Source organism: Macaca nemestrina, chromosome 10 (assembly GCF_043159975.1).
Source record: "Macaca nemestrina isolate mMacNem1 chromosome 10, mMacNem.hap1, whole genome shotgun sequence".
Lineage (NCBI taxonomy): Eukaryota > Metazoa > Chordata > Mammalia > Primates > Cercopithecidae > Macaca > Macaca nemestrina.
The window spans coordinates 41,959,862-42,031,950 of record NC_092134.1 but is presented as its reverse complement, the minus strand read 5'-3'; the positions used below and the strand labels follow the sequence as shown (position 1 = coordinate 42,031,950).

Genomic DNA, 72,089 nt, shown 5'->3' with positions numbered 1-72,089 from the left:
AAGCTGTTCCCTGGTGACTTGAAAAGATGTTCTCCACTCACATTTTTATTATTCCTTTTTTTCACTCATTTAACAAATATTTATTCACTACCTACTATGATCCAAGTCCCACGGAAGTAACATAAAGAAGCACATAGGCAGAGTTAAATTTTTTCCGGTTAAAATTCTGACAATATTGCTTCATTTTCTTCTGAGGTTTAATTCTGTGGAGAAGTCTGAAGTAACTATCATTGTTTTGTTTTCCATTTGTACAGAGTATGTTTCATTCATGTTTGTCCCCATTTATATTTGTGTGACTTTTTAAATTGATATTTATGTTCATTTTTGAAATTCAAATACTTTACCAGGTTTTATTAATTTTTTAATGCTTCACTGGCCCACTTTTCGCCTGAACATTCAAACTTTCAAATCAGAAAATGTTTTTTTCCCTGCTTTGTCTTTGATTACCCTTCTGTGCTATTTAGTTTCTTTTTAAAGATCACCAATTAGCCATAAGGTAGACTTCTCTTTTCACATTTTCTTTTCATCACTTTTGTGTCTTTTCTTTGGCCTCCTAGGAGATAACTAATATCAGAAATGTTGCCCATTTGAATTTCTGTAGTGTTTATTCAGCTCTGTACTGTTTCTGAAGCTATACATTTTTTGTTCTCATCTCATATTTCATTTATTTTAACTCTACCTACCATCCAATTTTCTATTTTTTCTATCTCAATATCTTTTATTTCATACATACAATTTATTTGGCATTAACTTAGAGTAGAAGATAGAGCTGTCAACATTTGTTTCCTAAAAAATGATTTTCAAAAGAGGTCTTTCTTTCCACAACTTCAGTGTTTCTCTTTATGTTACATAATCTTTTCAAAAGGTTGTAACTATTCTGAAAATGTTTTCTCATCCTTGAGTGATTTCTATCCAGTCTGGCATTTTGCCCATAAACAAAAGTTTCAGGTTCTATTTGACATCCTTTTCTTTCTTCCAGCTTTTAAAGAATAATCCTTTTAGATATTAAGTTGGAAAATGAAGTGGTGAGCAACATTTTGTATTTTTACAAGGGTTTTCTTTTGAATGTGAATCTACTGAGCTAACAGGAAGTTTCTGATTTCATTACCTGGTCATCTTATCTTGCCAGACACATTAAAAAATGAAATTTAACAAATAACTTAGAGACTCAAGAGTCTATCTGGTGCTTTCAGGAAACATGAAAACAAAAGCCTATGTAAGATATTCTTAAAATGAATTGCCTCTCTATTTCCAACTTCATATTGTTAAATAAGAAATACTATCTTCTATGCAATTTTGCATGAACTTCTTGAAGTTCTGATCCCAAAATTAGTGCCAAAAGTAGTTTAATAGAGGCACAATTTAGGGATTTTAAAAGCTTTTGTTACCCTAGAAATTAACTTTAGATAAGTAGTGTTCTTGGTCTCCTCATTTTGGCCAGCATAGGATCAGTATTTGAGCAGTAAGATAATACAGTGGGAAGTATGCATGGAAGACTCTTTAATTCTATTCCATGACTCCCCCATTTCATGAAAATTATTTTATGACATCCCCAATTCTTTTTTATACCTGAGTTTGGTTAAGGGAATTCTTCCTGGAGTCTGACAGGACATTATTCAATAATGTAGTTCATTGTGTTGCTGAAAACATGCAACTTCTGGTAAATAACACACCAAAAGTTTTCTCTGGAGAGCAGCTCCTCATCAGGGATTTCATTTTCTAGCCCTGACTATCACAAAAGGAGGTGCCATGATTAATACTCACTAGTGTAATGTGAGTGGAAGCGATGGCTGGTATTTCTAGATAGAGGTGTATGTGAGATGGGGTTTCATTTTTCACACTCCCATCTGCCATTTGCCAGCTGAATGCCAGGATGCCAAGCATCTCAAGGAAGGTGGAGCCACAAGACAGGGAGTCTGGACCCTAGCATCAGCACACGAAGGCAAGTTGCATATCAATGAATATCCATATTGGACTGTTTACGAGCAAGAAATTCGCTTTTATTGTATTAAATCGCCAGGGGGTAGATTTTTTTCCCCTAAAACATCTACTGTCATCTTATAACTAGAACTAGTTTGTGTTTAGTTTCTTATTAAGAAGGTGGAAAAAATCAAATCAGTTGTTTCTAACTTTCCAATGTTTCTCAAAAATAATTCAAAATGAGATGCCATAGGTAACTAGATGTCCTTCAGTTTCCCCACCATTTTGAGTTGCCTTTTCCTTCAACACACAAGAAACATAAATTGCGTACCTCATCTTGCATGATGGGAAAATTATTGGGGAATTTCCTATGTGGTTATAAAAAACCACATGAGATGGAATTTCAAGAAATACTTCATGTTTCCTGCACCTCACACCCTGAACTTCTTCGTAAATCTCTTTTGGTCTTTTTGTAATAATGAGTCAATACCAAAGGATGAATTTCTTAGGGCCATCCCACACTTTACATTCACCCTTCTCTTCAGTCCACAAAGCACAGACACTATTTGAATTTAGATATTAGAGAAACCATAACATGTAATAGGAAAATTTAACACAGATGCCATGTATCACGACTTATACAGCCCACTAGATATGTCCCTTCACAGCTGTTCCCTCCTGGCTGTCTCTATCTTTACAACCTCTACTTTTGCTATGTTGCCCATGTTGCTGGAGACAGATCTCATACACTGCATAACATTTCCCGTGTCTTGTCTTTTCTTATTTAAATCAATATACCATAACCTGAATACATGCAATGAGTTATGACAGATGTATATACTTGTGAAACTAATACTTTGTATAGAACCTTACCATCATCACCTAAACTTTTTACTTTCCCCTTTGCAGTTCATATCTTCCCTCGCCCTCTTTTTTTACTAAGTACTATTCCATTTTATGAATAAACTACTTTATAAAATAATTTTTTTTCATCTGTGAATGGACACTTGAGTTGTTTCTAGTTTTTGGTTATTGCAAATAAAACTGTTATGAAGATTTATGTCCAAGTCGTCTTAGTATGGACATGTGTTGTCTATGAAAAATACTTTTAAATGGAATAGTTGGGTCATATGGTAGGTGTATGTTTAACTTATAGTAATTATCAAAAATAATGTTTTAAGTGCTTATAATGTTATACCTTGTCATCAGCAATATATGAGAGTTCCAGTTCCTCCACATTATTTTCAAGGCTTGGTACTAGGAGTTTTAAATTTTAGCCATTTTCATAGGTACAGAAAGGCTTGGTACTAGGAGTTTTAAATTTTAGCCATTTTCATAGGTACAGAGTAATATCTTATGATGGTTTTAATTAACATTTCCCTGATGACTATTGGTATTGATTTTATGTGCTTTTTGAATACTTATTGTTTATATATTTTCTTTTTTAAGTTTTATTTATAATTTTTGTAGGTATATAGTAGGTGTATATATTTATGGGGTACGTGAGATGTTTTGATATAGTCATCCCTGTGAAATAAACACCTCATGAAGAATGGGGTATCCATCCCCTCAAGCATTTATCCATGAAGTTACAAACAATTTTATTATACTCTGTAAGTTATTTTAAAATTTGCAGTTATTGTTGACTATAGTCACCCTGTTGTGCTATCATATAGTAGTGTTTATTCATTCTTGCTATTTGGTTTTAACCATTCCTACCTGCTTCCCAGGCCCCCACTGACCTTCTCAGCCTCTCATAATCATCCTTGTACTCTCTATGTCCATGAGTTCAATTGTTTTGATTTTTAGATCCCACATGTAAGTGAGAACATGCAATGTTTGTCTTTCTGTGCCTGGTTTATTTCACTTAACATAATGATCTCCAGTTCCATCTATGTTGTTGCAAATGACTGGATCTCATTATTTTTTGTGGCTGAATAGTACTCCATTGTGTATATATACCACATTTTCTTTATCCATTGATCTGTTGATAGACATCTAGGTTGCTTCTAAATCTCAACTACTGTAAGCAGTGCTGCAACAAACGTAGGAGTGAAGAACTCTCCTTGATATACTGAGTGTAAACCCAGCAGTGGGATTGCTGAATCATGTGGTAGCTAAATTGAAAATTTATATATTCTCTTTCATGAAGTGGATATTCAATAATTTACTCATTTTCTGAAAGCTGTTTGCTTGATCTTATTAAAGTCTGAAAGTGTGGAGACATACACACACACATAAACACATACACATAGACACTCTGGATAGAAATCGTTTGTTAAGTACATGTAGTGTAAACATTTTCTCTCAGTCTGTAACTCTCTTTGTTCTTGAGATGTCTTTTGAAGAGCAAAGATTTTTAATTTGATATGGTTTAATTTATTACTTTTTTCTATGATAGTTCATGCTTTTCATATGTTCTCTAAAAAAAACTCTGCCTATCTTAATCTTGCAAAGATTTTCTCCATTGTTTTCTTCTAGAATTTTTTTTTAATTTTAGCTTTTAATTATACATATGCATTTTGGGTTAATTTGTAGATATAATATTAATATAAGGTAATAGTCAATGTGGATATCCCATACCAATATCCAGTTGTGTCAACACCACTTGCTGAAGAGATTTCGTTTCCTAATTGAATTGACTTGTCATTTTGTTGAAAGTCATTTGATTGTTTTTGGGTTGACTCATTTCAGAACTGTTTTCCGTTCAACTGATCTTTATGTCTGTCATTTTGCCAATATCACTGTATCTTCAGGGAAAGACTTAAAAGTGAAAGTCCTCAACTTTTCCTCTTCATAAAGGGCATTGTATCCATTAGATTGTTTGCATTTTCATAGAAACTTTAGAATCAGCGTATCAATTTCTATATAAAGGCTAATTAACATTATGATTAGAACTGATAAATCTATATGTCAGTTATCAATACTGAATCTTTAAATAATGTATATGGTATATGTCTCAATTTTTCAGGTCTTCTTTCATTTCCATTAAGAATGTTTTATATATTTTAATGTATATATCACACATATCTCCTGTTAAGTTTATTCATGTGTCATTTTTTTGAATTTAAGATAATTTTTTTAAAAATTACTTTCCAGTTCTTTGCCATTAATAAATAAAAATTGAACTGATTGCTATATATTAACACCGCACCCTATGACTTTGCTAAATTCATTTATTAGTTTTAGTGAGTATATTTATTCATGTCTTAGTATTTTTGATGAACACGTACATATCATTTTCAAGTGAACATCATTTTATGTTTTCCTTTCCAATTTTCATGCTTTCTATTTATTACTTTTTCCTACTGTACTACCTAGAACTTTCTATTCAAAGTTTAATAGAAATGGTGACCACAGCCATTCTTGCTTTTTCCTGATCTTAGGGGGGAAAGCATTCTGTCTTTCACTATTTACATACAGTATCTCAGTTAATGGCCCTAAATAACTTGAGTGGTAGGCACCTTATTATTGTTTCTCATTTTGATATGCTTAATGTCTCACAGCTTATGAACACCAAAACAAAGACTACCCTAGGTCAGGTTGACCATAGGCTTTTATTCTCTTTCTTTTTTTAATCTTTATTTTTATAGATTTAGGAAGTTACATGGATACATGACATAATGGTGAGGTCTGGGCTTCTAGTATGCCTGTAACCTGTAGAGTGAACATTATACCCAATAGGTAATTTTTAAAACTTCACCCCTCTCTCATTCTCGCCACTTTTGGAGTCTGTACTACCTATTATTTCACTTTGTGTGTCCATGTGTGCTCATTGTTTAGCTCTCACTTCTGAGTGGGTACATGCATTATTTGATTTTCTGTTTCTAGGTTATTTTATTTAGAATAATGGCCTCCAGCTCTATCCATGTTGCTGAAAAATACATGATATTATTCTTTTTTATGGTTGCACAGTATTCTATGGTGTACATACACCATGTTTTATTTATCCAATTATCCATTATTGGACACTTAGGTCAATTCTATGTCTTTGCTATTGTGAATAGTCTACAATAAACATACAAGTGCAGGTATCTTTTTGATATAATAATGAAGACTGGTCCTTTTAATTAACCCAGATGAAAATAAAGAAAAAAATCAAATAAATGAACAAAGACTTCTGAAAATATGAGATTAGGTGAAGCATCCACTCCTACAAGTTATAGGCATTAATGGGGCAGAAGAAGAAAAAGTAAAAGTCTTGGAAAATGATTATGATGGAAAATTTCAGGAAAACATCCCTCATATAGCTATAGAATTAGGCATCCAGATGCAAGAAGCTCAAGAAAACACTTGGAAGATTCTCAGCAAGACAAATCTCATCAAAGTATACGGTCGTCAGACTACCCCAAGTCAATGTGAAGGAAAAAAAATAAAAGCAGTTAGAGAGAAGCATCTAATTATTTATAAAGAAAATCTCATCACACTAACAGCAAGCTTCTCAGCAGAAACCTTACAAACCAATAGAGATTGGGGGCCTATTCTTAGCTTTCTTAAAGAAAAAATAATGTCAACCAAGAATTTTATATCCTGCCAAGCTGAGCTTCATAAGTGAAGAAGAATTAAAGTTTTTCCTAGGCAAGCTGCTAAGGGAATGTGTCACACCTAGACTGGTCCCAGAAGAAATGCTCAAAGAAGTTCTAAATATAGAAAGAAAGGGACAATGCTTTCCTTCATAAAAGCACATGAAAATATAGAACCTATAGATACTAAAAAGTGATTACACAATTGAGACTACAAAGCAACTAGGTAACACTAAGACAGGAGCAAAACCTTGCTGGCTTATATTCTTAATGCCTGCTCCGCACTGCCTCAAGAGAAGCTGGATCAGAGTCTGCCGCTAAATTTCAGGCCGCCCCCCAGGCTGCTTGCACCAGGCTTAGACCCCCAGGCACATTCTCTCTAAGCTTTGAGACCAGGTCTGTGCTAGACAACAGTTGAAGTCCATTCCAGAAATCTCCTTTCCTGAGCCAGAGCTGTTTTTTATGACCCATTCATTTGGTAAGGGTATGACTCTCTGTGCATGGTTGGGGATGGAAGGCATAAATGGGAAGGAGAGGGAGTAAGGGAGTGCAGCGATAGAGGGCATGCCACAAAGAACACTGAGCCATTAAAAGAAATCTTTTTCTTCCCTAACTCTGTTAGTTCCTCAACTCTGTTTCCCCTGGCTAATGGATTAAGTCTATATCTAATCTCATAGCAGTAGTCACTTATTAATCAAATACTTCTTAAATTATTTATTCCTTGTCTCTTTTTCTTATCATAATATAACCCTATTGCACTGTTGATTGTGAAATAGCAATGAGATTATATCAGTGAATACGCTTGTAAACCAAAAGCTGCCATATAAGTGCAAAGTAACATTGCCATTGTTGTTACTATTGGTACTGAAAGAAACTCAGAGAATGCACACAAAAGTGAAATAAGTTTGCTATTTCTGAGAGTCACAAAGGACCAAGATTAAGGTGCCCTCGAAACCTATGAAAAGATTGCTTTTACATTTTATTACCTGATTTTCATTTTTTGCCAACTACGCCTAAGACATTCTTTCCGGGAAAGGAATTTAAAAGTGGATGTTAGTATCTGGGAAAAAATATAGGCTCTGTGAATATGACAGTAATTTTTAAACCTGGACTAAATTGTACAGTCATTCATGAGTCGTTTGAGTTTTTGCACTAACTTTCCCTTTCAAAAAACTATTAACTCTAGTACTACTAGCATTTATCTTAGGTAGATATATCTCTAGTATTCTTGTCAATAGGAGTCACTGAAGCTAGGAAGGAATGATTTTTTAAATCTATCAATCCAGATGGTGTGAAATGAAGAATCATCTTAGTCAAAATAACAGCATCCAGAAACATCTGGTCCCATAAGCTTTGTTTATCATTTCCTGAACCTCAGTAAAAGCTTTGTCTGTGATTTGTAGGTGGCCTGGTATTTCTTACAATTTTCCAGATGTTTTTCCTGAAGTCAGGACAGCCACAGGAAATTTTTTTAACATTATAATTTTTAATCATGAATGAGTATGTAATACTTTTGACTTTCATTTCCTTTCAGAACCTTCTCAGATATTGTCTTTTTGTTCAGTTTTGAAGTTTATTGAAATACCTCACTTTCACATTCCAAAGTCATCTACTAGAGGGAAGAAAATATACATTTTTTGTTTCTATTTTCTCTAGACCCTGCATAGTTTCTGTCATAGTCTAAGTCCTCAATAAACATGTGAACTAGTGGAGTAAATGAATTAAAAGTTAAATTGAAATTTTATTTTCTCTCATATAAATATGTTTAGATGTTAACACACACACATACTTGGTTTTGTGGAAAGAGGAGGAAAAATAAATTATTTCAAGACTTTTTTTATGTTGTTCACATATCATTGTCAGACCAAGTGGCAATATGGGTGCTTTATAGTCATCAATATAAACATTTACGGAAGTGGATGAAGTCATTTCATGCTGCAATTCCACGTAAAAATTGCCTTAGCTATAGAAGTTGTATGTGTTTTCATAATTTTCTAGTTAAACATGCTGGTATAATGTCTGAGGCTCACTGAGACCTCCTGCAGTTTCAGGAATATGCTTTCTTTACATTATAAGACTGTTTGTTTATAACTGTCAAACCACCAGCAAGTTATCAACTCACATTCAATACAGGCACCAAGCCACACTTTTGTTAATGTGAATTCTTGAAGAGAACAGAAACTAGACTGTTTTTATAAGTTTTAAACTCATAAGTCTAAACACAGCGATTTAAAAAAAACAAAAAAACAAAAAAAACAATGATTTCTTTCTCAAAAGGCTTTTTTCTTTCCTGGGTGGTGTTCAAGCAAGAACTGTTTTGGAAATGCTGACAGAATCATAGCAAAGGCATCCAGAGGGAAACATATAATATGTTTATTTATCTTAGAAACCACAGAACATTGCAAAAGGCCAAATTGGCCCTGTAAAATGTGTTGCTAACATGTACAGTACGATAGCTTAGTTTGGATAAAGTCAAGTCATTTCTGTGCTGATAAAGAAGGATCATAATCTATATTCTGGCATCTCTAGAATTTATGTCTACAGATCAACCCTTTCCCTTGAACTCCAAAATTCTAGATCTAAATCCTTCTTGACACATCCATATGGAAGTTGAATATGCATCTCAAAAAGAACAGATTCAAAACCAGATATTTGATTCTCAGTTCTTCCAACTCAACCTCCCAGTCATTCCCATCTCAGTAAATGGTGACTTCATCCTTCCAGTGGCCCATGCCAAAATTCCTGAAGTCATCTCTGTCTCTTCTCTTTTTCATGCCCCATCTGATCATTCAGCCATCCCTGGCCTCTCTACCATAAAAACAAACCCATATTTTGATCCCTTCTCAACAGTTTTTCTACTATTATCCAGGTCAAAGTCTTCCTCATCTCTCACCTGATTGTTGGACTAGTATCCGAAATACTCTCTCTTGGCCTGTTCCTGTTACCTTACAGTCTATACACGCAAAGGGATCCTCTCAAGACAGTTGAATCAGGTCACTCCTCTGCTGAGATCCCTCTAATAGCTCCCTGTCTTACTCAGAGTAAAAACTCATCTTTACAATGGCCTAAAGAGTCCTACAGGATGCAGTTGTCATTACCTTTCTGGCCTTGTATCATATATTATCTCTCCTTGTTCACTTTACTCTTCTCACATTTGTCCTCTCTGGTCTTGTTGGAAACTGTCATGTATGTTTTCCAAATTCAGGGCCCATTTTTTTTGCTTGCTCCCTTCAGTTCTTCATCTCTCTGCTCAAACGTTACTCCTGATAAGGTCTTTTTCTGACCATCCTATATAAAATAGCAAGTCTCACCCCCTTCACATCCCTTATTCCCCAGTTCTGCTTGACATTCCTCCACTTTAATTGTCATGTCCTGGAATGTCTCCTCCTGCTGCAACATCTGCTGCAGAGAGCAGGGCATTATGCACTGCTGTGTCTCTGCCACTAGAACAGTGTCAAGCACACAGTAGGTTATTAATAAATATTGGCTGAATAAATGAAGTAATATGTGTTAGTAGATATGTCTGATCAAGACAAAAAAGTTGGATTGTTTTGACATTTTTGAGTGTATTTTAAAATTGATTTGTGTTTTTGTGCTTGTTCCTGACAGCCTGGAAGCATTCTTTCAGCCCTCACAGTCCCTACAGAATGTGTGGCCTGGGAAGAGTCTCCTGATCTCCAATGTCTAAGTGATTGATGGCGGTCATAATACTCAGGAGGCAACTCACCCAGTCCTTGTCTGGTTATCTTATACTGGGGTAGTGTGTACATATGGCCTTTCTCTTGGTTCAAAATTGTTCAACTTCATTGAAGGTTGTTTTGCTTTCCTGAATGTTTGTGCTTGTATATGGTTTTAACAAGTTTAGTGTTCTCCCTTTCTTGATTTTACTTTGTTTTCCACTATTATATTTTGTAGTGTGAAATTGACAGTCTGTCACAGACCTGTGATTTGAAGTAATTGTGACAGATGGTGTGCTTGAATACATAAGTAGATCCACTAGAAGGAATGTTGTTTTTTTTTTTTTTTTTTTTTTTGAGACGGAGTCTCACGCTGTTGCCCAGGCTGGAGTGCAGTGGCGCGATCTCGGCTCACTGCAAGCTCCGCCTCCCGGGTTCCCGCCATTCTCCTGCCTCAGCCTCCCGAGTAGCTGGGACTACAGGCGCCCGCCACCGCGCCCGGCTAATTTTTTGTATTTTTAGTAGAGACGGGGTTTCACTGTGGTCTCGATCTCCTGACCTTGTGATCCGCCCGCCTCGGCCTCCCAAAGTGCTGGGATTACAGGCTTGAGCCACCGCGCCCGGCCTAGAAGGAATGTTTTAGCAATAAGTGTGGGAATTTAAAATTGAGCCACAAAATCAAGAGTGAAACGACTGCAATGTCGACTCAGCAACCTCGACTGTCTGTGCTGCAGGAGAGTCTGAAGGACAATGAAGTCTTGTGAAGAGTTGTTGTGTGTGTGAAGGGGCAGTCTTGGACCAGGACTGCCTGGAACATTGGATGAATGAGAAATGACTTTATACAACATTTTTAGTTTACTTGAGAGACTAGGCATTTCTTCCTTTGTATAAAGATAAGATTATGACATCCTGCAGCTGCTTCTGCAATAAAATTGTGGAATAAAATGGTTTCTTGGAAGAGCGTTATGGAGAAGGGTAAAGGAAAATAAAAAAGATAATAGTGATGATTCAGACAAATGAATGAGCTGAAGAAGAGGAGATCCAACTTATGTCTAATTTATGTCATGAGAATTACATAGTAACATTTATTGCCAGATCAAAGTCTTTGACGAGAAATGCTTTAAAAGAACATGAATTCTGTGTTCCGGAAAATCTGTGTCACTTGATAAACTAAGATGGCTGTCCTGAAGACAGAAAGTGGTATGGCCTAGGCTAGCATAAATGTACAACAGAGGCTTTTCCAACCAGGGGGGGTCAGAGACAAATTAATAAGTTTTCAACCTTTTATGTGAACCACACATAATCGAATAACAGTTTTATTAAAACAAAAAGATACTTAAACATTTAAGAAGGAAAAAAGAAAGTGGATATGAATGATTCAGTTGAACAAATATTCCTCCCAGAAGATATATTCAAGATTGAACCCCCAATACCTGTGAGTCTGACTTCATTTGGAAATAGAGTCTTTGCAGATATAATCAAGTTAAGATGTGTTCATACTAAATCAGGGTGAGCCTTAATCCAATATAACTCATGTTCATAGAAGAAGAAGAGAAAAGACACAAACACATGAGCGAGAAGGCCATGTGAGGATGAAGATGGAGGCAGAAATTAGAGTCATGCTGCCATAAGGCAAAGAACAACTCGATCTAACCAGAAGCCTAGGAGGAGCAAGGAAAGGTCCTCTTCTAAAGGCTTTGGAAGGAACCTGACCCTGCTGACACCTTGATTTTGAATTTTTAGCCTCCAGAATTGTGAGAGAATAAGTTTCTGTTGTTTTAAGCCACCCAGTTTTTGGTACTTTATTATAGCAGCTGTGAGTTCCTTAAAGAGGCCAAAAAGCAGGAGACAAAAGACAGACATGGTACAATAGGAAATGAGAGGACTCTCGGCTGACTTATTTCTCCAAGTGTGGACCAAGAAGCAGCAGCATTGCTGGAAGTTTGTTTGAAATGCAGAATCTCAGACCTCAATCCAGACCTGACATGTAAGAATTTCTCTTGAGATTATTATAGCTCCAACTGTGTGCCTGTAATAACAATGGCAGTAGCAACAACCACAGTTGAGCCCTTTCCATTTACTCTACGTTTATCTAAAAGTTATACTCTACACTAGCTAACTGAATTTACATACCAATCCATAAGACATGTACAATTAATATTCCCATTTTATGGACAAGGAAATGAGTCACAGAAAGGTTAACTAACTTCCCTTAGTCATGCAAATAGTAAGTGTAGAAGTCAAAGAAATGAGCTATATTTATCTTTATTTCAAAGGAAATAAAGATACATATATATGTGTATATACAAAAAGATATATATATATATGTGTGTGTATATATATAAATATATATATATGGGGGGGAAGTTGTGTTGACACTTAAGAGTACTGGAGAATCAGGACTGTCCCTCATTCTGATATTGAACCAAATTAGAAATAGCTTGACTACTGGAAAAGTGTGCTGAATCTGCCTTACAGATAAGTGTCCAAAATGGTCTTCCCATCCTTAGATTTCTACTTATTTCTCACCACAGTTGTCAATTAAGCAGCAAGATAACTGCAGGCTTTTCCCCATAAGAGAAAGGCTGTAACATAAAGGGTGTACTGTTCAAGGCTATAACATGGAGTGTGCATCATTGAAGGCTACAACATGAAGGGTGCATCACTCAAGGCTACACCATAATGGGTTAATCAGTCAAGGTTACAATAAGAAGGGTGAATCGTTAAGGGCTATAACATGAAGGGTGCATTATTCACGGTTCCAACAGAGAGAAGGATGCATCATTCAAGGTCCAGCTCTGAACAACAAAATGTCCACTGACGGACATGCACCTTGAATTCCCGAACATGTTCCAGTAGAAACCACCTCTTCAACTGTAGTCATGACAGGAGGATATCTTGGGAGATGAAAAAGAGAAGAAAAAGAGAGGTTTCCCCCCTCTTATTAAACATACTGGAAAATTCCAATTTTATGGTCCTGCAAGAATGTGGAAAGATGGAAAAGAGTAACTTTCCCTAATGTTAATATTAGCTCGAGATACATCAAATGTAAATGAAAATTATTGCTTCTGTTTCAGAAGAAGAAAAAGAGTTTGATTAAGCTTCCTTTATGCCAACCTGTCAGAGATGTATCCAGGCATACCTCTTGGATTTGGAACTTAGTCCCTGTCTTGAATAGTGCCTCCGCATCCAATCTTGCTCTTGGACTATTATGCATCTACGGAAACCCACCTCAACTGTTATCTCCTCAAGTTGTTCGTGTTCCACTGCACTCATTCTGCTATTAGCGGAATTGATTACCCCTCATGTGAACCTCTACTGTAACTTGCATATATTTCTGTGATAAAATTTATTCTACCATATATAAATTATTTGCTGCATTTAATAAATTATTTAAATTTATCCTGTAGTATTTCAATTATTTTTCCCATATGAAACTATGATTTATAGGGCCTTTAACCATCAAATATCCAACTTCATAGAAGACAAAAACTATTTCCACATATTTGCTTATTAATTGTTGATAGCACAAATGTACAATTTGATAAATGTCTACTCGAAGTAAATCATCCCTAGACTTATTAAATTGTCTACATTGGTAGCTGTTTCTAAATTCTACAGAAAACATTTCTAACATTGGTGGTTTAACTAAAGAAAATACTTATGTCTAATACATCTAGTAATTGTAGAAATGTTCAGTCTGATTACATGAAGTCACATCATAGTTTTAATATTTATTTAGCAGAGGAGTAAAATGAAACATCAGTTCTCTAGACCAATCAGGAAATGTATGCTTTGTGCTTTATAAGCTTACATTGAACATAGATGATGTAAGTTACCATACTCAAATGTAAGACAGAGAGAGGTAGAAGAAATAGCTGAGAACTTGAAAAGATATACTGTTATTGTCAACAAAGCAATGTCTTCTCTCTTCATAAAATTGTGTTTAGGGAATATTAACAATTAAGCTTGTATACAATAGTAATTTTGAATGTATTTTTAAATTTATTTTTTCAAAATAATGACATTACCAAAAATTTTACATAGCCTGTATTGAATTCACACATTCAAATGAGGCTTACCAGTAATAATGGGGATTAATACAGAGCTAGTGTTTGGCATTTGACTTTATCTCAAAGGAGCTAACTGCTCAATGAATTACAGAAGACTCATACTCTTTTTATTTTTTTCTGGAAATTCAAAAAGAAAAGCTTTACTAAATATTGACATATATATTTACTCCAAATTTTACATTTAGTGAAATAAGAATATCTCTAATAGCTCAGTTAACATCAACAGAAAGCTTCAAAAGATGATCTGAAAATGGCAGGCAAAATTTCTTTTTATTGTAGGCAATTACTTAAACTGGAAATTTGGCTTTATGCATAATAAGTCATGTGGGTAAAACATCCACATTGCAGTTAGGTTTCCAGTATCTAGCTTTTATTTATTTTTTAGCAATGACATTAACAAGATTTTGCCAGGTTATAAAAATGAGGGCTTTCTTGAGAATTACTTATAGTTTCCGAGTTGAATGGCAGAGCGCACGTAGACACATCTGAAGGTGGATGGCTGTATCTCCCAGTACTGGACCGGGTTGCTGAAAAGACTCACACCTGAATAAGAAGCCTTTTTGGTATTGTGTCCAGGTGGGCAGAAGTCACTTGATCCAACTACAGAGATATTGTTGTTATGAAGGTAGACAACCTACAACATGAAACAACAGAAGATAGTTATCATTCTCTAAATATGTTGAGGCCCTTCAGGTAAATATTTTATTTTTTTTTTATTATTTTTTAATCCTTCACTTTTTTTTTGAGATGGAGTCTTGCTTTGTCACCCAGGCTGGAGTGCAGTGGCGTGACCTCAGTGCCTTGCAGCCTCTGCCTCCCAGGTTGAAGCTATTCTCCTGCCTCAGCCTCCTGAGTGGCTGGGACTACAGGCACACACCACCATGACTGGCTAATTTTTGTTTTTAGTAGAGATGGGTTTTTACCATGTTGGCCAGGCTGGTCTCGAACTTCTGACTTCAAGTGATCCAGTCACCTCAGCCTCCCAAAGTGCTTGGATTACAGGCATGAGCCACTGCAACCGGCCCCACTTTGAATAACTGACTACTTCTCAGATTAAACTTTTGATTTCTCCCTTCCTTTTGAAAATTTGTTTTTCCCTTCTTTGGTCTTGTCTTCCTCATCTCAGTAAATGGCATGCCAATCATTTCAGATGCTCAGGCTGTATACATTGTCATTATCCTTGAGCCCCAGTTCCCTTATGCTCTTTACATAATCAACAACAAATCTTGCTAGCTCAGCCTTCAAAATGTACACTTAATCTAGTTCTTCTCTCCATGTCTACTCCTACAGCCTTGTCGAAGTCATCATTGTTTCCTTCCAAATGATTGAAGTTGCCCTGATTATTCTTCCTGCTTCCCCTTTTGCCTTCCGAAATTTTATCCTTTTTTTTAAAGCTCTAAGAGCAATTGCTTTAAAAAGTAAACCAAATTATATGTTCTTTGCCTCAGAACTCCAGTGGTTTCCCATCTCATGCAGAATAATAAAATCTAAAGTTCTCAAAGGGGTCTACAAATCCTACATGTTCTGACATCCTTCTACTCTGACCTCCTCTTCTCTTACTGTACAAGTCAATCATCTGGTCTACTTGCTGCTCTTCTAATGCACAAAGCATGATCTCTTCTTAAGTTGTCAACACCATTAACTCAACCTGGCATAATTTCTAAGGTGTCTGCAAGGCTTCCTGCCTCATGTAATTCACTTTTTCTTACCAGACAGACCTTCCCTGACCACCCCATTCTGTCATTCTCTGCGGCAGAATTACATTTCTGCATTTTTCTTCATAGCATTATCAATATATAGCATATTATGCTGATTTACTATTGTTTGTTTCTCTCCTCTAGAGTAAAAGCTCCATGAGACAGGAATGGTTCTGCTCATTTATGGCTGTATCTCCAGTACTAGAACAGAGCAGGTGTTCAATAAATATGTGTTGAAGGAATAAATGTTATTTCATATATCAGGTCTACATGACTATATTGGGTCTACATGAAATATTATGTTTTCAGGGCAAAAAATATATATAAACCTTTTAACAAAATTATATAGAACAAGAAAGTGCTGTGTAGTGAAAAAGAAAAAGAGAGCGTAAAGTACAGGAATTGAAATAAAGAATCAGGAATTCCAAGAAATTCTGAAATATTTAAATACCACAGCATTTAGAATAAATAGACCTAGGAAGTTTTAACAAACATGTATTCTACATAATACATTTTACTTGATGAATACAGTGCAATAAAATCAATCAGAGATTTTTTTCTGAATTATGTTTTACAATCATGTTTAAGATAATGGTAATTTGTCCATAGATTTTCTTAGGTTCACTAAATACCAGACTTATACAAAGAATGTTAGAAATGAGTTTACACTTCACTTTGTGGATATAAGTTCTGTAGGTCAAGAAGCAACTTCTCTGAAATCATACAAGCGAGGTTAAAATATAACACTAAGACAACAAGGTCTTAAGTGAGCTATGAAACCTATGAAGTACTCCCTTAAAAAAATAACTTGAAAGTCTAGGCGTGGTGGCTTATGTCTGTAATCTCAGCACTTTGGGAGGTTGAGGTGGGTGGATCACAAGGTCAGGAGTTCAAGACCAGCCTGACCAACATGGTGAAACCCCGTTTCTACTAAAAATACAAAAATTAGCCAGGCATGGCGGCGCATGCCTATAATCTCAGCTACTCGGGAGGCTGATGCAGGAGAATTGCTTGAACCTGAGAGGCGGAGGTTGCAGTGAGCTGAGATCGTGCCATTGCATGCAGTCCAGCCTAGGTGACAGAGCGAGAGACTGTCTCAAACAAACAAACAAAAAATCTGAAATATTTGCTCTACCCACTAGGACATTCACATTCATGTACTGGTGAAAATGGCTTTGTTTCTGTAAGGGCTTAAAAGTAGATGTCATATAAAAACAGGAAAACAAGGAATATTAAAGTGAAAGCAACACTTATATGCATGGTTTGTGATTCTCATCTTTTGGAAGTTTCTTGTTGTCATTTACCATCCTCTATATTCCAGTAGTGATTAACAACTAAAGGAAGGGGTGTTTGGTGAGCATTTATGGTTAATCTTGAAAGTGAGAGAAGAAAATATCAAGACATAAGTATTAGTCTGTGTAGGGCAAAATAGAAGTAGATTCCAAACTCATTCTATGGGGTCAATATTTTCTAAGACCAAAGCCACACAAAATTCATCATAAGAAAAAAAATGTAATCAAATCTCTCATGAATATGGACAAAAAATCTCTAACAAAATGTTAGGAAGCTACATTTCACAACATATAAAATGATTTTATACTATGCGACCAAAAATGATTTATCTCAGGGTTGTAAAATTGGTTTAACATATGAAAATCAAAGTAATATCAATGTAATACACTATATCAAAAATATAAAGGCCAAAACTCGCATGATTATCTCAATAGACGCAGGAAAAACATGTAAGAAAAAAAAAACATTCATAAGAAATGTTTTCAGTAAACTAGAAATAGAAGGGAACTTCCTCAACTTGATAAAGAGCATCTACAGAAGACCTGTGGCTAACATCGTAACTAATGGTAAAACGAATGCCCCCTCCTCCTAAACTAACAAATAGGGCAAAGATGTTTAATTTCATCACCTTTATGCAACATTGCGCTGGAGATTCCAGCCAATGCAATGGGTGGGTTGTAGGGGAGGGGGGACCTAAAAGAATCCAAATAAAATAACTAAAGCTGTCTATTTGCAAATAATATATCCTAAATATTGAATATCCAAAGGAACTCACAAAAATTACTGCAACTAAAAACAAATTTGGGATAGTACCAGGATAGCTCAATATATAAACATCAATTGTATTTTTATACATTAGCAGCAAACAAATAAAAAAGATTAACAACGCAAAACAGGCTGGGCGCGGTGGCTCACGCCTGTAATCCCAGCACTTTGGGAGGCCGAGACGGGCAGATCACGAGGTCAGGAAATCGAGACCATCCTGGCTAACACGGTGAAACCCCATTTCTACTAAAATACAAAAAAAAATTAGCCGGGCGCAGTGGCAGGCTCCTGTAGTCCCAGCTACTCGGGAGGCTGAGGCAGGAGAAAGGCGTAAACCCGGGAGGCGAAGCTTGCAGTGAGCGGAGATCGCGCCACTGCACTCCAGCCTGGGCGACAGAGCGAGACTCCATCTCAAAACAAAAAACAAGCAAACAAACAAAAAGCAATTCAAAACAGCATCAAAAAGAATGAAAAAAAATGAATGTAGTAAAAGAATTGCAAGACATGTATGCTAAAGATGACAAAAACTGTTGAGAAAAAGAAAAGAAGATGTAAATAACCCTTGTTTGTGACTTGGAAGACTCAATTATTATTAAGATAGTAATTCTTTCCAATGATCTGTAGATTCAAAACAATACCTTTCAAAGCTTTACAAGAATATTTTTCCAGAAATGAAAAAGTTGATCATAAAATTGATACGGAATGCAAAGGAACCAAAATAGCCAAAATAACTGAAAAAAAAGAAAAAAGTTGGAGAACCTACATTTTCTAATTTCAAAACTTAACCAAAAGCTACAGTAATTGAAAGGTATAATACTGTCATATGACTAGACATATAGATAAATGTAATAGAACTGAAAGTCCAGAAGTAAACCCTTACATTTATGATCAAGTGATTTTCAACAGATAAGACAATTCATTGGAGAAAGAATATTATTTCCAGCAAATGACATTGGGACAATTGCTATCCACATACAGACAATGAATTAGACTCATATCATATACTAGGATTATCTCAAAATTAGATTATAAAACCAAAGTTTTATAAAATTATAAAATTTATAGATGTTAAAGAATTCTCAGAATCTACACAAAACTGTGGTCTATGAAACAAACAAAAATGATAAAATAGATTAATGATTCCCTGTGGCTGGAGATGACATATTATCTCACACCAGTCAGTATGGTGATTATTAAAAAGTCAGGAAACAGTAGATGCTGATGAGGCTGTGGAGAAATAGGAATGCTTTTACATTGTTAGTGAGAGTGTAAATTAGTTCAACCATTGTGAAAGACAGTGTAGCAATACCTCAAGGATCTAGAACAAGAAATACCATTTGACCCAGCAATCCCGTTACTGGGTATATACCCAAAGGAATATAAATCATTCTACTATAAAGACACATGCACACATATATTTATTGCAGCACTATTTACAATAGCAAAAACATGGAACCAATGCAAATGTCCATCAATGATAGACTGGATAAAGAAAATGTGATACATATACACCATGGAATACTATGCAGTCATAAAAAGGAATGAGATCATGTCCTTTGCAGGGACATGAATGAAACTAAAAGCCATTATCCTCAGCAAACTAACACAGGAACAGAAAACTAAATATTGCATGTTCTCACTCATCAGTGGAAGTTGAACATTGAGAACACAGGGACACAGAGGGTAACAAAACACACAATAGGGTGTAGGGGGTGATGGGGGGAACTTAGAGGACAGGTCAATAGGGGCAGCAAACCACCATGGCACATGTATACCTGTGTAACAAACTTGCACATTCTGTAAATGTATCTCTTTTTTTTTAGAGGAAATAAAGAAAAATGATGAGGCCATGCTAAAAAGAGGCAGGAACTAGACCATAGAAGCTCTTCCCAGTCAATTCTTGAATAATTTGAAAACTAAAATTAATAATGATGGTGAAAAAAAAATTTTGATTTTACTTGTGGCTTCAAACTCCCCCTACTCACTATGGCACCACCACCACCACCCCCCCTACTGAAAAAAATCAGCATTACAAAAGACTCTAAGTTTCATCTCCATATTTTTAAATCAAAAACTTTATTGAAATCTAGCTAATGTAAGTTGTGCTTCTTGATTTAATTTTTTATGGTATTTTGTCATAGAAATTCTAACTAAGACACTCTGAAAAAGAAATTCTAAGAAGAGCTTCCTGCCTCCTAGCATCCTATAAGTGGGGTAGGAGTCTTGCTCTCTGGATATTCCTCACATAAGCAGTGGCTTTGCATTACCTGGATGTACTTATGCTCTGCCAGCCCACCAGGTACTCTGGTAAGCTTGTTGTTGTCCAAGTGAAGCTCCCTCAGATGAGGCGTGTTGGCCAGAGAGCCATTGTCGACAACAGAGATGCTGTTGAAACTCAATCCCAACCTGCAACAGAAAGCAGAAATGAAAGCAAACACCACACATGGATGCCTTTCTTACATGCATTGTGTAATTAATCAAGTCTATAGGAAAGGACATTTTTTGTTTCTGTACTTAACTGTTCCCAGTTCTTGGAGTGCTTTCTCCAACCTCTCCGAGCCCGGACAAAGTCCATGTATTGTTAAAGTCTCGGCTCGAAGTCACTCTCTTTGAGATTCATCTGACAGAACGTGATTGGACATAGTCTCCTATTCCTTACAATATCCTAAGTTATTAATATTATTAGAACATAATATTCCTAATAATTTATTTTTTAAAACCGTTCACTTATTCAAATATTTATTTGTAAATATTTAATAAACAAATGTTCTTGAAAACTTATTATGTGCATGATATTATGTTAGGCACTGTGAGGGACAGAGGTCTCATGGATCAAAAACCACTTTTCCCATCAAAGAATAATTTACCTAGTAAAGGAGTTGATTATACACACACACACACGCACATATATAAATATATATATTCAAAGATATATTTTATATTTATTTATCCACCATGAAATGTATATATAAAAACAGGAGTGAGTAAATCTGGCATGATACTGTGCTTCTCTGTAGGGACAGTCAGCAATATATACACATAAAAAATAACATAGTGTTCCTTGAAGACAAATGAAAACGTTTGCCAGATTGAAGTTATGTTTGAAACCAGGACAAGTACTAGTATCATTTATTTTTTTAAAAAATCATTAAGAAGGGCCAGCAAAAACAACAACAACAAAAGCTTTTCTTTTGTTGATCTACATTAAATGTCCAGAGATATTTTATTTTAAACTTTTCAGAGAAGAGAGGGTTAGAGAATCTCATAACTATTAAAATAGTAATTTGTGTGATGCTCAATATTTCTCTGTCTTGGTAGATTTCATTTTAATGTATATTCAAATTCTGGAAACTGTGTTATAATTTACTTAACCTTCTGTTTGATGCAACTAAGTTAGAACATATTAAATGCAACATACTGATTTAATCACACACTTTGTGTATAAAACATAACTAATCTATAAACAGTGTAGTATTAACAAAATGTGAAGCTGATTTTGGTGGTTTTAGTAAGTGTACTATTTCATGGGCTTCTTCTCAAGAAATCATTAGATATGCTGAAGTTTGAGATTATTAGAAAAAACAGCAGCAGCGAAAATATAGTACAGTCAAAAATCAGTCATCATATTTGTAATTCTTATCATATAAGCACTAATATACCTAGCCATTGTTCTGATAGAATGTAATGAAAGATTATTACTTAGCCAAATTATTCAGTCCTTTCAGGCTAGCTGCATCAACTCTGCTGATTTTGTTGCCATCAAGATGTAATTCAGTAAGGGAAGGAGGAAGACCTGGAATGTGAAGTTGAAGATGTTAAATTAGCAGATAAACATTGTAAGTATGGAATGTGGACAGACTTAAAGAAGACATATGCCATCAATTTTCTAAAAGATACACGGTTTCAAAGAATCAGTTTTACTTATCTTTTCTTTCATCCCTTTTATAATAATGTGTGCTTTTGGAAGGAGTGGAAACCCTTACTATTTTTCTCTAGGTTGACTTTAACAAAAATCTGGATTATTTTTATCATGTAGTCGATTTTTGTTCTTGGAATAGAAGAACTGAAGTCAATGCTGAGTCTCATTATTCTCTTCTACCTTTGTTAATGGGCTAAAATTGACATTGATAAAAGATAGTAACTGTAGAGTGGTAAGGTCACTATTCGAACCGTAATGAAGAGATTACGTATAAATCAAACCCATATACAAACTGAATTGTCTATTTCATTAATGAGCATCATTAAAAATTAACACTGATATGCTGTGCTGCTCTTAGCCTTAATTAACTTTTCCATAAAAACATCAAATACCTCTGCAAAATGTCTGTGTAGAAACAGCTAACATTTACTCATGCCTATTAAATCCAGAATGTTTATGCAGGAGGAATGGAGAGGTCTATAATCAAGTGATCTACCATATGTGGAACACTTGGGGGAATAATTTCAGATCCAAAGTACCCACTAAACCTCTAGATAGTACTTGCATGGCTGTAATTTCCAAAGATTGAGTATTATAAATATAAAAGTTTAAATATTTTATTTTCATTTCCTCCTAGCGTCTGAGGATGTATTATATTTTATACAGCTTTTAAAATAGCATATTGTTCCACTTAATAGCAATAGATACAGAGAAAATAGCAAATTGGTTACGTGTAGAAAGAGCATCTGATTGGCAGAAAGTCTTGGCTATTTGTCTATAAAGACACAGAATTGAAAAACCGTAGGTTTCATTTTCTCTAAAATTTTTATCACATCACACTGAATTCTGTTAACACTGTCCATTTAATAGAATAGTTTAGTCCATATTTGACTTGAAAATGTTTCTTAGTTTCCTATGGTAGCATATTTTGTGTGGTAGCTGCTAGGAAAAGGAACATCTATTTATTGTATGTCTGTTACTCACCGAACATTGACCTTGGCACTTTCCCTACCTCAAATCCTTTAAGCCTCTCAAAATATAAACTATTGGTCACTCATCCCCTTTCACAGATAAAGAAATAAGACTCAAAGTTACAAATTTTGTAGATTATCTTTCTATTAGGTAGGGAATGTAATATGCTTATAGATGGCAAAAAAGAAGTTAAAATAGCATGTTCTTAACTGGAGGAAATGAAATAACAAGTACATTTTTCTTATAAATAAATATTAGGAAATCACAATCACTCTGGGAATGAGGGATTTCAACCACTTGATTCTCCTGAGAATAAACAAATATGCTTTTAAATACCCCCATAGTAGAGCAAGTGTGTATATAACAGAGCAAGTTTAATACACGCCCTTTCTTCTCTATCACCATGAAGATATGTGTATTTTTTAATGCATTGCCTCTAGGACACCAATTGCTATAACATCCATCACCCTTACTTAGTTTCAAAGTGGCTCCCTTTTTGGGATGTCAGTTTCTCAAATGTAAAGTTATAGTTAGGAAGAAGTTTGACCATGGGAGAAAACTTTGCCAAGGTTTGAGATAGACAAATTTATAAAGTGCATCATTAGCTTCTGCCACTGTAGCATTGAGTTAAAGAACCCATACTCTAGTTCTTTTATTTATTTATTCATTTATTTTAAATTTTCTTTTTTCTTTTCCTTTTTTAAGATAAAATATATTGAGGTTTATATTGGGCCAAGTACTTGCGTGTACATTACGAGCCTTACGTCTACATAGTAATCCTCACAATAATCCTAGTAGATAGGTGTTACTAATAGCTCCATGTAACAGATAACAAACCTGAGGTTATAGAAATGCAGAATAATTATCCTAAAGTCACAGTACAACTAAATGACTGAGTTAGGTCTCTCACCCAGGTTGGTCTAAGAGTATGATTTTTATAGTCTCTACACTACTTTCTACTGCCTTTCCATTTCCATGAGTGATGGGAGAAAATATCACCAGGAGGTTGCTGATATTCAGGCATAAGTATCCCAGCCTAAGCAAGGTGGAATCATGTATTAGGTAGGCGTTAACGATGAATAGAATGGAGGACTTAATATGCCAACACAGCGAAATAGTTAAACACACGAGTTCTGACATCAGCACCACACAATTCCATCTCTGCCACTTCCTAACTCTAAGAACTTAATTATAATTGTCTTTACCTGTTTAAGCCTCATTTTCCACTTTTATGAAACGGGAATGATAACACTACTATATAGGGATGTTGTAAGAATCATATAAAAGACTCCATGACAAGCATTTGGCATGATACACGGAACTAAATACATGCTTAATAAATTGTAGTTACTTAACTTTTCTATTAAGTGGTGGTAAATAAAAGCAAGCCATAAATGATGAGGAAAGAATACCTGGGATAGATAGAAGACACAGCAAAGTAAAGGAAAAGAGATCATGAAATGATAAAAGGTATGAGTGAAGGATATTTTGGAGCATGCATTAAGAGGGACAGCAAAGTCTGAGACTGTGCTAAATGTAAGTCATCTGGCTGCATGAAATAAATTTCAGCAAGAATTTTAGCAAGATCTATCTATCTAATCTCTCTCTCTCTCTCTAAATCCCCAATTTATATCTATCTGAGATATAAATATTTCATTCCTGCACTGGGGATAGCAAAAGATCACTTGTTACATGCAACAAATTGGAGATTCAACATGAAAGTGCTTTATAAATTATAAATCAGTCTTTATCATCTACGTATCTACCTATCCCAGTAGTTGCTACTAAGGAAGTCAAAAGCATGCTGTGTATTCAAAAGACTAGGGATAGGGCAAGGGGTGGTAAGAAAGCATCCTATGGAATATGTACTTTCAGGAGTCAAAATTTCTATAAAAGAACAATAAAGCACAACTGATGTTTTCTGTGGCCAAATGCCTACATTTTTGTAGGCACTCAAGAACAAGGCATCTAAGTTGAGAAAGGGACAGACTGAGGGTAAAACTAGAGAATATAGAGGGCTTTTGTGAGACTGAAAAACCAAGAGTAGGGATGATGTGCAAGTTAGAGGAATTTTTTTATTGGTGGTTTGATGCCTTTTCTAATTCACAAAGACTGGTTTTTGTGCCTCTCCTGGGAATCCCTTGGAACAATGAAATTACCCTTGTGGCTATGTGGTCATTGCTGTGTATTTGTCTGGCTTGGTTTTAGATAGTAAGCTCCTAAAGGCATGTAGCATATCCTATTCCCTTCCCTGTCTTAAGTGTGTGGTACATCGCCTACACATACTGATTGTTCAGAACATTTTTAATTCATAATAGAGAGTTATATTAATTCCCTACTTATCTATATCCCAAATATTTCTCTAATTATTTATTTAACTTTAAAACAACTTGATGAAGTGGACAGCAGTATTATTTCCACTTGACAGATAAAGAGATAGAGGACAAATGAATAACTTTTTCAAAGTCTTTGAACAATTTGATGATGATTTGGGCTCCAGCAAACTGACTCCAAAATCTACACTCTTCACAAGACACAACTACCACTATCATTCAGATATTAATAACTGGAAAAAAAATTCCCCAAGGTATTGCAGACCCAAGGTGAAAATTGGATTAATTTCAGAGGTACTCCCATATATCTTTTTTTTTTTAAAAAAACACCAAGGCATGTTAATTTTTTAAATAAATATACTTTTTCTTTGTGATTTCACAATATCGTAAAATCACTGTGCATTAAGCTGTGTCTTAGAGTAGACATTAACAGGAGTCTACCCATCTCTACAGTGAGCCTGGATGGCCCAGTAGCCCCAGACTGAATCACTGGATGTAACACTAGCAGTAATAGAGAATTTGCTGGAAATGTAAACACTGGATGAAACACTAACAGTAATAGAGAATTTGTTGGAAATAAGGTTGGTCCCTTAAGTGACAATTCAAGTTTCCACAAGATTTTTTTTTTTTTAATTAAAGTCTTTGAATTTAAATTTTTCAAAATGTTTTGGAGAATCTTCTATCACCTTGAGGAATGCTGGTGATATTGGTATCAGCAATGCGGATGTAGGAGAGCTTCTTCATTCCCTGGAAAGCCCCATTTTCAATTCCTGAGCTCTTCAGCGGATTGGTGCCCAGTTCTACAAATGTAATAAGAGGAAGGTTTTTAGAGGAAATTCTAGGATATCACTAGTCACTGTAGGTCACTGTAGTATCTGTTTCAGCAAGCAATCTATAAAGAAATAGGGATTAATATCAACTTGACTAAAAAACAAAAGTGAAATTAAAGGGCATGCTCCTCAGGAGAATAGCAAAATGGGATAAAAATTTCCCTTATTAAAACAAACAAAAGCCAAACCAACAATGGCTTATGAAAAAGACTATCAGTGAAAGCAATAACAATAAAATTATTTAAGATGAATACACAGGTTTGCCCAGAAATCAACTAAAGCAAGTTTACAATTCCCATCTTATGTTATTACTTTCCTAAGGTATTTTAAAATTTTGTTAAAGAATTTCAATCTAGCATTTTATAAGTCAATAATAAAATTACAATTTTTACTATATGTTTAGTGAAACATTATAACTTTTGTTTTGTTTTGTTTCGTTTTGTTTTGAGACATAGTTTTGCTCTGTCGCCCAGGCTGGAGTACAGTGGCGCGATCTCAGCTCACTGCAAGCTCCGCCTACCGGGTTCACGCAATTCTCCTGCCTCTGCCTCCCTAGTAGCTGGAACTACAGGCCCCCGCAACCACTAATTTTTTGTATTTGTAGTAGAGACGGGTTTTCACCGTGTTAGCCAGGATGGTCTCGATCTCCTGACCTCGTGATCCGCCTGCTCCAGCTTTCCAAAGTGCTGGGACTACAGGCGTGAGCCACCACACCCAGCCATAACATATTTTTAAAGCAAATGATTTATGAGTGTTTAGAATACAACAGGTCCCCAAAATGAAAAGGTATCTAAAAATATCTCTAGTTAAGCACCATTTAAACTCATTTTTGCATATTGTGCGTGTGGTAGGGTAACTTCAGCCCTAGAGTTTTCTCCGTATTCTCAGATACTCAAGGACAGATATAAAAGCATCACTGTAAGGTCCAGATTCAAAATCCCAATTTCTCTTGTCCCTGCTCTTAAAAATCACATAGGCTCCAGGCGTGTAGGTCATAGCTGATTTACCTTACTGCACCTAAAACCCAGTTGAAATCTCTTAAAGTAAAACGTGAGTTTTGGTCTTAAAGTTATAAAAATGTCTGTACCTATGACAATCATCTGGTTCAGTCCATTGAAAGTAGTTTTTCGCACTTTGGTGATCTCATTCTCATGGGCACGCAGCTCCTGAAGAGTTTTGGGCATTTTTTCTGGCAATTCCTTCAGCTGATTCTTGGACAGATAAAGTCGTTCCAACTTCACCAAAGGTGTAAATGCTCCAGGGCTAATTTTGCTAATTTTATTGTTGACAAGAATCAATGCCTGTAGGTAGTGAAGAAAAACATCTTAGATCCAAAACCTTCCACATACATGTAAAATGAGTGCATGTTTGTTCATTCCATTCATTAGGGATAGCAGAGAAATCTAAAAAATTGCAAGAAATCGGAGAAAAAATTAAGTAAGTATTAGTTCTTTACTTAAGAAGTGTATAGGCCAGATGTGGTGGCTCACGCCTGTAATCCCAGCACTTTGGGAGGCCAAGGTGGACGGATCACTTGAGGCCAGGAGTTCGAGACAAGCCTGGCCAGCATGGAAAAACCCCATCTGTACCAAAAATACAAAAATTAGCTGGGCGTGGTGGTGTGTGCCTGTAGTCTCAGCTACTTGGGAGGCTGAGACAGGAGGATCGCTTGAGCCCGGGAGGCAGAGGTTGCAATGAGCCGAGATTGCACCACTGCCCTCCAGCCTTGGTGACGGGGAGAGACTATCTCAAAAAAAAAAAAAAAAAAGTATAATATCAGGACCTGAAAATCAGGAATGAAGAGGAGGGAAATGTAATAAGATGTATAATATGTCCATAAACATACATGCACCCTACACACACAGACATGTACGTATGTATATGTACATGTATATATGTATGTAATTTTTAAATAATAAATACTCCTAACAATTGAAATGACCCAAGATACCTGAAAATAATCAATGCCACAGACATCCATCCTGCAGTCAGGTTTTAAATCTAAAAGTCCATCTTCATTGATTGTGATCACGGATTCCGCAACAAAAGGATGATACCAATTTATGCTATCATCAGCAATGCAAGGAACTAAACTTCTTCTGCAGCCTTGCAATATTTGATATTATCTTTCTTAAGAGTATGACCAAAATAATATCATGCTGTAGTTCATTGCTTTTCTATTTCCTTGTCCTTTAAAAAGGTTAAGCTATTTTTTTTATTTTCCTACCATTTATTGTATTTTTTGGAGAGAGGAGATTGCTTGATCAGAAATACTTCTCGTTTATTAAATTTTAATATATTTTAATAATTGATTTAGAGAATAAAGATACGGTCAATATGACACAGAGAGCCTTAACATATTTTTCTCCTGATTTTTTTTTTTTTTTGCCTTTTTTATGTGTAAAGATTTTATATGACAAATAAGTTAATATTTTGGGTAATTATTTATTTTTATTTCTGAGTTCTCCTTATATAAGAAATTACCTCTAATTTATTGTTACTATGCTTATAACAATTGTTAGGCCTATTTTTGGACTATTTTATTCTTTTTCAATTATCTGTATGTCTAAGAAAACCACTTATGATTCAAGCCACTTTGTTAACTAATTATGAGGAACTTAAAATAACTTATTAAGGTCGAAATTTACATTTTCAATTGTAGCATATGTTTTACATATATCAGAATGTGGAGGGGCAGAAGGGGACCTGTAACAGGAAAGCGAGTATTTTTAGTCTCAGAAATGCAAGAATGTTTTCTAAAGGTAATAGCTGATTAATTAATGTATGTATCTCCTCATATAGTCCACATTACTCAATGAATTAAACATTCTTATTAAGTAATATAATCTTTTAACTAATCCTGAAAGATACACTGGTTGATTGATACAAAATCCTAACACGTTGCAATTAATAACCAAAAGTTCAAAAACCTGTGGCAGTTAAGGTCATAAAACAGTTGACATTAATAAACACAAATCAGGGAAAAGCCAGTGCAAGCTGAGTGGAGTGAGGTGACATATATCATTACAAGACATTCAAAATTGTGGATGCCTAATGAAAATCGCAAAGGAGATATTCAATTCTTATCCATGGAGGAAAATTTTGAAAGTGTGATGTAATTAAATGTATTAAACATGATCTGAAAAATCTGTATTATGTTAAATGTTTTTAAAATCTGACTTTTAATATCATTTTTTTTTTCTCCAAAGTCATTTATGTAGGGATTACACTGTACCAAATATTGTTCTAAGGTCTTTTTTGGTGACTGTTATATTTATAGGTGATTATTAGTGCACATACTCAAGCCAGAATTCTGAGTTTAGAATCTCAAGCTCTGAGTCTTACTTGGCCTGTGACTATGAGCAAGTAACTTAACCTTTCTGTGCCCGTTTAAAGGACATATCAAGTGTGACTACCTCATAAGAATAGTTATAAGAATTAAATAAGTTAATGTATATAAGGTACTAAGAACAGTGCCTAGTATATATAGTAACTGCTAAACAAGTGTTTGCTTTTGCTCAGTCTTTGACAATTTCTGTTGATTTTTAACTAAGAAAAGTTCCTTACTCAACTTATTAAGCTTCAATTCAAAGAAAATATAGTAAATGTTGGCGTTACCACACTTAATTTTCCATCATTTTATAGAACAATTATGTAGCTTTTCCTACTATATATAGGTATAAAATTACTCTTATGCAACATGTACCACTCATAATGAAGCACATACAGGGAACATGATTCTGTTAAATTCTTTCTATTTTAATCCTTGCTAAATTTTCATTTCTCTCCTTCCTTAAGTGTGGCTTTGCTAGCTGAAATTATAATGTTTATTTGCAAAATAACAAGGACAGAAAGGATCGTGAATGAAAGAGTAAGAGAAAAATAGCTGTTTAACATCCTCTGAATGGTTGAAGGCTCTAATGAACTCTCTTTATTCATCTGATGTATACTTTGAAGTAGAAAGAAAGAGATTGTCAAGATGATGGCTGCTTAAAAACATAGAAGGAGACTTGGGAAAAGAAAGAACACATTATTACAAATGCCAGATTTAATAAGAATGTCACGGACACTAGATGTCACTTATTTAAGGATATAAAGGGTTTTTTTTAAAATATTCAGATTATACTTAAATGTACAGGAAGTTGAGATGAGAGTAAGAATGTTTCATCCTTTAAAAAAGTAGCTAAACGGCAAACTTACGCAAATAAAAGTTTTAAAAATATTTTAGTAATCTAAATTTAGTAATATTCATTTTTTATGGTCTCCTTTTTAAACTTATGTCAACAGTAGCTTAAACAGTCATTGACAAACTTTGCTGGTTTCACCATCAGCTCATTCCCAGTGAAACCTTAAGGTGAAGGCAGGGAATTAGTGAATAAGTTTCTAATCGGCGGAGAGACCCAAAGGTCGCAACCTCCAGTTTGTCCTTTTCCTCCATTGTTTCAGCTGTTTCTTTCACTCTAGCCAACTTGTATTTTTATTTATCTGCTTATTTTCTTCTGCCTTTGCTTTCTTCTTGTACAGAAAGTCCTTTTCTCTTTGCCTTTCAAACTTCTGCTGATCATCTAACATTCCTTCCTCGCATATTCTCTCAAAACTGTGTCTGGTAATTGGATAAATAATGATGCCTAATTTTTCCTTTTACTTTATGTCTTTAACACTCACTACTTATATCATATTGTGCTTATATTGTTGGACACATCAATAAATTGATCATGGGACTGTTTTATCTATCAATTTTTTTTTTTTTTTTCTGAGATGAAGTCTCACTCTGTCGTCCAGGCTGGAGTGCAGTGGCGCGATCTCGACTCACTGCAACCTCCGCCTCCCGGATTCAAGTGATTCTCCTGCCTCGGACTCCCGAGTAGCTTGGAATACAAGAGCGCGCCACCATGCCCAGCTAATTTTTTATTTTTAGTGGAGACGGGGTTTCACCAAGTTGGCCAGAATGGTCTTGATCTCTTGACCTTGTGATCCGCCCACTTTGGCCTCCCAAAGTGCTGGGATTACAGGTGTGAGCCACTGTGCCCTGCCTTTCTGCATTTTTTAAATGATTCCTTGTACAGTCTTAAAATTTTAGAAACAAAAAATTCTCTTCCTTTAAAAAAATCTGGTATATTTTCTTCTAATGGCTAAATGTTAACTGCTTTTCCCATCTTGGTTGTTGGAAAGTTTGTACTAAATGGTATCTTCATTATACTAACTGTAATAATTATGACAAGTTTATTCTATTTTATATTATGTTATTTCCCTTGTATCTATATTTTTTATGCTTATGTATATCAGATGATTTATATTTATACTTTACTAAGTAGTGCCTATTCTCATGATATATCCTCCTCAATTATCTTCTGTAATGACTAAAATAAATAACTAGATATGAAATTACAGTTTGGTATGTCTATGTTCCCAACATTAAGAATGTATTCCTATGACATTCATTATATGAAGCTGTGAACTCTAATCTTCACAGGCAGGTAAAAAATCATTAGGTAAGTCTCTCTATTTTCTGAAAATTCTGATTCTTTAAATTTTATTTTTAATGTTGAATAAAAATCTGCTTCTCTAAAATTTCTGCTCACTAGGACGATTCTGTCATCTGGCAGTTGAAGCAAGTAAATACAATCATTTTTGTTCAACATGGCCCTTCAAATGTGCCATTAGTGACCCTCCACACTCAGTTTAGACATCCACCTCTCCATCCACTGTGCCTGTGAGACCTAATTTCTAGATTCTTTATCTCCATGGTCGTCCTTCTCTAGATGTTCTTTAATGCATTTCTTAAAATGCCAAGAACCAGACTCAGTACTTTAGAGTGGTCTACCAGAATGGAAGTAGACACGGTGAGATTTCTAGAGTATCTATTTTGGACATTGAGGTCTGGTTTAGTTATATTTCATGTGCCCTCATGTTTTGAGGGAAGACCATGTCACACTCATCCTACAGATAGAGAGCTCGGTAAGAAAATGCATTTTATAGTGATTCTGGTGTTCGATGTGAATAAACGATTCATTTACTCTTACAGAAGGTTGTCTTAGCAAGGCTTATCTCTATTTTATTGGGTTGGTCATTTCCCTTGTATAGTATATCCTCTCCCAACTACCACTATATTCATTCTTTGCACTTTTTGGCCCTTCCTCATGTCCTGGGAAGCTGACCTCTGGGGAATGCATTAATCAAATGCCCTTGTCTTTTCATCCGAAGTAGATTCAACCATAGGGGACACAGGCAGGAAATTAAGAAGTGAAACTATAGCTCCCCACCTCTCCCATGGCTCTGAGACCCTCAAATTCTTCTAGATCTTTGTGGGACTGGGTGCCTCACAGTGCCTTGTTGGGTTCCCACACCCCTTTGCAAATAGAGGTTTCAATAACATCCCTTCCATGAAACCCCTTTGTGAGTGGCTTCTCTTTTCTAATGAAATCCTGACTGATAGACTGAATATTATGATAGGGTAGAGAGGTAAGAGAAAACTAAAATAAACATACAGATAAGGACACAGCATGCATAATCCTAACTATAAAGCAAGAAACATACATATGAAGACAGAATTATATTTTACTAAATAAAATATGAATAATTATCTTTTTTTCACTTGATTCCAATCTTTGAGATTTTAGAACATCATTCATACCTCTCTTAGAAAATGCATGGAAACAGACAAAAGAAACAAAGAAATAAAATAATACTAGGATCAATCCATTTTGTGTTTTGTTCCACTATTAAAATACAATTTAATTTGAAAGACAATTTTTATTCCCGAAAACGTGAGAGAGAATTAAGATCTAAAGTATTTTTATGAATAAAATACCTAAGATATATGGGGTATATGTATAAAAGGCTGGGTAAATTGTTAGTGGTTAATGAATATGATGCTTTGCTTCCCTACCACTGCTAAAAATGTGAGGTTAATAAACACTAATGTGCTTCTTTGTTGGTGCATAGTACTCTTGGCCTTATCTAGGTGGTGCTTTGAAAAATACCTTGAGTCCTATCTTATTGTGATTTAAAAATAAACAGTTCTTACGTGAAGGTTCTTCAGGTTCTTAAAGTCTCCATCTTTGATTTCAGTTATTTTGTTGTTTTGCAGGTCTAGCAGAGTTGTGTCAGGGGGAAGATCCTTTGGCACTTTGTCCAGACCTGGCATAAGAGTAATAGGAGTGTGTGGTGAGTTGAAGGGACACATGGCTACAGAATCACACAGTATATATTTACCAAAAAATTAATGTTGTGATGATCATATTAACAACAACAATTCTTCTTCTAAGAATTGCATTTATTGTAGGGTAAAATTTTTGCTTTATCTTTTGCAATCAAGTCAAATGACTTTTTGTATTTAATAATAAACTCAACATGATATTTTCCTCATGGAATTACTCCTCTGCATTAGGGGAACATTTGTGTTTCATTAGGGTGTGGCTCAAATCTATATATTTTACCTCTTTCTTGTTGTACTGAAAAGTAGTTATTTTGATAAGTAGTCAGCATAAGTGATTTGTAAATCAATACATTTTTACATAAATAACGTGTCAATAATTACTGTAGCCAAATCATCAGTAATAAAGATCTTTTTGATAAACCTAACCCTGTCACAGATCTACAGTTAAAATTATATAAACGTATAATCAACTTGTGGCAGGATCTTGAAAATTTATCCAACATTTTGGGATAATGGTTCTTTTAGTTTTCATTAGAATGCCAAAATAATGTTAATTTCAGTTAATATTTTATGACCAATAGATATATGGCTACTTAGAATGAAATAAATTTGGTAGTATGACATATCTTACATTAATTTTATGAAGCATTACTTTTGGACTTTAGATTTTGGTCTAACTGACTGAATTATTGTTTTTAGGTTGCAAATGTAAATTCATTGAATAATCAAATGGTCCATGGTATTAAGAAATATTTTAATAGTCATTCAGCTAGTCATATAAGGATGAACCAGAGTTATACAAAAGGCAATTATTTTGAATAAATCATTGAGAATCATAACGGAGAAAAATATTTTAAAAGGCCGTTTGCTTTTCATTTTTCCATTGTTTCATATTGAAGTAGGACATTAAGTAAAAATTTGATGTTCTATTAACTCAAATTAATGTGATCATTTCTGTATTTTAAGACTGCATGACATAAATCCGAAATATTTTTTAACCTTTGGTAGAAGCAATCTCTCCATCATATCTGAAACTGGAAGTACTGAAGGTTATTTTTTCATCAATTCAACAAGCCTTTATTGAATACCTCCTGGGCAGCCTAAATTTATTAGATCCTGGGAATATAGCAAGACCAAAGCAGATATTGCCCATGACTTCATAAAAATATAATTCAGTTTACCATTTTCAAGTAAAATAAAATTACAACAGGGTATAATAACTGCTATGTTGAAAAAATCACTTTTCAATTTTGAGTTTTATGTAAACATACTTGTAAACCACCATGGTAGCCATATTTTGACTGTCTTCATTTCTTCCATGAAAATTACAGAAAACATACCTGAAGCTACCAATTTGTGAGTCTTTTCTAAGTAATTTTTTCTTTACAATATCACTACTTCATTGATAGTTGGGGTTGCGGGTAGAATCGTGTTCTTAATTCAGTGACCACCTATCTTCATAAATTTAAGTATCAAAATGCAGGTAAGTCTGAGCTTATGTATATATGTTACATCAATGTATAACTTTTATAGACACAGTTCCCATCAAAATAACAAGAGTTAAGTGTTTTCAGTGATGAACAGTAAAATACGAGAACAGTTACCTTGTAGGAGGTTGTTTAATGACACTGTACAGTTGTAATCACTGCCATTTTCAGAAATATCAATTTGCTAATTTCATGCAATTAGGAATAGTAGACTTCTGCCAAATCTTTGATAATTAGTGTTCTCCAACCCAGAAAAGACAAACTTCTTTTCATTTGGAAGGTAGTTACTACATTTTATCATTCCTTCTTGGGCACCTTCATTGAAGTCCTAATTTCCACTTATGCTTACTTTTATTCACTGGTGAACTTAAATTCTAGTGACTCTCAACATTTTGTCAATGCGAAACTGCAGATAAAATTTCAAATGTGTAGGGAAAGAATGATGTCTCTGGTGGCTGACACTTTTGATTACATTGTCATCCTAAAATTTTGTAACAATAGGAGCTACTTAAGGTAATTTATATACATCTTATTTCTAGAGATTCAGAAAAAAGGAATACCATCCTCAGGATTCTAATTCTTGTATTTTAGTTCTTCGAGAGCCATTTCAATGATTAAAATCGTAGTTCTACAACCTGCTCTGAATTAGTAAATTTATGTTTATTTGGGGGATTTCACATATTAATATTTTTTAATTAATAATTTAGTTTTAGAGTTTATTTTTTAAAATGAAAATATGTTATTATTTACCTTACAACAACCCGATGAGAGAGGTAAGGCAGTATGGTAATCTCATACTTTCAGACAATTCTTTTAAGAAGTTTCATAACATGAACAAATTTATCTAGTTAGGAATGACAAAATGTGGATTAGATGACAACTCTCCTGGCTTCCAGCATGACTTTTTTTTCTGGCATACCTATCTGTATCCCCTGAAATAATTGTTCTGACATCAGACCCCGTAATATGCTGTACCTGTAAGGGGTAGATAACGCATTGGAGTGTTAACTAGCTTGCTCAAAGACAAGAGGCAAAGTATAATGGAGAATTTATCCTAGTTATTATGAGTTCTCTGAACGTCATAAAGGGAAGGGCCCTTAAATATCAGCTAGTCTATGGTTCCCAAATGCTGATTAGGCAGACTCTGTGATGAAGTTTTTAGCAATCTATATCAAAATTTAAAAAAAATCAATAAGAGCAGTGTGGTTAGTTTAAATTATCTCACACACACGCAGACACTCCACACACACCACACACACACACACACACACACACACACACACACACACAATTTCTGAGACCATCTGAGACCAGTTCCTGCCTTCACTTCCATTTCTACTTTTAAATACACGTTCTTTAAAAAATGATTATGATAGCAGATGGCAGGCTCTTCTTTTGTTAGGTTTGGTATTGACCTTAATGAGAAATTAGCATGTTCAACATTCAAAAAAGTTTACTTATCCCAGAAATCAGAGAATTTCAAGCCAGTCTAATCTTCTCATTTCATAGGTAAAGAAACAGAAACCCAAAGAAATTAAATAGCTTATCGAAGGTGCCTCATGGCTAAAGTAGACCAAGAACCAGGATAGTCTGAGTCCTCACTCCAGAAGTATGTGGGATTTTTTGTTTTTTGTTTGTTTGTTTGTTTGTTTTTGTTGTTGTTATTGTTTTGAGACAGTGTCTTGCTCTGTCGCTCAGACTAGAATGCAGTGGTGTCATCTCAGCTCACTGAAACCTCCACATCCTGGATTCAAAAGATTCTCCCGAATAGCTGGGACTACAGGCGTGTGCCACCAACGCCTGGCTAATTTTTTGTATTTTTAGTAGAGATGGGGTTTCACTGTGTTAGCCAGGATAGTCTTGATCTCCTGACCTCATGATCCGACAGCCTCGGCCTCCCAAAGTGCTGGGATTACAGGTGTGAGCCTCCGTGCCTGGCCGTGGTTTGCCATTTATTCATGCAATTGATCATTGTGCATATTTTCTAATGTTGATCTACAGCTATTCCTTGAGCATATTATACTCATTCCTAGCTACTCATTTTTGTTCATACAATGCATATTTTATGTAAACTCCACTTATTCATTTTTTTCTATTTCCATTCTAACAATGCCTTGAAGCACATCCGTTATCTCCTCACCTCTGTAATATTCATCCTGACTACCCCTGTATAACAGTAATCTTGCACCGCTGAACTTCTTATAGGCTATAAATTTATAAGTTTAAACTATACTGTCCTGTATTTCAGGGTCTTTGTTTGTTTTGTTAGTGTATTTATTTATTTTTTTCCTGGTAAGGAGGACTAATTATTGTTTCACATCAGCAATTTGCTCTGGCTGCTTTGAAAACAGGAAGAACCTTTCTGATTAATTAATTTTCAAGTCTTATCTGCCTTGCTGTCCCATGATGAAAAGTTTATGAGTATGGCTTTGAGATCATTTCTGCCGTGTTCTGTTGTAACCATCTCCCTATAACCTGCTATCATAGGAATTTTTATTTTTCCTCAGAAGTATTAGGATACAACTGGTTATAATGATTACATATTTTTTCCCGATTCTCAGTTGGCCAGGAACATTTTATAAATGAATGCTACTTACTGTCAAATATGTCATTCCCATTATCTGCACGTGAAAATTGCTCTCACTTTCTTCAGTGTCTTTGCCATATTTGTGAAGCACCTTTTGTCACATAAATATCTAAAGAAGACTGATTTTTCTGTCTTACAGGGTGACTACTCCAGCAGTAAGAGTTCCTCTACATGGCATATATTTCTCCTGGGAAAGGATCAATTAGAAGCTTCTAAATGAAGAAACAAATCCCCATTCATAGGTTTGTATTGTCAAAAACAATTAATCCCGAATCTGATTAATCCTCTAAATTCCAAAAGAAAATGAAGAAATTGTGAGTCTGTAGTTTAAGGGAGAGATAAGAGACGTTTCAGCTGGGTGCTGTGTCTCTTGCCTCTAATACTAGAAATTTGGGAAGCTCAGGCAAGTGGATTGCTTGAGCCTCTGAGTTCAACACCAGTCTGGGCAACATGGCAAGACCCCATCTTTACAAAAAATTAGCTGGGCATGGTGGCACAAGCCTGTAGTCCCAGCTGCTCGGGAGGGAGGAGAGGTTGAGGCTACAGTGAGCTGTGATCATACCATGCACTCCAGCCTAGGCAACAGAGTGAGATCCTGTCTCAAAAACAAAAACAAAATTAAAAAAAGCTATTTTTAAAAAAGCAATGTATGTACTTCATCTGGATCCTGATTCATATAAATAAACTATAAAATATAGCTATTTTATTTGAGAGCTTTATTTTTCAGAGAAACATACTGACGTGTATTGATAGATAAAATCATATATCTGGAATTTGCTTTAAAATGATATGGAAGTGGGTGGAGATAGAAAAATAGTGGCATTAGTTGACATTGATTGAAGCTCTGTTGTGGGTACACAATGGGGTCATTTTATTCTGTAGAATTTTCATATTTAAACATGCTCCTATAATAACAATTTTTTATAAGACCGTTATGTGAATTTCAATTCTGGTTCCTCTTCTTGATCTTTAAGATTAGAAGACATATTGAGGTCGGGCATGGTGGCTCAAGCCTGTAATCCCAGCACTTTGGGAGGCTGAGACGGGCGGATTACGAGGTCAGGAGATCGAGACCATCCTGGCTAACATGGTGAAACCCTGTCTCTACTGAAAATACAACAAAATTAGCCGGGCGTGGTTGCGGGCGCCTGTAGTCCCAGGTACCGGGGAGGCTGAGGCAGGAGAATGGTGTGAACCTGGGAGGCGGAGCTTGCAGTGAGCCAAGAACGTGCCACTGCTCTCCAGCCTAGGCGACAGAGAGAGACACTGTCTCAAAAAAAAAAAAAAAAAAAAAAAAAATTAGAAGACATATTCTTTAAACCCTCTGTCCTCAGTTTTCTTAAGTCTTTCACAGAATTTTTGTGAAAATTCAATAAGCTATGCTACAAAATAATCTCCTACCATAGTGCATAGCAGCGTCTCAAGTATTGCTACCTATGATTATTATAATAAGCAAAACAGAGGGTGTTGCTCTCATTATCTTTCTGAATAATCTTTCTGATTATTCATCTGTAACTCCTTTTTTTCTGTACAATCACCATGCATATCATCCTAGAGACTGAAATCTGTTTTTCAGGTATGTCAAACACGAGGTGTTCATCTAAAGATCTTGGTCCTGAAATGTTTTTTTCTTTACAGTTATTTCCTGCATTCATCATTGTTCCCATGAAGTTCAGGGCCTTTGGGGTGCTTGTCGTCCTATCTCTGCCTTTGGATGAGCCTTCAGTTTAGGAAGCACATGATCCGATCCCCACTGAATAATTAGACCCCTCAAAAACTGCTCCTTGTCAATTTAACCCTATTTTAATGGTGGCAAATGCTACACTCTTGTAAATCTATAAAATATTACTCTTTGTTTGTACATCATTAGAGTCAGAATGGCTTGGGTTAAAATCAACTCGGCTATTAAGGAGAGATGACCAGAATCTCTAAGTTAGCATTCCTCAGGCTCCATTTCCTCATCTGAAAACACCAAGCCTGAAGTAAATTGTGGTAGAAATACACTAGGACTAAAGATTATTTTTGATGAAAAATGCTTATTTGAAGTAAACCTAATCTTCAAAAAATATAAAAACCAATAGTATTCTATGAAACAGTTATCCTACCTTCATTTTTTAAACTTTTAAATAAATTTAAATTCTGCCTTTAAGCATATCTGATTGTATTAATTGTATGTGATTTTTAACTAAATAATTCCTATTGATAGTGATTAATTTTATGGTTATTCAGAAAATAATATAGAAAGTAAAATGTTGGCATTTTAAATTATATGTATCATTTAGGCAGGTTCAATTTACGTCCAAAAAATGTTCCATAATGAAAACAAAGTAATCAGGATATGACTTAATACTTTTCTTACAATCTTAAGTAGAAGAATTAAGTAACTATGAAGTTAATTTATAAATTAATTTAGTTATAATTATTTAACATCTTAATGTAGTTTGTAATTATTAAATAATGACCTTCATGGGGGACATGTAATATCTGTGAGCTTTCTCTACATAATATATAACTATGCTCAAACTTCTCATTAGAAATATATATAAATCTAAGTATATATGCAGATGATTATATTTTCCAAAGATGCCATACATTAAATTTTTTATCCTACATCCTCTTCTACAATAAGCATTTGTCCCATTACCATTAGAAGATAGCATCTAATTCCTCTCTCTTCCCTTTGAATGTAGGATGGTCTTTTGATGCCTCTAGGAATCAATAGACTGAAACACCATGACATTTGAGACAAGGTCAGAAAAGATTGTGTAGCTGCTACCCACTTCTTCTGGGATGCTTGCTCTGGGACAGCCAGGGGCCATAGAAAAAAAGAGAAGCCGCCTGAGGCAATCCAGAGGATAGAACAGTCAAGCTTGTGGGCGATAGTGGCAGCAACTGTCAGTTATGACAGTGAACTGTCTCAGGTGTCCAGCCCAGGCTAGCCTTCTTATGACTATAATCTCGGATAACATTTGACTACAAGTGCAAGAGTGACCCCAAGTGAGAACAGCCCTTCAGAGCCCTTGCCAAATTTTCCATACCTCAAGTCATGAACAAATTAAATTATTTTTAAGCCACTATGTTTTGGGGTAAAATTCATTCAGCTGTAGTAACAGGAGCATAGTGGTTTCCTACATTTATTTTTCATTGAGCATCCTTTATTTAACATAATTCTAAATTTTCTATTAAAACACCCCATTTTCAAGGTAGCCTGGATTAGATATTTGCTCTCCCAGTTTTTTATAAGGAGTTTTGTCTTCTTTAAAATCTAGTTATTTATTAAAGCAAATAAGATACTACTTAAGACATTACCAAAAAATCATTTCTGAATAAAGACTAGTAAGAAATAGACTTCTTTTTTTTTTTTCTTCCCTTCTTTTGGTTGTCCCAGTGATGAATAGCATTGTTCTGTTAGCAAATGTCAGCGATCTGGTAAACATCATGTTGGACAAAGGCCAGGTCGTCTTAAAACATCATGCTTTTTTTGCCATGTGGCAGGAGTCCGAATTCTAAAATTTGTTCTTACTGACTTTCAGCAATTTTTTTTTATAATTCTGCATTCAACTTCATAATTGGGACATTGGTGGTGTACTTCAGTTTTTGGGCAAATGACCAAAATAATATTTAGAAGCTCCAGCCCCAGCAAAAAAAACTTTTCTGCTCAAGGCAGACATGTTTCCCTCTTTCCATCTTAAAAAAGGCAATCTGACTGTATTATCAGTTAGACCAGGCTTCAGACATAAACAATTCTTCTCTTTAATTCTCTTCTCTTTCTAGTCAAACTCAAGGAATTTCTAAGCTTCCTGGTTTTACAGTTATCCTTAAAGGGAAGGAGCAAGGATGCACTAAGAAATCACTTCTATTTCTCAATCAGACATGTTCCCTTCTCTTTGCAGCTTGCTAGAGTGAGGAATATTGTAGAATATTCATCCAAGCATTAATTCAAGAACCAAGCCACGCATATGTTCGTGTATTCATTCATCAATCATTGATTGATATTTAAAGAGTCTAGAAAGTATAAGGCAATTTATTGTGTAGAGGTTGTACAAAGATAAATTATTGCAATACTTCTTTTCTAGTGAAGAAAACAATAAAATAGATATATAAAAAGATAATTAAAAGATATTGTATAATCATAGATACGTATATATAATTGATTAGTATAGAATAATCAAAGCAAATGTAGATTACAGTAAAAAGGCAGAAGTAGGCAAGCTACAAAAGTTAAAGCAGTCCACAGACCAAGTCAAGAGTAACTGAGTCTTGAGTGTTACAGTATATATGCTAAAGGCTTTCTCTTTTTATTAAGACTGAATTGCAAACTCATTTTTTTTTTTTATTTCTGAGGAACTATGTAATATTTTTCCACTCTTTTGAAGGAGAAAAGTTAAGATTAGAGGTCTCATAGTTTTCCTCTTTTACCCAGGGAATTGATATTTTAGCTAACCAATTCCCACCATATCCCCTGGAGCTAGGGATGTTCTTCCAAAGGAAAATGAATCACAGCTGCAGTCTCACAAAATGCCTTGATCCCACACAGCTGCCTCTCTCTCCCTCCTGGGGACTGAGAAGGAAACCAGGGCTATGTTAGTTGTCAGTCAGGTTAAGGAGACAGACGCTTCCTTTGGCCTTCTTGACTCCCTCTCTTCCTCCTCTCCATCTTTTAACCCCTTGATTCAGGAGACTTTGGGTCACATTGAGCATTACTCTTGCTTCATCTGAAGCATACTCCACTCCTACCCAATGTCAATTTAGGCAATCCAGTGGGCATACTCTGTGCACAGCCTCCTTCCCATATCACGTTTTGGAAACACCCTTTTGGTGCATTAGAAACCCTGAATGACGAACGCCTCACACCCCTGCTGCTGCAGAGCCAGACATAAATGAAAAAGGCAACTGAGCATCTAGCATTCTGTCTGCCCCTCTACAAAACTGTCCTAATTTATTTTTCTGGGTTGATTTCATGGCAGAAGTGTAATGGTTCATTTATCTCTTGTATAAGGTCTGCTTCTGGAAAACCAGTTTCCTCAGCCAAGCGAGAAGCTGTAGTACAATACATCCCAAGTGGTAACCTCTGACAAAATTTTTCACTAGTTCAAGAAAAATGAGTATGAATAAGAAGCAACTATAAAATTTAAAAAGTTGTACTTTGTCTGAGTTTTTTAAAAATTAAAACATTATTTGCATTATAACGTACATTATTAGAAACCAGTAGTTATTTGTAATGCTTCCATATGGCAAAATTAAATGTGTTTCATCTTCTGGCACCATTTCTAGAGGGCTAAGTGTGTGGGGGTGTGAATCATTTATGATTATAAAATAGTCAAATCCTTCATTGTTCTCAAATCAAACAAACTCATTTTGTTCAAAGGAATATTGGTTTGGAGAACATTGAATTGCTTAGTAAATGCACATTTTTTTTTATTCTTGTCTGTTTACACTTGGAGATGATGTGGTCCTCTTTAGAGAGGTGGAGAGAGATGGTACTATTTTGTCTCTAGCTTGACAACCCATATACTTATTAAAGACTCTTAATAAGTCTCTAATAAGTGTATGGCTTATTTTCAATTAGTATAATATGATATAATTTGAATTGAGAATAATAAGTATAAGTCATTGACAGTCTCTATTAAGTATATGGCCTATACCTATTATTCTCAAAGATAAATAAAAATGAAAGGAAATACCAGAAACAGCCTCATGTTCTTAGCCAACTTTGCCTGAAATGGTAAGTGAAATGTACCAGTTACTATAATAAGCATTTGTACATATATTTTTCTATTCCTACCCAGTGAAATAAGATATATTTCCATTCATCAAATGAGGAAACAAAGTTTTGAAAGTTTCAAGGTTACAGGTAGTAAACAGCAAAGCAGAATTTGAGATCAGAGGTGTTTAACTGTACAGCCCAAGTTCTTTCCACTACTAAATAGTTTTAAGAGACATTTCAACTCTTGAAATTTGTTTATAAGAAATATATCAAGAATTATAATTTTAATTTTGGAGACTAGTCAAAAGACAATACTTGTTCTTATTTGACTTGTCAAGACTGATTTGCATTTCAATAATGAGGTGTTAGTCCATACCAAATTATACTACCTGATGACTCTTGATCCAAAGATGAATGGCTGAGTCAGAGTACCTAAGTAAGGGAAGCTGTCTTCCTACAGGATGCCAAACATATAAAATAGAAAATCCAATCAAAATCAGAACATTTAAAAAATTTTTGATTTTTAAAAGACTAAGTTACCTTGTGGATTTATTATTATAAAGTAACTGAAAGACTTCTGAATTTGCTTACTCTACATTTATTTATAATATTACTTTTTGAAATAAATGCTGTAATTAAGAGGGAACTGATTTATGTCTTAATAGACATAAAAGAAGACAAGATATGGGTCTCATAAAATTGTGGTTCCAATTACAAGGTAAGTTGCAACAAATTCAACAAAACAACTTGGCCAATATCTATGGGGAATTCATGTTTACTGTCTCAATCCCTTATCCTCTAAAAAAAAAAAAAAAAGAAGAAAGAAAAAGAAAAAAAAACACATTTTAATACTACTCTGATAAATTAGAATTAGGGACTAAAACAGTCCATGCATTTTCCAGAGGCCTCAAATTACCCTACAGAGTAATTACATAATTTTAATTTCACAGTTTTTGACTTCTTAGCTTTGAAAGAATTGTTTAAAATTTTGATATTTAATTTTGCCAAGAATATTTCTTAGTGGGAAAAAGTAGTCAAACATTTTAATTTAAAAAATTTATTTGTATTAAACATTATTTAGATAATAAGATGACAAAGGACTTTTGTCCTTCAACACTGTAGCTTCTCTCTGCTCATTAAATGTCTGCCGAGGATAATCCATCAAGGATAATCCTGAAGACAACATTAGTCTTTGATACAGATAAGCATTAACATTTTCATCCCCAACTGCACTGCATTTATTTTCTTTTTTATAATAATTCAACCTTCATGCTTAGATCACTAGAGGACATAAAACAAATAAAAAATCAACTATATTGCATTTACGGTGAATTAGGTGGTCCATTTCTCCCTGCTTGCTTTCTTTTTTCTTAATCTGTTACTGCATGTAATCATATTATTTTAAAACTGCTTGAAGCTGCTACTATGACATAGGTACCTCATACAATTAATAGGATTTCTAAGACTGTGATTTTTCTACCAATGAAGATGTCAAGGCTCTCAACAGCTTGCCAGCATCATAAAGTAAGAAAGAGTTAGATAATAGTTAAAAATATGAAATGAGTTCATTTGGTTTTATTTAAAGTCAAGCGAATTTCATTTCCCTTTAAGAAATGTATTTTCTTAGAGATATCTGATTTTAAAATTTATAATATATTTAAATATTCACCTTTAAATTTTAAGATATTGAAAATACATCGCATGAGACCACTGCTCATTGGAACTTAGTTCTCTTAGTTAAATATGGTTTTAAAGACAAATTATTTTTATAATTTTAGCTACTTCCTTAGTATATGAGTCAGTAAACCTAGCCATAATAAAGGGATGATGTACACTTTGAGCTCCTAGAAAAGAGATAACATGTAGAAAACTTTCTTATCTAAAAACAAAACAAAATAAACAAAACAATATCAACAGCAACAACAAAATGATCACAAAGGTCCCAAGTCAGTGAACTTGCTGCTTCCTAAGACTACATTTTGTTGCTGTTGTTTCGCTTTGAACAATAGACTTATGCCCAGTGCTTTCATCAGGGTCAAGCTTTATGAACTATTTTTCATGGAAGCAAAGGCACACTATATTTACGAAAAAATAAAACTTCACTAAAGTGACTGGCCAACTCTGCTTTCCTTAAAAACATCAACCCTTCATTTTTGATAATATATGTAGTGAAAGTAATAGTACACTCTTTTAACTTGTTCTCAGAGGCAAAGTGAAATTTAACTCGCATCACATTTTTGGGGAACTTCGCCATTTTAGTAACTTCAGAAAAGATTATCCTGTGTATATCCATCAACTGGTGATTTCTTTGTCCAGATTTTTTTCAACCCTGTAATTTTCCTGCCCAAGACAATAATGCAGGTCATCTCTCGATACTTATAAAGTTTCTGAAGAGTAATCCAATCTCCCCTGTGGTGAATACACAATTCAAAAAGTAATAGTCACCACCACTAGAATATAAGATCCACAGGAACTAGGGCCATATTTGTCTTCCTCATCCTTTCCTCCCCATGCCTAGAGCAGAGTTCATCCATGATGGGTTCCCAGTATAGCTTCTGAATGAGTGAACCAATCAATCCACTGGAATTATTCTGTGGCCTTTTGAAAGCCTTTACATAACATTTGTATTTGGGTTGTAAATGGCTATACAATATATGTGTTGAAGAAGCTATTTCGAGTGTTTTTCAGTTGTTACTGCTGAATATACTTTATGTTTTTCCAGGTTCCTAGAGGTAGTTTATTCCAATTGTAGAAGCTAGTGGCACTTTTCTTCTGCAGACTGCTGCTAGAAAGCGTGTTCTGAGTAAATATAGGACTTCTGAAAGAAGTGCCTGATCATAATATGGGATTTCCTCTAGAAGGAAGTACACATGGCAGAATCATGATATAAAGATTTTTTTTTTTTCTTTTCATCTCCAATAAGAAAATACACCCCTTCCAAATGAGGAATGTGAATCAGCTGCCATGTAAACTGAGTTCATTCCCCTTTGGCCCATCCACTGAGCTTCAATCTTTCTGGAGATTTATCTTCTAAGTGTAATGCTCTTGGAATTTCCAGACCAAATTTTTCTGAAAAGATGATAAATCAAACTGTCTTTAGGGTGTTAGGCTAAAGATATATGTAACATGATTACATTGAATATTTACACCATACCTTAGTGATAAATATTTCCTTTGAAACTTTCTAAAGAATATAAGCAGCTGGATTACAAAATGTCAAAAGTACAGACAAAACTAAGGCTCAGAGATGAAGGGAGTATTTTGATAATTGAAAGATAAGATTTTGTCATAAAATTTGACAAGTTTTGCTTTTGATAACTGCATATTTTACAATTTAGTAATGCTGAAACTCTGTTGTCTGGGCTAAGTGAAGAGTAGAGAGACTGACCTGATTTTCTTAATATCTAATATTTTATAAAACCACGTTATAGAATTAAGATTAAACCATCACTCTGAAATTTTAGAACATAAGACACTGTTTTCTTCAAAATTTTATTTTGTAGAAGAAGGGATATGAAGCTCAGAAATATTTTTTAAAGTGATTTTCCCAAGATTGCAAAGTAATGGAGGACAAAAGGAAGAGGGACGGGTGGGGGCGGGGGGAGAGAGAGAGAGAGAGAGAGAGAGAACCACAACGCCACTTTTCTTTCTATCCTGTTCTGCTTCCTTTATTCCTCATTAGGTGGCACTGTGTCTCACATTTGGAGAGATTAAAACTGAAAATGCTAAACTCTCAGAGTTGCCATTCCCAAGAACAAAACAAATAAGGTAGGTAAAGAGAAACTGCATCCCACTCACCCAAGTCAGAACACTGGACCACTCGAAGATGGCATTGACAGCGGAAGGGGCACACTGGGCCTAGAGGGGGCTCATAGTCGCGGTCATCAGGAAGTTCTGGGCCTATCCCAGAAGCCTCATCTTCTAGCATAAAGTCAAATAAGCCTCTCTGTTGAAACGGTCCGGCCCAGGAAACTTGTGCAAGCAGAAGGAGGATGATAGTGACCTTCATGACTTATCTCATGTATTTTCACAACCAGGGAACCTAGGAAACAAATGAGAGTTTGAAGAAGAGTAGCACTGCCTAATCTGCGTGTTGTTTCTTATATAGTATGCCACAATAGAGTGAGCACAGAGAAAAGGTGCAATATAATATTTCATTTATTATCAGGAAGCAGTGCATTAAGAATGTATTGAAAGATGATCGGGTACATTATAGTATCATTTGCACAGCTATTTACTTAGGATGAGAAATCCAAATATTATTTAAATCTGCTTGTTTTGAATTTGCGGTATAAATTAAGATGTATACTATATATTCAAATTGTTGGCAAAATTGTCACGATAATAAATCATGTTGGACTTTTCAATGCTCACTTAACACAAGCCTTGCCATGGTCAAATAAAATTCTCTCTATACATATAGGAGATCTCCAATTTCTGCTTCAGAAATACCTCTGGAAGCCAGTCACATCTTTCCATCCTATCACATTTATTTTGGTCCAGGCCTTTCTCATCTCTCCCTAAACTACTACAAGAGCTTCCAATTCATCTCTGCCTTGCATATTTCCTCTATTTCAGTCCATCTCCCACTTTGCTGCCCGAATCATCCTCTAAAAATTCAATTTCATCTTATTAATTTCTACTACAAACCATTTATTAACTTCCTTTGACCTATCAATACTGCCCACAGTCCCTGTGCTGTATGTCAGACCACTCACAAATTGGTATGAATTAATAGCTCTAGCCACATTCCTCTCATTGTCACACCATTCCCAGTCCTCACCTGAACCCTGACAATCAAAACTACTTGCCATGTAGAATACCGACCTTGCAAGAGTGTTGTAAAGATTAAATGAGATAGTGGGCTTGTCTTCTGTGTCCCCTGGCTCATCCAGGCAGGATACTGCTTTCTCCCTCTTCTCTGCTCCCAAAGCACGTTGCTCTTACCTCTTTTAAAGAACTTATCACATTATATTGCAATTTGTTTTGCGTGCTTGGTCTGTCCCTCCACTAGTCGATGTACTCCTTCAGGGCGTGTCTTATTATTCCTTGTTCTGTACCCGGGCCTTGCACAATATTTTGCACACAAATGACTCAATTGACCATCACTTTATTGACAAGACGATTTACTCCATTTGTTCCAAGCAGTCTGATTTTTTAAAACACAAAATTAGCTTTTTTTCAATATCGAATTTCTGATATAAAACAGTTAGCGGATTGAAAACCTCAACTTGGTATAAGCAAGATCGGCTTTAAAAAAATAAATCAATTTCCTAGTTTCTCAAACATTATTTTTAATAAGCTAATACACACATATGGAAAATTCTAACTGATTTTTATATGCTGTATATATGATCTCATTTTGCTAACAGGGCATTTTGTAAAAAACTAAGTATTCTTTTGATAAATGTATTCCATATTTATCCATTCATTCCACAAGCACAAATCTATGTTGTTAAATCAACTGAAGTGCACTAAATAAATCTGAGTGACAAAATCGTAATAAATCTGAATAACAAAAGGTACTTGATTATATAGAAACAAAGTCATTTGGGAGACAAAATATTTTTTAAATCGCATTGAAACTATTGATATCTCCAAAACATAGCAGATATTTAGTCCCATCATAGTAGATAATTAGTCCGATCATCTCTACCTTGAATTGTACACTTAGATGAATCCATATTAAAGCTGTATGTTTGTAAGTAGATATTTAGAACTGTTTTGAGTCATTATCCAATTGTAGCATATTTTAAAAAAAGGAAAAGAAAGAAAGAAAGAAAGAAAGAAAGAAAGAAAGAAAGAAAGAAAGAAAGAAAGAAAGAAAAGGAGAGAGAGAAAAGAAAATAAGAAAGATCTTTGTATGTTCTAACCTTAAGGTATATTATGGAAATTTTTGCCTAGATTCTCTAGAGAAGAAACAAATGGTTTTCAGTTTCTTACATTTTTGTTCTTAGTTTATATTTACTACTGTATGTGTCTAAGGCAGCACATGTTGAATACAGGCTTGTGGCTTTTGGTTTAACAAAATATCATAAAGATTATTCTTCACACTGCCACTTTAAGTTCAACATTAAGCTTTTTCTAGGAGCCCACTCCCACTCGGTTACTGAGTTTCCCTTTAAGAGAAGACTCTTGTTTTGGCAGCCTGTTCCCTTGAATTGTATCTGAGGGAGTGGTTTTGTATCTGTTTCCCATTAAAAATGCAATGTTTATGGTTTACCACAGGCTTGCTAGCCTTGCATATTTAATGTCTTACAAGCTTAAAAGAAAAATGAAGCCAAGTAATTGCAGATTTAATAAATAGCAACGACAGTTAATGCAGATGTCGCTTTGTAATCTTTTCTCCAGAGCAGAACATGCCTGGTTTTTTCACTAACTACCCACAAAAAGAAAGTGTTGAGTATTAGCTGAGAGAAATAGTATTATAATTTATGTTTGTTTACTTCTGCTAAAATGGCACAAATTCTCCAAACAATATTCTTTTTGATTGAAGCTGAATATAGACAGCCAGCTTATAACTTCAATCACCGATTTTTATTTCACTTTCATTTGCTCTGTGTGTGTCTGCATGTGTGTGTGAGAGAGTGTGTGTGTGTGCATTTAACCCTGACTGTACTGTGAAAAAATAATAGCATGTCCAGAAACTTTGTGCAAAATCCTCCATAAAATCATCTGTTTTAAATTAGTGTCATGGTACTTGAAGACCCAACATCTTAAAACATTTCATGTGGGTTGTCAATACTGATAAATCCTTTAGTCATTTCCTTCTTTCCTTAATTAATCAGAAATATAAAGAGCAAAGAGCAGCTGTCCAAGTAGAAACCAAGGAGATTGTTATTGAGATGATATGCTGTTTAAATTTTATTGAAACTGTTTTAAGTAGTCTGAAAATGCATGACACTCTCCAAGATGCTAATTACTAATGTAATATCACTACTCCACTAAAGCTAGTTGCCATAGTTTACAAATGTTTTACCAAAAATAATAATTTCTGGTTCCTAAAACTACTTAAGCCCATTAAATGAACTATATCATTCAGATCAACATTTGCATTATGTCATCTGTGCCTTTAGTGTCACTTTCAAAGACAAAATTTAACCCTCAAGAGGTAAGTGAAGCTGTAAATGCAAAAGCAAAATTAAAATCCTACAGCACTAGATGATTAAAATTTTCAATAATATATATATATAAAATTTTAAAATAAAGAATAAAAGCAACATTTATCCACAAGCAAGGGTTACTATAGGGGGCATTTGGCTCTTTTTCTGGTTAGAAACAGCAACAGGAAAAAAAAGCCACAGGTATTTACATCACTGGCAGCCCACTTAACCAGTGGTCACTGTGTTACCCTGTTTTAAAATTAGAAAATTAACCCACATCCTCATTTTATAGTGAATGTATCTTAAAATTTCACTTGCAGTGAAGATACTGATTGGGACACTTTACATTTAAGAAATTATACAGCTTCTTTAATATCTTAGGCATTTAAGAACATAAATATTTTCAGTGTTTATTTTCACTTCTCTGGTGATAATTTCTATTGATTTCTGGGGTTGAAGAAATATACGTTAGGTATCTTCAGCTAATCACCAGAGTTCAGTTCTTCTGGGCTTTTGAAAGTTCTTAAAGCAGACAAAAATTCAGGAGAAAAATACATTTTTAAATATACAGCTCAATTACAAATGTGCTACTTTAGAACACTTTTCGGTTACCACCTCTTAAAGAGCTAAACATTCATTAATACAAACACAAAAACATTAATACAGAGAGTCATGGTGTTAGGTTACAGTTTTTTAAGAAGCATCTTTGTAAATACAGAAGAGAAAGAAATAAAACAATACATTCAATCATTTTATCAAATATTTAACTTCTGTTTTCAAATAATACTTGTTTAAAATGTTGCATAAAGACTATAAAAGTTTAAGTTTTTTTTTTCCTTTTCTTTTTCTCACCAAATAATCCCTTCTGCTCTCAACTTGACCGAAGTTTTATTAGTCTGTAGCAGAGTTCAGGACAATTATTGAAAACCATACCTTTTAATCCGGGAATTTGCCACAGGAGCCCTCAAAGCTGAGATGTAATTACGCTAAATATTCAGCTCAAGTAAAAGAGTTTGCAGGTGTGGAAAGGAGGAGGGGGTAGGTGCTGCTCTGTGACTGTCACTAGGTTGAAAACCTCCTGCTTCTACTCCATAGCACAGTTAAAAAATAAGGTTTCCCTCAATGAACACAATCCGGCTGACACCCACATTAGATCATATGGTAATGATATGTCTCTTGTATTGTAGCCAGAAACTTTATCGGCCCTTTTTTTCCCTCCCATTTGCTTTATTCTTTTTGCATCTGCTTAAAATTCTAAACTGCTTATGTAGTATAGTGGAACAACTTGATTTGAAATTTGTCTTATTGTAGATTCATTTCCCTAAGATATTGTAACTAAAGGGTTTGCTACCCCACCCCCATCCCATTTCACTCTCCACCCTTTCTAGCCTTGTTTACAAGTAGCATTTAATATACTTCCAAAATGGCATTTTTTTTCTTGCTTTCAGGATGTGTAAGTCCAGAAAAATGGAATGAAATTAATCTTGTAGTTGTTTTAAATGCGGACTGCAAAAATAAATGAGTAGCCTTATGTGAAACTACTCATTCGGATTCTTACTTGCCTTGGAGTGTTTGTGTAAATTCAAGCACTATGCTGTGGAGTTTCTCTGTGTATTTTGGACATATTTCTAAAGTGTCCTGAAAGAAAGCCATGGTTTTATACGAAAAGTATGTCATCTATCACTTTCATTAATCATAGTTTAAAATCTTTCTCATTGTCCACCAGTTTTTAAATGAAATACATAGAAAACTAGTAGTTGATCACAACATAGTTTCGTCATCTATATATGAAAAATTTGATTTTCATAGATTATACTTTTATGAAAACTAGAACTTTGAAAGGGCAATAGAATCTATGTGTCTTTCCAAATTTCAGTAATGAAAAAAAAAAAAAACTGCAACTACAAGGAAAGTATTTATTTAGCCACTGGAAATATTTTTTGAGCTTTTATAATTCCCTTGCTGGATGCTGTTAGTTGTCTCTGTGTAGATCTCTGTGTTTTGACTTGTATCATTATGCTCTGTCCCCTAGGCTCTTACCAGGTGGAAACTGGAAATCAACAGCTGTGAAACATGAGAGGATCCCCCTCCCATCCTCCAGCCTTCTTCCTTCCCTCCTCCAGCCATCAAAGTATATTCTTCCACAGTAAATATTCTTTTCCCTCAATAAAACTTAGAGAAATTAAATTGTTGAGTGGGTGTCTAAGGAGGGGGAGGGGTGTTACCACGTTATAGTTTGCCTTATTTCCAAAGCTTAGTCTCCCAGGTAAACAATTTACCCTACTCTCCATCTCTTTAATATTTAATAACCACATATCTAGTTATTCTGATAGTTTAGACAAAGGCAAGCACTACTGTCCCTGGACATTGGTGCGAAAGTTCATGATCCCCTTACCTGGAATTTATTAATTTCCTTTCTGAACTCTCCTTATATGGCATTTATCTCTTTTTGATGACATATAATCACTCCTGCCTCACATTGTAATTATTTATGTACATGTCTTACTCCAAGGGAGGAATGACATTGTGCTCATGTTTGTAGAATCCCTGCACCCAGAATAACCATGGTATATACTAAGTTACCAAGACACATTTACTAAATTAGTAAAGACAATCAAATGATTGGCTACGGACCATACCCAGACTGGTGTTTTGCCCCGATCCTGGTTTACTATTTATCAAAACTTAACTAAAGTGTATATCAAAACCCCACCAAAGTGTATATGACAAATTATGGCAATCATTATTACAAGACAGAGAAAGAGAGAAAAGGAAGTATTGAAGAAAAGGTAGAAGAAGAATAAGGAGGAGGAGAAAAAAAAGACATAATGCCTTTTTATGTAGATAATTTTACTTTTATAAAAGCAGAACCATTATGGTTAAGATTTAGATCTTGTTCCTTCCCCCACCATAGTAAGCTGTATGAACTCAGGCAACTTACTTAACCTCTCTGAATTTCAGTTTCCGTATCTGAAAAATGGATAGAAGTTCTTACCTAACTCATAGTGCTGGAGTAGAGGTTAAATAAGGCCATATATATAAAACACTTTACTCAGAACTTAATCCTTATAAGTGAAAATCTCCATAAATGCTAGCTTTTATTATGTTCTGATATATTTCAAAACAATCCTTTGAGTTAGAAAAGATAAGTCATATTTACTATTTCTGTTTTACAAATGAGAAAAGGGAAGCCCAATGGCTTGCCCAAGTTCACAGAGCTGGCAAGAAGCAAAGCAGAAACTAGTATCCAGGTCTTCTCACATGTAATCCAGTTTTCATTACTAAACTGTAATATATCTTAAGAAAGAGCAAGCAAAGTCTTATTGTATAGAAAATTAATTATCAAAGTTTTGCGATAACATCTTTTCAGACTATTTTACAAACCATGACCAAGTTACACTGCTTTTAAAACTTTATTTAATTTGTTCAGGAACAAATAAAAATTTCCTTTTTGTTGTTGTTGTTTGGAAAGAAACTCACCTCCAAAATCTCAAGCATTTTACCAAACGTCATCATATTTAAAAGCTGCATCTTTAATCACAAGTTACATCTATTGTCATACTAATTTTTCAGTAGAAGAAACTATGTCCCAACAAAGGCATATGCAGTTAAGTCACCAAGAGGTCGTGACACCATGACCAGAAACCAGGCCTCTTGCAATCCAACATGCAGTGGAACCATTTTAAGGTTAGAAACAGCACTGTGCACAGATTGCTTAAACTCATTCTGGCTTGGAATGTTTGGGGTAGGATTCCCTGAATCCCTAACTGTCATGTAGATATGTGAAATATTCCAATTCAGAGCACATCCCACATCTACTGTTAGAACTACTTAAACTTTGGTTTCTACTGTCAACCCACTAGCTAATAGGGTTAACTGTATTCTGCACATTGTCGAAGTTCATCTCAGGACCATTCTCTCTCATTGACATCACATACAAAGTATTTAATTGTACTTGATCATTAAGGATATGAAGAATGCCAGAGCTTAGAAAGGTCTCCTTCTGACACCCCTTTCCTTTCTAAGAGGTCTGGAGGCAAGTGATTATCTTCACAATCTTGATGTGACTGATTTGTCTGTGGATTGATTCTTCAAAGTCAGATCTGGGTCTGGTGTGAATTGTCTGGCTTTATACTTGCCACTGTAGACAGAGTTCTTCCCTAGCTGAGAAAGATGGCTAGGGTGGAACTGAGGGCACTTTGAATACAGAATCGCTTTAAAGAAAATTTGGTGTAGAAAACTTTTAGCTTGGCTATCTTCCCATGCCTCTATTCCTCCATCCCTCACCATTGTGTTCTGTGTCCTGGTACCTTGTACAAGTAACTTAACCTCTTTGTTCTCCAGGTTTTTAACCTATAAAATGTGAATAGCCACAGTGATATCTCCTTCATAGGTTTATAGTGAGGTTCAAAGAAGTTCAATACATAAAACATTTAGAACTGTGCCTGACACATCTCAAACAACACATGAGCATTTGTTGTTGCTTCTGCTGCTGCTTCTCTTGTGGTTTTTGTTATTACAAACCTTACCTTGGACACTCCAGTACAATAACCAGACTGCACGTCTTTTATAGTCCAATGGGTTTTCCGCCTAACAACACAAGAAATCAGTTAAGCTATGATATAGTTTGGAGTTAGATAAGCTTTGGTTTAAGCCTTGACTTTGTATTGTTAAATAACAGCCTGGTTTTCTTTATGCATAACATTTTATTGGGCTCCAAGTCCAGCTGAAATCCATTCATGGACTTCATAAGGAAACAGACTTCAGGTTAAGAATTTCTACTCTGAACAGTAAAGTAGAAATGGGAATAGAGACAGGGACAGGATAAGTAATGAATTAAAATAGATTAAAAAGTATCAAGGAGATATTCAGTTCCTTAATTGGCTGACTCTTCTTGATGCTCTGGGGCATCTTCTTTTGTCAGTTGTAATCAATTAAAAGATTAATTATTATTTCCATAATATTGATTAGTTCGTACTTGGACAGTAAATCAACATTTATTGAATATCCATTAGTCTGCACAAGGTACATACCTCTCTGTAAAAATACAAGGAAATTTACAATAACTCATCAATCAATTAATCAACAAATATAGACGGAGGAACCACTGTGGGAAGAAGTGTTAATACCAGGCCCCGTGGAAGATACCAAGAAATACAAAGTACGAAGTGAAGGGCATAGCATAGCCTCAAGGGAAATAGGTTGCATAAGGAGATATGGCATAAACTATAGATTTCTATAATAATATTTTAGTTTCAGCATACCAGAAAACTTATAATGTATAATTCCTGGCCAAAGTAAAGTATGATGTAATTAAAATAATTGTCTTAGAAAGTCAGAGGAGGGCTTCAGGGAGGGATCACTTTACATTTGAGTGGTTAGGTAAGTGTTTATAATGAACAAGGTACAATTTGAGCTAAATCCTGAGGGATGAAAAGAATGTACATGGAGAGAAAAGAAAGAAATGTCTTTTTATGCTGGCAAAATGGCACTAACAAACCTTGGCAATGGGAAAGCAGAGGTCAATAAATAAATCAATGTGGCTTAAGCAGATACTTTCTTTCAAAGAAGCCGTGAGCTCCTTTATTTCTTTGAATATTCAGTAACTCTCATGGTATCTGACATGTCAAAGTCACACAATAAATGAATGTCCCATGTTTATGGAAATAACTAAAGGGAGATAATGAAATAAATGAAGGTAAGGTCTAACTGTGGAAGGACTTGAAATTCTCCCATGGAGCACTTTTCCATTTATTCATTCATTTGTTCATCAAATATTAATTTGGTGATGAATATGTGCCAATTATTATGCTTGAATCTTAATGTTATCAAAGGTAATTGAATGAGGTAATAACATGATCCAATTATTATTTTAGAAAATCAAATCTAGCAAGTACAGGTAGGGTGGTGAAACTAGAGTCAAGGAAACTAGTTAGAAGGTTATAGAGCTACTTCTCAGGAAGATGATGTAATACATTAAAAAGAAAAGTCTGGAACACTCATTCTGCACAAGGCATCATGGTACATAGTCAATTTTAAAAGCACAAATAATGTGTGATGAGGCCACGCACTCTGAACACTGCCCTCTGCACCACTCTAACCAACACTTCTGCCATTGTAAGCGATAGCACGAGCAGTTGACTGCTTTGTTTGCATTTTCATCTCCAAGGAGAATATGCTTCCAATGGAGAGGAAGAACAAACAAAAATGATTACGTTAAGTAAAGTTCTTGATGTATGTGAAAATTATAAGAAATTACTCATGCTATGTGAATTCAACTTTACTTTTAGGGTACTAAAATAATGTATCATCTTGAAAGGGACTCTAGTCTGAGCAATGTTGGAGAATCACACAATCTGAATTATAGAATGACAGAAAGAAGGAAAGATTCATGTGGAATTTTCCCCTGATTGGCTGGCTTTTCACATGGGAAAGGACCTTGTGTTCATTGAAAGCTTCTTGCACTGAGTGATGGCAAAAATTTTGACATTTTATAGATTAGATGATCTTTGGAACTGTGTGTACTGGGAGTGAGGGAAAACTACAAAAGAGAATGATAAAAGCCAGACATTACCTGGAAGACTCCTTCCCGGGCCCTGCTCCTGCTTTTTTGCATATTAGTTGAATATGCTGCTGAAACCAGGCCTGCTACCATATACCTGCCAAAATAGACCCTTTAACAATGCTCTACCTCCTTTTCCAACGAAGAAAAATGACCTGTGTGAAGTCAGAAGTTGAGGCCAAGCACAAGATACGATATAATAGAATAGTGTGGAATGCCTGACATATGGAAAACAACAAAGACCCTGTATTTGTTATTTCCTTCAACAAAGATCTCTTCTCTTCACTAGTTTTTCAGGAAAGTAGCATAATGCAGCAGTTCAGCATGCAGACCTGGGGCCAGATTGCTTATGTTTGATTCTCAACTCTGCCACTGGCTATCTGTGTGACCTTAGGGAACTTCTCCATGGATAGTACCTGCTTCAGATGAGAATAAGATGAGTCAGTGTATGTAAAGGTTTAGAACAGAACTGTCATATAAGACAAACTCTGTTAAGTTAATGACACATAAAGAAAATTTCAGAATGGATTGAAGATTTTAAGAGATTGTTTTCTTTTTCTACTTGACTTTTATTCATACTCTAACCTGAAAGTTATGTCCTGTTTAGTTTGGAGCATTCAAATGCAGGTCATGTCTGTGCAGCGTGTATTTACTGTAGAGCCCCTATTTGGTGTGTAAATATTCTCCTTGCAATTTACCCGGTATCCTAGGAAAAGTAAATGCTCCACCACAGGGTACAGCCTTGCAGAATTTAAGTAGGCAAATGAATGAAAAGTTTTATTCTAATGTTGGTACTATAAATAATGACTTAGTTTAGCAACTTTTTCTGAGATAGTTTCAGCCCCTTGAGAACTATTTGATTTGATTCAAGTTGCTCCTTCAAAGGCAATAATTCATCCCTTGCAATTTGCCTTTTTGAGATTATTTCTTTAATAATTCATGACATGATTTTTGATGCAGATATATATTAACATGACAACAAAGTAAAACATGCTGTTTGAATCATGAGTGTTTTTATGTTTTGAAACAATCCTGTATCTTGTATAAATCCATTTCCACTACCTGCGAAAATAGACTGCTTGAAAATAATTTATGTGCCCATTCTTTTTAGAATAATGTCTGAGCTTATCATTTATAAAAGCAGTAAATCACCAATATGCAAGCTTACTTTATAATTATGAGCCTGTGGGGGCAACAAGAGAAAACTGGGGCATGATCACATTTGGTGTTTCAGGTTTAAATCTCTTTGGAGCTTTCTTCATCAAAAGATTGGCTTCTTATGAAACATCTTCATTCCTGGAGGCCAGTTTCAATAACTTTTCTAGCATTACTCATCGTCCATGACAATTCAAATCCAACTAGAAACAGAGTATTTAATTCTTTCCATGGGCCAAGAACCATAGAAGTCTGTGCTATCAAAACACTCTCCAAATAGGTGATTTGTTAACCCTATGAATGATAAGAACATTATGTGCCTGACACTGGAAAGTAAAACCACATAGGGAAAGCTGCTGAGAGATTACAGGAAATACTGTGAAGGTTTTTTGTTTTTATTCCATATAGTTGCAAATCTTGACTGCTGCTAGCTGACAATTAAAACGTGGTAGTACCAATGTTACATTAACTCGTGTTTAATGATGCCATTGCAAATGCGGTGGTTTAAATGACTCCTTTGTGTATGTACGCTTTTCACTGTGGTAAAAATATACATAACATGAACTTTACCATTTTATATTTAAGTGTTCATGTTAGTGGAGTTAAGTATATTTACAACATCATGCAACCATCATCACTATATATTTCCAAAAGCTTCACTACATCCCAAAGACTCTGCATCAATGAAACAATAACCTCAGATTTCCTTTGTCTCCACCTCCAACCACTTATACCCTCTATTCTACTTTCTGTCTTCATAAATTTGCCCATTTCAGGTACCCTATATGAGTAAAATCATACAAGTTTTCAATTTAGAAACAAAATAAGCCTTCTATATTTGTTTCTTTGTTTTGTGCTAGATTTTTTTTTTTTTTTTTTAATTTAAGTGGGAGGAGAGTGAAATGGGAAGAAACTATCAGAGGCAAAGGAGGAGACAGCACTATGAGGCTTCAAGGGAAAGATTTCTAGGAAGACAGGCATGGCTTTAGTCAATAAGCACTGGGAATTTGCTGTGATTCTTCAAAGGTGCAATTTGGAGAGGCTTAACATTTTTTTTTTTTTTTAATTAAAATCAGTACCAAACAGAAACACAGCAATTAAAATGTAACTTTTCTGTAACAATAATTCATCAAATAAGCTTTAATGTCACCAAATGTTTATTTACAAAATATCCACTGTGGACATAATTTGGAGAACAACTAAGGTATTTGGAGGGATGATACTGACTCCCTATTAACAGGCCCTATTTTAAGTTCTCTAATCAGTATTGACAATAGGGCTTCAGTAACATACCTGTCTTGTCACAGTAGTTTTATGAAAAAAAAGGAGAGGATATATCTTGTGACTATAAAATACAGTTTAACTAACTTGTCATAATCAAATAGAAGCTTTAATCTTGTTCTTATGAGAAATATTTTCTGAAAAAACAACTATTTTTATGGAACAACTTAATATCTTCCTAAAATAATAATATCTATTACTGTACAGTGTTGTTTTTATTTTTAAAATACTGAGTACTTTGAAATTAAAAACAAATGACTTAAATGTCTAAATTTAAGTAACAGAAATAATTTAAATATTATGTAAAGAGTTTTAGAAAAAAAAGTACAAGACAAAAGTTGCCTAAGGTTACTTTCATTTGCAGTTTTAAAACCGTAATTTAGCTCACCCCACCGTTAAATCATGCTAAGGCATCCTAGATATGACTCCCAGAATGCAAACTCCATAAAAGCAAGGATATTGTCACTTTGGTTCACTTTTGTATTTTGCATGCCTAAAACAGGCCTGGCACATGGTAAACCTAAATAAATAGCTGTTGATTATTAGCCCTGTAGGGGTCAAGATTCTTCAAACCCCAAGGCATATACATTCCATGTTTCCATGTTACATCCCATTAAGCAGCTAGAAGAATCTGCCTTTGCTGGCAAAAGCCTGTTGGCTTGGCACTGGTTCAAGTCCAAGCTCTACTCAAGCTGAATATCCCTTCAGAATGGTAATTTTTGACGTCTCAGTCCATCCAGTGCCCTGCCAGGTTCCAGAGTTGAGATTTCACCATCCCAACTGGCTCTGCTCAAAGTTTCACAAATGATCCCCCAGGCACCCACAAATTAAATTGCAAAACCCTACTTGTCTGTACTTCCTGTTGCCTCTCCACTTTATTTCCATATCTCAAGGCTTTTGCCAGAGGCAGGATTTCCCCATAACTGGGTAATCCTCAAAATGCAGTCAGTTGATTAACAACTTCGTAACCTTTTTCAAGTATTCTAAATGATGATAAAATCTGCAAAATCATATCATTATAAAGTAGTTATATTTTACGTGATATGTTAAAATACATGTGTAATTATTATGAAACTATTTATCCATGTATCATCTAAATTCATGTTGCCTACTACCAATTGTATAGATTTTACTTTTTTTGAAAAATATTTAACATCCTTTAACCTGATGCTTTTAAAACCAAATTCCAAGACATTGTATTTAACTTAACATTGGTAACAATTAATTCCTAAAAGACATCAGGCATATAGATATTTGGAAGATTTCTATCTGAAGACCCCGTTAGTTTGTTGGGATCATATCAGACACATATTCTTAGTTTGCCAACCTTGTGAGGTCGTTCAAACTTCTGTCTTTAATGTCACAAAACATTCCTAATAACAGTGATATAGTTTGGATATTTGTTCCCACCCAAATTTCATGTTAAAATGTAATCTCTGATCCTGGAGGTGGGGCTTGGTAGGAGCTGTTTGGATCACGGAAGTGAATCCCTCATGGTTTGGTTCTGTCTTTGCCATAGTGAATGAGTTCTCTTGAGATCTGCTCATTTATAAGCATGTGACATCTGCCCTGCCACCCGCATCTCTCACTCTTGCTCCTATTCCAGCCATGCAAAGTGCTTGCTACCTCTTCACCTCCTACAGTGATTGTATGATTGTAAGCTTCCTGAGGCCTCCCCATGAGCCAAGAAGACTCCAGCATCATGCTTCGTGGAAAGCCTGCAGAACTGTAAGCCAATTAATCCTCTTTTCTTTATAAATTACTCAGTCTCAGGTATTTCTTTGAAGCAATGCAAGAATAGCCTAATACAAACAGTCATCTAAAGGTTTTACTAACCTTATGTCTTATGTGTTACTTCTACTACATATGGACCCCGAACATTCAAACTTCTCAACATCGTATAGAGGTTTATCAAAATCTAAAAATAGAACTACCATACAATCCAGCACTCCCACTTATGGGTATATATCCAAAGGAATTGAAATCAGTGTGTCAAAAAAATGTCTGTATTCTCATGTTCATTACAACACTATAAGTATGGAAGATACAGAATCAATGTAATTTTTCATCAACAGATAAATAAATAAAATGGTATATATACACAAAGGAGTAATATTGAGCCTTAAAAAAGAAGAAAATCTTGTCATTTGTGACAACATGCATGAACATGGAAGACATTATGGTAAGTGAAATGCTCCAGAAACAGAAAGACAAATACTGCATAGTCTCATTTGTATGTGGAATAAAAAATGTTAAATTCGTAGAAGTAGAGAGTACAACTGTGGTCATCAGAGGCTGGGGGTGCAGGTTGTGGGGAGGAGGCAATGGAGGGATGTTGGTCAAATGGCACAAAATTTCAATTGAGGACTACGCTTTTGAGCTATATTGCACAGCAGTGTGACTGTAGTCAATAATGTATTATATTTTTCAAAATAGCTAAGAGAGTAAATTTCAGGTGTCTCCCCACAAAAGTGAGGTGATAGATATGTTAATTCATTTAATTCAATCATTCACATTTTATTCATAGTGAAAACATCACATCACACCACAAAATGTATGGAATTATAATCTATAAATTAAAATAATATAAATTAAAATAAAACAAAACGTCTAGTGCCCTCCCACCATCCCACTTCCCTCTGCATAACCTGGTCCATCTAGGTTGCAAAATGACAAATCTTCTGTACAAAGAGGAGCATCCCTTAGAGGAGCACTGCTCTGAGGGTGAGAAGATCCAAAGGAAATATTCAGAACTAGCAGGAGATAGTAGAAAAGCCTCCCAAAGCTCAGATGGGAAATCTGGACAAAAAGAAATACATGATGCTTTCTCATCTCACAGTTGGTCAGTTCTACCTTTTGATCTGGAAATGAACTCATCTCAAATTGGAACTCATCTTATATTCAATATACTATCAAATTACATTGAATTGATAGTATATCGAAATAATAGACTTGGCTAACAGATTTATACTTGAATGTTTATATATTTTTCATAGGATATAAATGCCAAATGGACTATATTATAGCATTTTGTTATAAAGTATAATGAAGTGTGATATATTGTAGGGGTTTTTAAACATGCTACCCTTTGAGGGTTGAGTGAAAATGTAGCTGATACTTACCCAAACCTCCTACCACTAAGAAAAGGTCTATAAAAATATAATAGTTCTCAACAGTCATTTTATAATATGCATATGAAGAAAGCATATATGAATTTCTCACATTTATAAACATCTCTGAAGGAAGGGATGCAATATAAAATAGAATATATAAACAAAAATGTATAAAATTACATTTAACATGTCAATTTATTTTTATTTGACTCTTAAAGAAGCAATTTTTCTAGTTTCCTCAAGCAAAATTAAGGCTATTAAAGGGAGATATTTCTTATTTTCTCATTAAGCATTTCATACTACAAATGTCCTTCTTAGTACCACTTTCACTGCATCCCACAGATTTTTATATGTTGTATTTTCATTCAGATTTCAATACTTCCAATATTTATTAAATTTTCTCTTTAGATATCTTCTCTGACCCAAGTGTTACTCAGAGTGTGTTGTCTAATTCCAAATATTTGGAAATTTGACAACTATGTTTCTGTTTCAGTTCCATTTTAATCCCATTGGGTCTGAGAAAATACTTTGCATGTCATATAATCTTTTAAACATGTTAAAGCATATTTTATGTTCCAGAATGTGGTCAATCTTGATTAATGTTCCATGTGAGCTTGAGAAGAATGTATACTCTGCTATTGGTGATTGGAGTATTCTATAAATGTCAATTAGCCCAAGTTGATTGATGGTGATGTTCACCTTAAATATATTCTGATTTTCTGCTTGATGATCTATCAGTTATTAAGAGAGAAGTGTTGAAAGTTTCTGCTATAATAGTAGATTTTTCTGCTATAATAGTAGATTGGTCAGTTTTGTCAGCTTTTGCCTCATGTTTTTTGACACTGTTTTGGGACATATACACATTTAGAAAAAATTAGAATGGACTCTACCATTATATAATGCCCTCATTTATCCATGATAATTTTCCTTGTTCTGAAGTATACTTTGTTAGAAATTAAATCAGCTACCTTAGCTTTCCTTTGATTATTGTTAGCATTGATGTGTCTTCAACCTTGCCTATACTTTGAACTGATCTATTTATTTTTAAATTTGGTTTATATTACACAACCAAAAGTTAGCTCTTGCTTTTTTATCCACTCTGACAATCTGTATTTTACGTGGTGTTTTGACCATTCATATTGAGAATTATTATTAATATAGTTGGGTTAAGATCTAATATGTTTGTAACTTTGTCCTTTTTGTTGCATTTTTTTTCTTTTTCTCCTTTCCCACTTTCTCTGGTTTTAAGTGAGCATCTTATATAATTCCACTTAATCTCCTGTCTTAGAATATATATGTATATATATTTGATGATTACCTTAGAGATTCCAACATACTTTTTAACTAATCAAATTTTCATTCAATAACACTATGACACTTCACTTGCAGTACAGGTTCCTTAGATTATTCCCAACTCCTTCTTCCTCTCCCTATGATATTCATTCATTGCACTTTCCCATATGCTATAATCACACAATAACTTCTGCCTATTATTATTTTTAAGGAATGGTTAATTTTAGATCAAATGAAAATAAGAAAAATAACATATTTTATCTTTTTTGTTATCTCTGAGGCTCTTCTTTTGTGTATGTAATCAAAGTTTGTGACTCATATAATTTTATTTCTGCCTAAAGAAAAATTTTAACATTTTTTGCATGCAGGTGTGTTGACCATGGGTTCTTTAAATCTTTCTTTGGCTGAGAAAGTCTTTCTCTCTCATTCACTTTGAAGGATAATTATGCTGGATGTAGAATTATTGTCTGAGCTTTTTCTTCTTCTTCCAATGCTTTAAATATTTATCCCACTACATTCTTCCTTGCCTGCTGAATTAGTCCATCCTCGTGCTGCTAATACATACCTGAGACTGGGTAATTTATAAAGGAAAGAGGTTTAGTGGACTCACAGTTCTACATGGCTGGGGAAGCCTCAAAATAGTGGTGGAAGACAAAGGAAAAGCAAAGGAACATCTTACATGGCAGGCAAAAGAGTTTGTGCAGGGCAACTTCCATTTATTAAAACATCAGATCTCATGAGGCTTATTTACTAACATGAGAACATTACAGGGGAAACTGCCCCCATGATTCAACTGTCTCCACCCAGCCCTGACACGTGGGGATTACTACAGTTCAAGGTGAGATTTGGGTGGGGACACAGTCAAACCATATCACCTGCTTTGGGACAAGAATTCCACTGTACTCTTGTTCCTCTGTAGGTAGGATGCAGCACGTTCCTCTCAATTGTTTTAAGATATATTTTCTTCTCTGTCTTTTATAGGGGGAAGTAGGGGTTCAAAGTTGAATATGATTTGCCTAGATTTGTTTTTGGTTTTGTTTTGGTATCTAGCCTGTCTAGTATTCTCTGAGTTACCTGAATTTATGATTTGGTGTCTATCATTAATTTTAGAAGGTTCTCAGGTATTATCACTTCAAATATTTCTTTTTTCTTCTGGTACTCCAATTATGTGTATGTTACACCTTTAAAAATTGTCCACATTTTGAAACTCACTTATTGTTTTTTCTCCTCAATTCTTTTTTCTCATTGAATTGCAGGTTAGGAATTTTCTGTAGACCCATTTTCAAGCTCACTGATTCTTTCCCCAGATGTATCTAGTCTACTGATGAATGTGTCACAGACATTCATTTCCGTTACAGTGTTTGCAATTTCTAACATTTCTTTTGGATTCTTTCTCAAGGTTTCCATCTCTCTGCTTACATTACCTAACTGTTCTTGCATATTGTCTATGTTTTCCAGTAGAGCTTGTAACATTATCATAGCTTTTTAAAAATTCCCTGTCTGAAAAAAAATTCCAACATATGTGTCATGTCTAAGTTTGGTTCTGATGTTTACTTGCCTCTTTAGGCATTTCGTTTTTTGCTTCTGCCTTGTCATTTTTTTATTAAAAACTAAGCATTTTTTATTGATTGATAGGAATGAAGGTAAATAGGTTTTTAGTGTGAGGATATATGTAAATTTTCTTAGGTATTGAACTGTATCAATATTTGATTTGACTGTAAGTGACAAAGTCTTAAATTCCCCTACTGTCCTTGTTTTGTCTCCCTGCTTGGCCTTGACTTTCCTTAAATACTCCTCCTCAGAGAGGGTATGTGCTTCACAGAGCTTACAGCTGTAATCCACTGTTGAGCCTAATAAGAAATAGGGAAGATAAGTCATTCTCTTCTCAATTAATTTTTAGTTTTACTGGTCTTTTCAAGTATGTTTCTCCTGGTATAGCTTCCTACCTCCTTGATGAAACAGGAAGGCTAAAGGAGCTCGAGTGACAGAAAACCACTACCCTCAGCTAGGATACAACCCTGGTAACGACTTCTCCACTGGATAGTAGTTCTTTGTTACAGAGAACACTCCAGACTTATTACACAATGACCTCTGCCCATTCCAGAGCCGTGTGGGACACTTACTTACATCTTCAACTTGAGAACTTGGTAAAGTTTCTAAAGGAAAAAGTCATGAAAGTGTAGTCTCCCCCCTAAGACTACAGAACCCAGGAGTTTCTCATTTTCACGTTAGTCCACATTCAACTTCCAGCAACCAATCAAAATTACCATTGAAGTGTTTATACCCAGGTAGGACTCCAGTGACTTTTGCTCCAGTTAAGCAGATCTCAGGGTGACTCTTCAAATTCACTTATCTATCTATATTTTATGTGGCATTTTGCCTTGAAACTTAAGTTTTCTACTGGAGCCAAGAAAGATTATTGGTATTTCAGTTTGTTTAGATTTTTAAAATGATAAGGATGGAAATGACTTCCAAGTTCTTTACATGCTGTTGCTGAAACCATAAATGCCATTTATTTTAAATTGGTGAACTTTTCCTTTTTAGATTCCAAAATTCTATTGCTATAGTCTCCTTTTCTCTTTTCATTATTCTTAGATCAACAGATAGATGATACAGATATAAATACAGATTACATAGATATAGTGGTAAGAACATGTAATATGAGATCTACTCTCAACAGATTTTTATGTGTACAGTACAGAATTACTAACTATAGGCACAACATTGTAAGCAGATCTCTAGGAATTAATCACCTAGCATAACTGAAACTTATATCTCTTGTATAGCAACTCACCATTTCTGCCTCCAACTGCCTCCAGAAAACCACAATTCTACTTTCTGTTTCACAGAATTTGATTACTTTAGGCACCTCATATATATGGAATCAAGCAGTATTTATCTCCTATATCTGAACTGTTTCACATACCATAATATTCTCAAGGTTCGTCTGTGTTGTTGGATATGGCAAGATTTCCTTCATTTTTAAAGTTGAATAATATTTCATTGCATATGTATACCACATCTTCTTTACCCACTCATCTGTCAATGAGCATTTAGGTTATTTTCACATTCCGTTATTTTAAATAATACTGCAATGAACATAGGAATGCAAATACAGTACACAAAGGTTCCAATTTCTTCACATGCTTGCCAACATTTGTTATGTTTTGTTTTTTTGGCAACAACCACCCTAACAAATGTGAAGTATTAGGTTGGTGCAAAAGTTATTGCGGTTTTGCCATTAAAAGTAATAATATAACCACAATTTCTTTTGCATGAACCTAATAATATTGTGGTATTGATATAGATTTTCTTGATGATTAATGATGTTGAGCATCTTTTCATGTATCCATTGGACATCTGTATATTTTCTTTGGGAAATGGCTATTCAAGTCCTTTGCTCATTTTTAAATCAGTTATTTGTTTTCTTACTATTGAGTTGGAAGAGTTCCTTATATATTTTTAATAGTAACATGTTATCAGATATGTAGTTTGCAAATATTTTTTTCTGACTTCATAGGTTGTCCTTTCACTCCATTAATTATCTCCTTTGCTGTGCAGAAGATTTTTAGTTTTATGCTATACCACTTGTACATATTTGCTTTTGTTGCCTGTGCTTTTTTGTCATATCCCAGAATCATTGTTAAGACCAATGTCATGAAGCTTTTCCCCGTGTTTTCTTCGAGACAAGAGTTTCAGGTCTTATATTTAAGTCTTTAAACAATTTGGAGTTGATTTTTGTATACTGTATAAGATAATGGGTCTTATTTCATCCTTTTGAATGTGGGTACATAGTTTTTCCAAGGCCAGTTTTTTTCCCCATTCTGCATTCTTGGCACCTTTATCAAAGATCAATTTAACTTATTTATATGGATTTATTTTTGTACTCTCTATTAGGTTTCATTGGTTTATATGTCTGTTTTTATGCCAATATCATACTGTTTTAATTACTGTAACTTTGTAATATATTTTGAAATCAGGAAGTGTGATGCCTTCAACCTTGTTCTTTCTCAGTGGCCTGAGGATTCTTCATGTGATATTTGTCTATTATCTCTTCTTTATTCCCATTGGCACTCCCTTGACTGAAGTTCTCTGTCACTATGTCTCGAATAAACTATTGTTATAATATGCCTCCAATGTTATCTTCCCCCACTCCATCAACCATAAAGCTACCAGAGTGAAATGTGTGACTTATTAATGTCTTCATAGACCGAGCATGGTGCCTCATGCCTGTAATCCCAGCACTTTGGGTGTCCGAGGCGGGTGGATCTTTTCAGGTCAGAAGTTTGAGACCAGTCTGACCAACATGGTGAAATCCTGTCTCTACTAAAAATACAAAAATTAGCCAGATGTGGTGTGGTGGCACACACCTGTAATCTCAGCTACTCAGGAGGCTAAGGGAGGAGAATCACTTGAACCTGGGAGGTGGAGGTTGCAGTGAGCCATGATTGTGTCACTGCACTGCAGCCTGCCTGGGTGACAGAGCAAGACTCTGTCAAAAGAAAAAAAAAAAAAAAAAAAAGAAAAAAGACTGTTCTTATGATATTTATTGCTTAAAATTCTTGAAATGCTGTACAAAGATCATAAATAGAGGCTAAACTTTGAATATAACCTTTGGCTCAATGATTTTAATTTATCTAATTTCTTGAGCAATTGGAAGATCTCACAATGACCCAATAGTTATATATTTATTTGCCTAAAAATGTTCCTACTCTTAAAATTTAAGTCAATTCAGATTTACTCATTTTTTATTACTCATCTGATCTCTGTAAGCATTAAAATTTGGGATTCCCATTCTATGTGATTCAGTGCTATTAAATAGAACTTTCTCCAATAATGGAAGTGATTGACATTTTACTGCCCCAAATGTGATCACTTGCCACTTAATCACCTAAACTGTGATTAAGGTGATTGCAAAATTTAGTGTTTTATTATATTTAACTTTAATTAATTAACATTTAAATTTGAGTGGATACATGTGGCTAGTGGTTATCTTATTGGACAATACTGAAACAAACCACAATACTTGGAATATGAGATTAATGTTAGAATTTGCTTAGGTTTTTTGTCTTATTTCTTACTATGTTCTTCCATGTCCTATGTAACTCACTGGTCATAGTGAACCACCCCATGTCCCAAATGCATCACAGTTTCGTACTTCCTCCTAGCTCATGTTTTTCTCTTCCATCAATTAATGAAATTCACTTGGTTTTTAATACTCATTTAAAAATAACTTCTCTATAAAGACTAATTTGATGTTCGTCATTGTCTTGATCTTTACAAGTAGCCGTTACTCCTTTTTGTCATTTACACCATCAGGTTCTTAACACAGAATTGTCTCAAATCAACTATGACATTCCATTGTGTTTGTTTATTCATATGTCTCTCTCTTATTAAAAGACAGTGCACTTAATACACTTCTCAAGAATAACGATAGTGCACTATTACCTTTATTACCTAGCACAGTGGGTACTCTATAAGTACTAAACAAGTATATGTGGAATAAACCAACACATAGACAGTTAGGACTCTGATGCTAATCAGTTTGAAAACTGGTTACATGATCTTACCAATATCTATTCTAAAACTAAAATAAAGTAAAATAAACTCCATTAAATAAAAGCCATATTATCAGAGTTTCTAAAAGTTTGATAGATAACAGTATCTCTTTCATTTTATAGGATATATAAAAATAAAATTTGAAATTAGTTGTGTTGATGCAGAGGTGTGATTATAGTTTCTTTTGAATTCTACCAGTGTATCTCTGTGACTATATATATGAGAGATTATTTGGAGATCATGGTAAGAGTTGAGATTTGGGAAACTGTGAATCTCAAATTCAGTGTTAAATGTTCCTACTACACGTGGCCTCCGTGGTAGACCTTGATTATCATACATGGAAACATAGAGGAAAAGGAATATATTCATCTTTGTACATGTACAATTTGTATTTTTTGAAACTTTTATAGGTTTTAGTGAGAGAATGTAAGAATAGATGGGTTCAGGTGTTTCATAGTACTGTTTTGAACAGCTGTCATTGTAATCTAAGATCTCCAAAATAGATTATCATTTGATCGCTTTTTTACCCCTCATTGTTTTTTGTATGTAATTATTGATAAAACCTGGTTGTTCTCTAAAAGAAATTCATTTTCTTATAATGTTGCATGGAATATAGAGCTATGAATCATAAAGAAACATAATTTATGTATTTGGAGGAATGCATTACTTCATGTTTTCACTTGTATTAAATTATACCCCGAAGATAACTGTAAATATTATTCAAGCTGCTTTTTTCTGGTTGACATGAAAACACAAAATTCCTTGATTTATAGTGTGGATGAAGATTAGCATTCAGAAGTAATTTTTATTCTTAAGAAAAAAATAGCTTGCAGAAAGTAATTCATTTAAGAGAATTTCCATCTATGAACATAAGAAATTGCAACAGCCATAAAACAGCTCTGCCAGACACTTAATTAAGTTTACTGTTTTGGAAATTAATTTCTTTAGAGTCTAATTATTCTCACATTCATTCATTTAAAGCAAAATCTGTTGACAGCTACATATTCTACATGGCATGGTTAACATTATCAATGAAGGTAATATTCATTAATCACTCAAGGTTATTAAATCTGATTTTGTATCTGTTTCCTTACTCTCTTTTAACCACTGCAAGTATGTGTACATTGGTTTTACATGGCTAATGAGGGACAGTTTCTGTGATAAAGCAGAAATTTTCTAGGTAAATTCTTTATTGGAGGGGGCAGGACTTGGGCAAATGTTATTGTTATAACAAATGACTAAAATACTGGGTATTGAATTTGGGACTAAATAGTGGTAGCCAAAAAAACAGATTTTAAAAAGCTCAAAAATGGAAGGGATAATAATACAGGAAGCTAGAAAAATGGCAAACTATGTTACCCACCTCTAATCAAAATTTACTGCTATAAATTGGAAGATGGTAAATGGACCCAATGAACTTACAGATTTGGGAAGTTGACTTCCGGGCAAAATGTTGAAGCAAGAGCTAATGGCTTTATGCAGCTTATGATTAGTTACTACAAGAAAGATGGTATTTTGTGTTTATCAGACCTGAATATGAATCCTAGTTTCACTGCTTCACAGCTGAGACGCTATGAGCAAGTTTTCCTCTCTGAGATTTGGTTTGTAAAATTATGCTTAAAATAAAGAAACTAATACCCCATCCCAGAGAATTATTGTTGGGCTTAGACATTTAGATAGATGTGCCTAGCACCTGAAATATCATAATTCATTAATAGTCCCAAACGCCACGGTGTATTAAATGAATGAATATATTTCAGTATGATTGCATGTGGCCTTTACAGTGAAATAGAATAGAAGAATCTATTAAGCCCCACGAAAACCTCCACAAACTACAATGTACATCTCCATGAGGGCAGAAACATGTTCTGCCTTGATTATTCCTCTATCCCAGGCTCAAAATGATGTACGTAATAGGCATTCAATACACATATATATATTGGGTAAGTGAATCAGAGAAAATTTTAATTTCCAGAATTAGAGAAAAGGGGACTGGTGGGACCATCTTTTTGCTTGAAGATGGCTGATGTAGATGCATTTGCCTCCGTTGAGTTAATTGCAGAGACTGTGGCCACCTGAAAGAGACACATGTTTTCTAAAAGAGTCACTACTACTCACCTCCAACACTCTGGCACTTTTTAAAAATAACAAACATAAATATCTGAATTTTTATATACAATTTGCCAACTTAACATTTTTGCTTAAAATTCTTGGGGTACACTTGAAAGTCTAAACAAAACATAACACTGGGAACATATATGCCACATAGTCCATCAGTTTGCAAAGTCTGAACTTTGCCTTTGTATATACTATTACCAGCGTGCGTATTTTGTGTCTTAGAGTCTGCACTTGAAAAATGAGAAAGCAACAACTCCTTCCTACAATTATTAGGAAGATCTAGTGATACAGTGACCACAGAGGGAAAGGTTTTTATAAAGTGCTTCACAGGAGTCATTGATTACTGCTGTTCTTCATAGCACTTTTAGTAGGCCCCTATGGTTCACCAAGGCTACCAACACTTATCTCTAATTACTGAGGTGTTTTTGTATTTTCTTATTTACATAATACTTTACATTTATTGCCTTTCCTTCAGCCAGAGGCTTACCAGCATATAACAACTTCTGTTTACATGACAAAAGAACAAAGCAAGTACTTCTCAAAAGTCCTTTTAAGAAAGGAAAGCAAATAAAGTACTTCCTGAGGGTTTACTTAGCAAAGCTTCTGGTTGCATTTGGACAGTTTAGGTGCTGGCTCAGGGTGTCTATACATGGGTGAGAGAATCTGCCTTTATCAGCCCACAGGGTATTTTTTTCCCCTCTAATTCACCTACCTAAAATGAACTCCTTTTGATTTCCCACCACAGCTCCCTTCACAAAGCCTTGTGCCAGTACTGAACATGATACTACTACTGCTCATAAAGCAACTTATGGCTCTATTAAAAAGAAAAAAAGGTGAATATTTTAGGTAAGTCTAGACAAAATTAGGGTATTACGCTATTATTAAAATAAAATAAAATTTAATTCTGAGACAACTGGCTCTCAGCATTCTTCATTTACTTCAATTAGGAAAAAAAAAAAATCT

General features: G+C 34.7%; 1 protein-coding gene across 3 annotated transcripts; it reads right to left on the bottom strand.

Annotated features, from left to right (window-relative positions):
- Window positions 1-13,829: 13,829 nt before the first annotated feature.
- Window positions 13,830-51,230, bottom strand: LOC105483740 (decorin). Of its 3 annotated transcripts, none has more exons than XM_011744719.2 (8): window positions 50,979-51,230; window positions 46,741-46,984; window positions 33,030-33,142; window positions 27,090-27,303; window positions 25,859-25,972; window positions 21,648-21,741; window positions 20,216-20,354; window positions 13,830-14,827 (listed from the first exon to the last, which is right to left on the bottom strand). In XM_011744719.2, exons 2-8 carry the CDS (start codon window positions 46,949-46,951, stop codon window positions 14,633-14,635), a joined length of 1,080 nt encoding a protein of 359 aa, XP_011743021.1. In that variant the 5' UTR covers window positions 46,952-46,984; window positions 50,979-51,230; the 3' UTR covers window positions 13,830-14,632. The 3 variants fall into 3 exon arrangements, with proteins under 3 accessions (XP_011743021.1, XP_011743022.1, XP_011743020.1); XM_011744720.2 differs by lacking the exon at window positions 50,979-51,230 and adding an exon at window positions 50,898-50,919; XM_011744718.2 differs by lacking the exon at window positions 50,979-51,230 and adding an exon at window positions 47,770-47,975.
- Between the last annotated feature and the right edge of the window lie 20,859 nt (window positions 51,231-72,089).

Excerpts from the sequence above, each read along its gene's own strand:
- LOC105483740 (XM_011744719.2), bottom strand. The coding sequence starts at position 46,951 with ATGAAGGTCACTATCATCCTCCTTCTGCTTGCACAAGTTTCCTGGGCC. Across the intron at positions 33,143-46,740 it reads GGTCCAGTGTTCTGACTTGG|GTCTGGACAAAGTGCCAAAG; the intron begins GTGAGTGGGATG and ends CTCTTATGCCAG. Across the intron at positions 20,355-21,647 it reads GGACTGAATAATTTGGCTAA|GTTGGGATTGAGTTTCAACA; the intron begins GTAATAATCTTT and ends TTTCTGTTGCAG.